Genomic DNA, 70,416 nt, shown 5'->3' with positions numbered 1-70,416 from the left:
GCTACCGCCGAACCTTTCTCAGGTTCACGATGTGTTCCATGTGTCACAGCTCCGCCGTTGCTTCAAGGATCCAATCCGAGCTGTGGATCATGAAGTGCTCGAATTGCAGCAAGACCTCTCCTATAAGGAGCATCCGGTCCGCATTCTCGACCAAGCTGAACGCCGCACACGTCAGAAGGCGATCAAGTTTCTCAAAGTCCAGTGGTCGCACCATTCTGAAGATGAGGCCACTTGGGAACGAGAGGATCGTCTGCGCGAAGAATACCCCGCACTGTTTCCTTCTACCTCCTAAATCTCGGGACGAGATTTCTTGTAGTGGAGGAGATTTGTAACACCCTGAGGATCATGCTACAGTAACTCTCTGTGATTAAGCTAATCATGTTGCTAAACAGGGCATGATCACATTTGGAATCACATTTCTTTTCAAACTCCTAATTCAAACTTCAATTAAAATTAAAGTGGAAAATAAAAGTTTTCAAAAATTTAAACAAAAATGTTCGATGGGTGCTAAATAATACACTGGTAATTATGGTGGAGAAAACACATTTTTATAAAATACCTAAATACTTTTAAATGAAATAAAACAGAAAAGAAAATAAACAAATAAACAGAAAATACAAAAGAACACAGACAAAGAAAAAGAAAAAGGAGAAGCCCCCCCCCCACAGCACCCCTGGCCCAACTGGGCCGACCCCCGGCCCAGCCCACCTCTCCCACTCGCCCCCTTCCCTGTTCCCCCGACCGGGGTCGGAACAGGGGCAGTCCCCGCCACACCCCCTCGCCGGCGACGGGGAGGATAAGGACGCCAGCTCCCCCCCCCCCGCGCCTCCTCGGGCCCCTCTCCCACTCACCCCCGCTCACCTCTCGGCCCCTGCGCCTCTCTCTTTCCCCCCCCAGATCCGCGCCGCTCTTCCTTCCCCACGCCCGACGCGGTCGCCGCCGTTCCCGTCGTTCACACGGCCACCGTGCCCACCTCGCCGCCCCACGTTGTCTCCAAGGACCGCCGTCGCCCGCTGCTTCGTCTGGTGCAGCCCGTTGGAGACCGGAGCCCCTACAACGAGCACACCGAGCTCGTCTTCAACTTCGGACGCCGGCGACCCCCTTCTTCCCCGGCGCCGACCTGCTGCTCCTAAGCCTCTCACCGGCCTCCGTGTGCCGCGCGGTGAGCCTCTCCCCCCTCCTCCCCTGTCCTTTCTCTCTCGCGCGCCCCCTAGCTGCTTCCCCACGCGCGCCCGAACGCCGCGCCGCGGAGCTCGCCGCCGGCAAGGCTCCGGTGACCAATTGGTCATGGGCGTAGGCCCATTAGCTCGACCGCATCGTGCCGCACCCGCCTAGCTAGTTAGTTCGGCCGCTCGCGCGCTCTAACGCCGCACCCGCCCCAGCCCGAAGCACCTCGCCGCCGGCGAGCTCGAAGCGCTCGCCCCCGCCCGTTCCAGCCACTCCGGCCACCACCGTTGGACGCGCGGCGCCGAGCCGCGTCGAACGCGCCCAGCCACAACCCCGCAGACCCCCTGTGCGCGAAACCCGCGCCCCTCCCGAGCCGCGCCGCCGCGTTTGGCTCGTCGGAGTCGCTCCGGCGCCGGCCGCCGACGTGGCTGGCCTGGGGCCACCCCAGTGCCACTGCCAGTGGGCCCCGTTGACTGGGTCAACCCAGTCAACGTGCTGACTGGGCAGGCCCAGCCACTGACATGTGGGCCCCTCCTTCTGTTAATTAGTCTAGCAATTATTTTATAAATAAAAATAATTATATTAACTAATCACTCACTGACATATGGGGCCCACCCCTCTAATTAGACTGTTAGTTTAGTTTAAATTACTGTTGGACTAACAGAGGCTGACATGTGGGTCCCACTGGACCCACCTGTCTGGTTTGACTGGTCAGCCGACCTGTTGACCTGCTGACATCAGCATTACCTCATGCTGACGTCATAATTCATTTTTTTGCTTAATTCAAATAATTCCAGAAATTCAAATAAACTTTGAAAATTCATATCTTTTAAACCGTAACTCGGATGAAAATGTTTTCTATATGAAAGTTGCTCAGAACGACGAGACGAATCCGAATACGCAGTCCGTTCGTCCACCACACCTCCCTAACCTATCGAACTAGCAACTTTCCCCCTCCGGTCCGTCTGTCCGAAAACGCGAAACATCGGGAATACCTCCCGGATGTTCCCCCCCTTCGCCGGTACCACCTACTGTCGCATTAGGACACACCTAGCACCGCTCATTTTCATGTCACGCATCGTCATGCTTATGTTTGCATTGTATTTACTGTTTCTTCCCCCTCTTCTCTCCGGTAGACTACGAGACCGACACTGCTGCTGCCCAGTTCGACTACGGAGTCGACGACCCCTCCTACTTGCCAGAGCAACCAGGCAAGCCCCCCCCCTTGATCACCAGATATCGCCTATTCTTCTCTATACTGCTTGCATTAGAGTAGTGTAGCATGTTACTGCTTTCGATATCCTATCCTGATGCATAGCCTATCCTTGCTACTACTGTTGTTACCTTTACCTGCAATCCTACATGCTTAGTATAGGATGCTAGTTTTCCATCAGTGGCCCTACATTCTTGTCCGTCTGCTGTGCTATACTATCGGGCCGTGATCACCTGGGCGGTGATCACGGGTATATACTTATATACTATATACATGACACATGAGATGACTAAAGTCGGGTCGGCTCGTAGGAGTACCCGCGAGTGGATCTTTGTGGCGGAGCGACAGGGCAGGTTGAGACTGCCTAGGTGAGAGGTGGGCCTGGCCCTGGTCGGCGTTCGCGGTTACTTAACACGCTTAACGAGATCTTGGTATTTGATCTGAGTCTGGCCATTTGGTCTATACGCACTAACCATCTACGTGGGAGTAGTTATGGGTATCCCGACGTCGTGGTATCAGCCGAAGCTCTTTTGACGTCAGCAACTGAGTGGCGCGCGCCGCATTGGACCGTAAGCTCGCGCTTGTATTAAGGGGGCTAGGTCTGCTTCCGGCCGCGTACGCAACGTGCAGGTGTGCATAGGGCGATGGGCCCAGACCCCTGCGCGCATAGGTTTAGACCGGCGTGCTGACCTCTCTGTTGAGCCTAGGTGGGGCTGCGACGTGTTGATCTTACGAGGCCGGGCATGACCCAGAAAAGTGTGTCCGGCCAAATGGGATCGAGCGTGTTGGGTTATGTGGTGCACCCCTGCAGGGAAGTTTATCTATTCGAATAGCCGTGTCCCTCGGTAAAAGGACGACCCGGAGTTGTACCTTGACCTTATGACAACTAGAACTGGATACTGAATAAAATACACCCTTCCAAGTGCCAGATACAACCCGGTGATCGCTCTCTAACAGGGCGACGAGGAGGGGATCGCCGGGTAGGATTATGCTATGCGATGCTACTTGGAGGACTTCAATCTACTCTCTTCTACCTGCTGCAAGATGGAGATGGCCAGAAGCGTAGTCTTCGACAGGACTAGCTATCCCCCTTTTATTCTGGCATTCTGCAGTTCAGTCCACTGATATGCCCCTTTACACATATACCCATGCATATGTAGTGTAGCTCCTTGCTTGCGAGTACTTTGGATGAGTACTCACGGTTGCTTCTCTCCCTCTTTCCCCCTTTCCTATCTATCTGGTTGTCGCAACCAGATGTTGGAGTCCAGGAGCCAGACGCCACCGTCGACGACGACACCTACGACACCGGAGGTGCCTACTACTACGTGCAGGCCGCTGACGACGACCAGGAGTAGTTAGGAGGATCCCTGGCAGGAGGCCTGCGCCTCGTTCGATCTGTACCCCAGTTTGTGCTAGCCTTCTTAAGGCAAACTTGTTTAACTTATGTCTGTACTCAGATATTGTTGCTTCCGCTGACTCGTCTGTGATCGAGCACTTGTATTCGAGCCCTCGAGGCCCCTGGCTTGTATTATGATGCTTGTATGACTTATTTATGTTGTAGAGTTGTGTTGTGATATCTTCCCGTGAGTCCCTGACCTTGATCGTACACATTTGCGTGCATGATTAGTGTACGGTCAAATCGGGGGCGTCACAGCTATCTTACCATGTTAAGAATGTATTAATTCTGAATAAACTCATACTTTGTTATTACCTGCAGAAGAAGGAGGTTTTGGGGCAAGTGCTTATAAGGTGGATTGGAAACCAGAAGATGAACCTTCCAGTAAGTACTTGTGCTACCATACCACATCGAGAATGTGTTAGTACTGAATGAACTCATGGTTTGTTATTTCCTACAGAGGAAAAAGGTTTTGGGGCAAGTGCTTATAAGGTAGATTGGAAATCAGAAGATGCACCTTCTAGTAAGTACTTGTGCTACCTTACCGAGTTGAGAACGTCTTGGTCCTGAACGAACTCATGCTTTGTTATTTCCTGCAGAAGAAGAAAGTTTTGGGGCAAGTGCTTATAAGGTGGATGGGAAACCAGAAGATGCATCTTCCAGTAAGTACTTGTGCTACCATGCCACACTAGTAAGCATGCACGTGCAACGCACGCATTATAATCTGCAATAAAACATCTATTTTGAATCTTATTTCTCTTTTAATGAGTTTTTTTACCGAGCCATTTAAGAAATCAGACACCATTGCACGCCACATCCTCTCCGTGTCCTGTAAATGTTTGGCATATTTCATATTATTTGTAGTCAAAATAGTTCATAACAAACATCAACCACTTTTGATAATAATTGTGGCCATGGTAGTCTTTCTATTCCACCTTAGGGTATCTTTGATCCAGAATATTTTCATTGAAAATTCAGAGGGTTGAATCCAGATGATTTTTTTTCTAGGCACTCTTATTATATGAATGAATTAATCCTATAGAAAAAATCTACAAATTCTTTTGCACTACATTCCTTAGGAAGTTTCATTCCACACTAACCTCTTAGAACGGTCCTTCATTTTTTTTTAATTGTATTCTAACTAAAGTAGCCCGCTCGCAAATTTAATTGAAAATCAAATGAGCAAATGCCACATATGGACCGAGGGAATAAAATTCCAGTATGTTGTTCACATAATGTAAGAAGATCATTTAATTGAAAATCAAATGAGCAAATGCCACATATGAACCCAACGAATAAAATTGCAGTCTGTTGTTCACATACCGTAAGAAGATCATGTGCTGGCATTGAATGAACTAAATTATGCAGTGCATGCAAGGCATTTTGTTTGTTTGTGCATTAGGGAAAGCGAGACTGGTCACGGGCAATGATGGTTGATAGATGCTAAGGGGAAAATAAATCAACAGGTAGAAAGATTAATGGCAAACAATTCTCAATAAAAAATGATAGTAAAATAATTCGAACTTGTTTGTTGGTCCGCATCTATTAAATAGAATTGAAAAGAAAAAAAACTAAACTATGTAAGTTGTGTCTTCCTAAGCATATAGGTAGCTGAAAATGCAGTGAATATATTTTTTTCACAAACGTAGGTTCATAAGAAGACACAAGGCACACATACTTCCTATATTCCAAGCAGATAAGGCATAAAGTTTCTTTGGATAACTAATCTTGTCTCACGATTGATATAGTGTCAAGCATTCAGTGCAATCGTCTCATGCCCATTCAAACAATTGTTCTATAGGTCTTTGCACATGATGACTGTCTCATGTGAAATTACATTAAGTTTGCCTAGAGACCATAAAAACTTGCCAACTATGAATGATCCATAAACAAATACATGCATGGAGTGGTAGAATTGTATGATAGATACACACATCTTTGTATAACTGTTCTCTGCATGCATGCATACATATTGTTCTGAGTGTTGATGGTTCTGAAGAAATCTGTACCTGAACATCCATGCTGATGGTCATGTAGAAATCCCATATAGCCGCAGAACTTATCATGCAAAATTCAAAAAGGGGCAGCTCCTCACCTACACGCTGGCATGCTGATAGATCCCATATAGATGCAAAACTTGTCATGCTGATAAATCCCATATTTCTCTTTCTTAACATATACATTGCTTCTCTGTTTCTTGAACACACAAAATGTATCATTATATTTACAAATACGAAACTGAACCAATCACTGACTGCAAGCACTCCTCAAATCTGGATATTACATAATTCTGAAGATAAATTTCTCAAGTTTACAAAAATTTCAGAGAGAGAGAGAGAGAGAGAGAGAGAGAGAGAGAGAGAGAGAGAGAGAGAGAGAATCCAGTCCTTGTTGTTGCTTGAAGTGCTGAAGAGGAGCAGCAGTGGGGTAGCAGGGAGAAAAGAAGCAGCAACAGGTTGGGGTTCAGAGAAGCACATCAAAGGGAGATTCAGAGAGGAGTAGATGGGAAGGAGCAACAGCGGAGAGCAAAAAGATATTAGGATTAGCAAGGGGCAACAAGATTAGAGGAGCAGCAGTATAGAGAGTAAGGAGAAGAGAGGATACATGAATTTGTCTCTTCTTTCTCCCTCTTGTTTCTCTTTCTTTTTCCTCTACAGAGAGTCGCGGCCCTTGTGGAATCGCCAGATCCGCCTGCATCCGATCCATTCCCAGCGCCGCTGACCCTCGCGAGCTGCTCCTCGTCCTCCTGCATCGACCCGAGCATCCATGGGCGGCTGCTGCGTCTGCAATGACCGCGGGCGAGCGCGCGCGTCCGACGCATCCGGCGGCGCCGCCGGCAACGACCTCTTCCTCCGCGTCTCCCCTCATGCTCCTCATCTCGTCCGGCCAGCGTGCCGCCCGCGCCCGTCATGTTGCTCCCTGCCTCGCCGGACGGCCATCGCGACGTCACTGCCCGAGCGCCAACTCACACGCTAGCGGTGGCACGTCCTCCGGTGAGCGTCTCGTCTCCCGCTTGCAAGCTCCAGCTGCTGCCTCCCCTGGCGTTCTGCATCGAGCAGCCGCACCGTCCCCAACCGCTTGAGCCGCCGCGTTGACCCTGCTCCACCTCGCCGTGTGGCAGCAGCCGTCCCCGCCGCCGGCAAGGGTGCCGCCCCTTACCCGAGCACATGGCCTGGCGAGGCGTCCTTCATCCTCCGTAACAACAAACGCATACAGACTATGGAGGCGTTGATTGGGTGAGGAATTGATGCGGGAATAGCCGGTTTGCATCATTGCATGGATCACATATGCCTGGTTCCAAGCATTAGCTATAATGACATCGCTGTCAATTAGGGATTGATTGTTGATTTCTTTTCTTGTAAATAACGCTTGCTCTCTTCTTCTATATAGGTATGGTACGCCTTTAGCATACTTTTAAAAAAAATTGTTGATTTCTTTATCTATTTGGAAGAGAGATTTCTGGTTGAGAGAAAACTTACGGAGGGGAAGTTTTCGTCTGCCGGTGGAGTGGTGGTCAGCCTATTATAATGGCCAGTACTGGGCGCCGGCGCGCCGGCGAAAGTTTCGGCCAGTCAAGCCCCAGTCGTTCGATTTACTCAATAATAACCGTCCAGATTGCATCTTCTCCCTTGCGTGCAGGTCAAAGCCTCCTCCTTCCTCGCGTACGGGCTGCGCTCGACGCAAACGCATCCTCCACCATGGCGCCTCTTTCTCTTACCCGACCCTCGCGAAAAAACACCCGCCTCCCATGTCTACCCTCCCACGAAGGACGCCGCTCCTCGCTCGCCTCGCCGTCGACGTGCTGGCAACCACGCCGCCGCTGTTGAAGCTGCATCTCGTGGGTGTTTTGCGGCCCTCGTCGTCATTGGTTGCAACATGGCGTTGCTCCGTGGTCGCACCCTCCGCTGTCGTTTGGTAGCAGCCTCGCCATTGCAGCCTGCAACCTCGCCGTCAACCCGTCGTAGCCTCGCCGTCATAGCCATTGCTGGCTCTAGCTTGAAGCTTTTTTCATGGTCGCTTGAAGCTTTTTTCGTACCTGCTTCCAGCTTTTCCATGAGGGTTGAAGCTTTTCTGTCATGTCTGTTGAAGCTTTTTTATCCATCGGTTGTAACTTATACTAGGCCGGTTGAAGCTTTTTTCCATGTCCGTTTGCACCAATTCGCCACCGTTGCCGTCGCAGGTCGCGGTCTCCCCCCACATATGATGGATGTAGCAAAAATCCCGCCAGTAGTAGCAAAATCTTAGGACGGTTGCAACAAAAAAGCCACTGGCCTAGTAGGTCGCAGACCCACCGTGATGAATGTAGCAAATCCGTCGCCGGTAGTAGCAAAAAAAGATGACGGTTGCAGCTTCTGGCTCAGCTGGTTGTAGCTTTCAGGGGGGAGGTCGTCGTTGGAGTGGAGCTAGATGGATGGACAGAGTGCGCCATGAGGACGAGGGGTAGGTGACACACGCCATGGCGCGTCTTCTCCAGCACCGATGGGGCCGTCCCATGTCGCTGGCCAAGGTCGTTGCAGCTCCGGCACCCCGCGGTTGTAGCATCTGCCAACGTCGTTCCAGCATCCCGTCGCTGCCGGTCTCCAGGATCCTGTCACCGCCAGTCTCCAGCACCCCGTCGCAGGACGCCATGGCCGTCGGTTGGTGGCGTCGTCGCCAAGGCTTGGATTGGATTGAGAAAGGAGAGAGCCAGGAGTGAGGAACGAATGGATGGGAACGAGTGCATCGCGTGAAGTTGTTTGCACGGGCCTGTGTGTTAGTGCGTTACGTGACGAAGCGGCCAGCCGAAGTTTCAGCCGGCGCACCGTTTTCAAACGTTTCCCTATTATAATTGCTAACTGCACCCCTGATAACTCATTAGATTAATCCAATCAGTTAGATTACATTGATTTAGATAATTAGACGGTGCTAATTAACCGGTGTACACTTAACGGGTGCATGTAAAAAAGTTCTTGTTTGATTGTTTAATAGTAGTGGAGACGGTGCTAATTAACCGGTGTACACTTAACGGGGTGCATGTAAAAAAGTTTTTGTTTGATTGTTTAGTAGTAGTGGAGATGAAGAAGTGGAGAAAACACACACACATTCAAGGGCATTCAGGTAGGTAGTGATGGTTAATTCCTCCCCGCAAAAAAAAGTGATGGTTAATTCCCGGACATTGCATGTCAGGCGAGATTATCGCACTAGGCAGCATGCACTCTGTGTGTGGGGGGTTAATCCGCTTATTATGGGCTGGTGATTAAAGCGCGTGATTTGGGGGATATTATTGCTGTTAAAAAAGGGCAAGGAGCATTCGTGGGGAGATATTATTCCAGTTAAAATATAACCATTTTCTATCCTTATGGTTTGTTTCCAAACCACAGCGTAGGTAGTAAATAAATAGAGAAAATTGCGGATTGTTTGCTACCACCGCTTTTTTCCCACTACAAATAGGCGCCTAGACCATCTCTTCTTCCTCGCCAAACAGAATTCAATTTCGTAGTTGATCTAGACATGGCGACCAAGCTTACGGCAATAGCCTTTTTCCTGCTCCTGCTCACCTTTGGTGAGTCCAGCAACAGGGTTGAACCTCCATCTTCTCGTAAGTACCAGTGCTAGATTTACCAAGTTGAGACTATTTCAAGTCTGAATCACCTCATATAGTTTGTTATCTCCCGCAGAAGAGAACACTTTTGATACGAGTGCTTATGCGGTTCGTTGGGACCCAGATCATGCACCATCTGGTAAGGACGACTTGTGCTACCTTATCAAGTACTCCCTCTGTTCGGAATTACTTGTCGCAGAAATGGATGTATCTAGACGTATTTTAGTTCTAGATACATCCACTTCCGAGACAAGTAATTCCGAACGGAGGGAGTAGCAGAATGTGTCAACTAACATGCATTTTGTTATTTTCTATAGAAGAAAAAGGTTTTGGTGAAAGTTCTTATGCGGTACATTGGGATCCAGATCACTCACCTTCAAGTAAGTACCTATGCTATCTGTACAAGTCGAGAATCTGTTGATTTAGAATCAACTTATATTTTGTTATTTCCTATAGAAGAAAATGGATTCGGTGAAAGTGCTTATGCGGTACATTGGGATCCCGATCACGCCCCTTCAAGTAAGTACCTATGCTATCTGAACCAAGTTGCAAATGTGTTAATTGAGAATCAACTCATAGTTTGTTATTTTCTGTAGAAGAAAACGGGTTCGGTGAAAGTGCTTATGCGGTACATTGGGATCCAGATCACGCCCCTTCAAGTAAGTACCTACATAAATGCTATTTGTACCAAGTCGAGGATTATTGTGAATGAACTTTTTCTTTTTTTGAACATTTATTATTAATGAACTTGGTAGAGTAATTAGGTGCAAGCTAGCTGGCTGGTGTGTAGTAGTACTAGCTAGTTGGCTTTGAGGTATGTTTTGCTCGTGTCAGGTTCAAATTGAATAGAGTTTGTACTAGTAGATGCCAACTCCGGTCAGGTTTTGTTAGACATGTCCAACACTAGTAGGCTACGTGTGTCTATAGCTTGATGCGTCTAGGTATTCTTACACGCCCCATTCCCAGTAGGACTAAGTCTGTGTGGTCCTAGACTTTAATCGTTGAGAACAAAAAGAAGAAATAAATAGAAACTTTAGGGTGCGAGACGTACCCTTGGCCAAAGTTTTTGTGTGCGTGTGCAATTTTATTTGACCGATCCTATGGTTGAAACTCAATAGAAATCATATGTTATTTCCTGCAGAAGAAAACGGGTTTGGTGAAAGTGCTTATGCGGTACATTGGGATCCAGATCATGCCCCTTCAAGTAAGTACTAACGCAAGCTGTACCAAGTTGAGATCGTGTGAAGTCTGAATCACCTCATATAGCTTTTTATTTCCTGCAGAAGAAAATGGTTTCGATGAGAGTGCTTATGCGGTACATTGGGATCCAGATCATTTACCTTCAAGTAAGTAACCTATATCTGTACAAGTCGAGCATGTGTTAATTGTATGAATCAACTCATAGTTTGTTATTTCACGCAGAAGGAAATGGGTTTGCTGAAAGTGCTTATGCGGTACATTGGGATCCAGATCGTGCCCCTTCAAGTAAGTACTGGTACTACTTTATCAAGTTTTGAATATGGTAAGTCTGAATCATATATCACATGTGTTATTTCCTCTAGAAGACAAGGGTTTTGGTGAAAGTGCGTATGCAGTACATTGGGATCCAGATCATGCACCTTCAAGTAAGTACTTGTACTACCTTCTCAAGTTTTGAATATGGCATGTCTGAATCATATATCATATATGTGTTATTTCCTATAGAAGACAAGGGTTTCGGTGAAAGTGCTTATGCAGTACATTGGGATCCAGATCATGCACCTTCAAGTAAGTACTAATCTAATGCAATCTTTACCAATTCAAGATGGTGTCAACTGTGAATCGACACATGGTTTATATTATTTTTCTGTAGAAGAAAATGGTTTTGGTGCAAGTGCTTATGCGGTACATTGGGATCCAGATCACTCACCTTCAAGTAAGTACCTATGCTATCTGAACCAAGTCGCAAAAGTGTTAGTTGTGAATGAACTCATAGTTTGTTATTTTCTGCAGAAGAAAATGGTTTTGATGCAAGTTCTTATGCGGTACATTGGGATCCAGATCATGCTCCTTCTCGTAAGTACTAGTACTAGCTTTACCAAGTTGAGATTGGGTGAAGCCTGAATCACCTCATGTAGCTTGTTATTTCCTGCAGAACAAAACGGTTTTGATGAGGGTTCTTATGCGGTGCACTGGGATCCAGATCATTCACCTTCAAGTAAGTACCTATGCTATGTGTACAACTTGAGCATGTGTTAATTGTGAATCAACTCGAGCATGATTCATAGTTTGTTTTATTTCCTGCAGAAGGAAATCGGTTTGGTGAAAGTGCTTATGCGGTGCATTGGGATCCAGATCGTGCCCCTTCAAGTAAGTACTTACGCTACCTTATCAAGTTTTGCATATGGCAAGTCTGAATCATATATCACATATGTGTTATTTCATGTAGAAGACAAGGGTTTTGGTGAAAGTGCTTATGCAGTACATTGGGATCCAGATCATGCCCCTTCAAGTAAGTACTTATGCAATCTTTGTCAATTCAAGATTGTGTCAATTGTGAATCAACTCATCGTTTATTATTTTCTGTAGAAGAAAATGGTTTTGGTGCAAGTGCTTATGCAGTACATTGGGATCCAGATCACTCACCTTCAAGTAAGTGCCTATGCTATCTGAAGCAAGTCGCAAAAATGTTAGTTGTGAATAAACTATAGTTTGTTATTTTCTGCAGAAGAAAATGGTTTTGGTGCAAGTGCTTATGCGGTACATTGGGATCCAGATCACTCACATGTGCTACCCTTACCAAACTTAATGTGTTCGAACTGAATCATCTCACCTTGTTTTATTTCCTAGAAAATGGTTTTGGTGATAGTGCTTATGCGGTACATTGGGATCCAGACCATGAACATTCAAGTAAGCACTGTGCTACCTAACCAATTTTAGCAAGTGTTCTGGCCGGATAAAAGCTATTAGTTTGTTTATATATGTATTGAATCTCCTAAATTAACTTTTGGATGTCGAATTTTTGATAAACTGATATTATTTTTTAATTTATAACTATGCAGCTTCTGCTGTTCCTGAAGCACAAGCCAAACGCCACCAGATCAAAGTTCAGACTGGCATGTTGTTCTTGAAGAAGAATCTGCGCGTTGGCACTGTACTGCCGCAAGGAACCATGTTTGCACGAGGCGGTTCACCAAAGTCTGTCAATTCTTTCTTTACTCCGTTGGAGTCAAAGTACTTGGCAACCATCCTTTCACATTACAAGATATCTCACAGCTCGATAAAGGCCCAGCAGGTAGCTGACACCCTTCGTTCATGTGGCAAACCGGCTGACAAGGAGGAGCCTCACATGTGCTTCTCATCTCGTGAAGCAATGGCCAGGTTCGCTACCAAAGCTTTGGGAGTCAGCGGTGCACGAGCAGCCATTACAAGAATTCATGGGCATGAGACCCCCAACACCATGTATGTTGTGGCACAGATCGCCCAATTCAGCAATAATTCGGTCCCATGCCACCCTATGGATTTCCCCTATGAGGTTTTTTATTGCCATAGGCCAAGAGAGGTGCAGTCTTTGACGGTGCAACTCAAAGGCTTGAAAGATGGAACACCAGGCGTGACGGCAACAGCCATGTGCCACATGAACACATCTGATTGGGACCAGCAGTACTTTGAGCTGTTAGGCGGAGAGCGTGGTGAACCTATTTGCCACTACATGCCTACCAATTACATCATGTTCTATTAGATATATTTAAAGTTCGGGCTAAACGATGTAATCATGTTATCTGATCAATAAAGCGTTCTGAGTGGCCGGCTTTTTGTTAAAAATTCCAAATTCTGGGTTAATTACGGGTGATGATGCACTAGAGCATTATTATTTTTGCATGTTCAATAGATAAGCTGTATTACTTCTTGATGATGAAACTATCCTACTCTCAAAAGGGAAAAAAAGGGAACTTTTGAGGAAACATGTTTGGAGAAAATTATTACCACGACAGTCGCAAATTATCTTGTTGTCAAGCAGCCTAGATTTTCTCTCTCTCCATATTGGCCCAAATTACCAGGATGCAAATGCAGTCGACGCGTTTTTTATCCTTGCCCTGATAGGCACTTCTGTGACTTCTGGCTCAGAATTGCAAATGGTCCACACCTCAACAAGCTCAGGTTGATCATGTCCAGCGACCAACCAAGTAACCACCATCAGTCTAGAAGTGTCTCTTCCGTTACAAATCTGAACCCTGGCGGCTAGTGTTTCTTCCGTTATCAACCTGAACCCTAAGTCCTGATGGCTGTATTGCTTAGTGACAGAATATTCCTTCGTGGTCCACTGGACAGAGTTATCTATGAACCGAGCATCCTCGAATAACACAATATCTTATTTCTCATACCGAGTAAGTTGTTCATATGTATGTACTCTACCTCACCGAGACTTCTGCAATATTATTCCTGTTTGTAAAATTCTCCTTTTCTGGAGGTATAATGGACGACGACTATATGTATTGTATATACGACTGAAATGGGTGAGATGTGCAAACACTAAAACAGAGATTCATGTTATCACAGATTATTATATCAAGAGTAATATTGTATTTTTATCACAGGTAATAATACTGTATTTTTATCACAGGTAATAATACTGTATCCAAGAAAAAACAGAGAAAATTAATATTACTGTACTCAAGAATCACAGGTTGCTCTATTTGATGACAATCCATCATTCCGTGGTTTTTATCACCTATAGCAAATAGGTATTTTTATCTCATCATATTTGCGAGTATCACAGAGAACTGGGCAAAAACTGGACCGAATGAGATGTCCTTTGGTGAGATCTACTTTCAAACCTGTGATGTACAGAGACCATATGTCACTAGGCAACAAATCAAGTCAAAAAGCTCCCCGTATATATGTATATATGTGTTAATTACCTATCACTCGCGAAGAAAATCAAGTTGTAATCTGCTTTCAGAACCATTTCTTTTATTCAGAACTGCATAAACATTGCACTTATAGAAAATGGTTACTGGAACAAGATACATGTAAAAAATGATTAGTGACATTCAGAAGTGCTCATTGGGCAGGATCGTAAGTGGAAACTGAGGAGATTGCATAAACATGCCTGCAAAAAAAAGTACAGCAACTTTGATATACGTAAGAAATAAACATGTTCTCTGAACTGGAAGAAATGCTTCACTTGGGCTTGGAATAATTCATATATCGGCTATACATGAAACCCATTGGCTATTCGTTGGTATATTTACAGTTCGATTCTTGTCAATTTAATTGCTAGGTATGCATTTCCCAGAAAATGCACAAGTCGCTTTTCTTGTGATGTCTGATGTGTTTCTTGCTCTCTTAGAATTGGAAGATTGGCTGTGTGATCTCAACCCACACCCAAAAGAGGTTGTAAAGGGCGCAGATGATGTACCATTGCCTGCGACCGCAATTGTCGGCAACAAGTTCCAGTTTGAGCGGCTTGGTAATCTCTGAATTGACGTCTCTGTAACATGTTGGCTGTATCTGTTGATGCAACTCGCTGTGCTTGAATGTAATGTAATTTCAGACTACTTTCCTGTGGGCACGGACTGTTACTCTGAGTGACTAATGGGAAGGCTGGACCCAAGTGACTGCTAATTTAGTCTACTGCAGTTTTGATTTACTTTGCTTGGTGATGAACATGGCATTGTATTGTGATGTACTACTATGTTTCAATCCATCTAATTTTGGCAGAATTGTTATTCACAAAGAATGGACTGCAAGTACATATCTAAAACACCATTCATTGATATGAAAAAAAAAACATGTTCGGACAGAGTTGTTATTCACAAAGCAATGATCTAAAATTCAACATTCACTTTTCACATAATCACTTGTTGATTCTTACTTAGTCACAACTTAACATAAATGCAAGTTAAGACAGCAGCCAAGGTAATGCCAACACTGCCGGATGGATGCCACTGAAAATCTGATCATCTTATCTCCTCGACTTTGAGCTCTTGTTGCGCATCAATCCTTCTTATCATATTCTTCAACCTTCCCTTCCAACTCTTCTATCCTCCCCCTAAATGCTAGCTTGGCCTCCAGTTGAATCTTGTTCTTACATGACTACTGTGAAATCTTCTCCTCTTCGTACACTTGCACTTGCAATTCATCTATCAAATGGCGCTGACTGGCTCCCCTCCAACTCTAACTTGAGCTTTGCCCCCTCCATGAAAATTTATTTGGAGCTGAAGAAGATTGCAGAGGTCATCATATATGAATTTATTTGGGACTGTGTATTAAACATGTGTGATGACTTAGAAGACTAAGGATCAAGGTGACCTTCTAATGATACGAGGAAGTTAGTAAAACATGACAAAAGTGCATCACTGAAGTTTGTATTGAATATGAATAAACATTGCAAGTCGACATAAACAAAAAATTCCTTGACCGATAAACAATAATTGCTCCATCCCTAAACTACACTAGGTTTTTCTGTACTACTGCTAACTGGGAAAGCAATACAAAAACGTCAAGAGCCATACTAAATGCAGAACAAAATGAAAACTACTTATCAGAATATGAATGGATTTGCACACACAGGTACATAGACCAGATGCTGGAATAAGTTTACTTTTGATTTCAGAAACTATTTCACTGATCTTGCTCTCATCGACACTGACAATAACTAACAAATTGCTACGGTAGGATAAAAGGGTTTAAAAACAAAGGGAGTATTTATACCATCAAAATGCATGGTTTTATAAATATACAAATGAGCTGACAGGTTGTTTCAGAACGAATCACCGCAAAAGAACAACATATTTAACATGACAGCCACAAACTACTACTTCCAGTGATTCATGTAGTGGTAAATAAAAGGCAGATATCTGGTTACGAGAATATGCACAGCATCCTGTCATAGGCCAATGATATAACTGATAACAGCTATGTGACGGAACTGAATAAAAACGACATCCGGGACTGAGACTAACTACTGACACCGCATGGATTATTACTAGCAAAACTGAAACTGAAGCAGAGTAAATGGGGATCATGTTGTACATATCATTCTATAAAGATGTGGAGTTGTTTCAACTGAAACTTTTGCAACCCTTTTGTGTATACTGAATGTAGCAGCTAGCTCAAAGAGATTGTCACTATCAGCCGGCAGTATGCACCTAATTAGCAACTATGCCATAATAATTGGAGTGCCTAAACCTGCATAATCAAATCCCCTTTTTTTAAACGATATGGAGTTAGCAGCTAATTATATTTGGTGAGTATGTATGTTCGTCACTAGGTGTTAAGAGCTGTAAACAAAAGCATCAGGATAGAGTAGAGTTAATTCAGCATCAGGATAGCATTTTTATTATCATTAGTTTTATTTTTCAAAAGCTCCAGCCTGTAAGCTTAAATGCCCTCATATTGCAGACTGGCATGTTTCCATTTCATAGTTGCATTCCAATGAAACAAATACCTGATCATCCAAAGAGAAAGGTGTGCTTCACACACAAGCACAAACTACCCAAAGTATAAAACGAACTTTCACGGTTCATGCATAAGCTCAATCATACCTGACAATGTAAAATCAACAACCACTTGTGTCAAGAAAAAAATAAAATCCACTAAGTGACATTCTTAAAGAAAACAAGTATTAACAACCTCATGCATAAGTTTCAGAATAAAACAATCGCATACATAAAGTTTCAGAAAATAAAATCGCATACATAAGTTCAATGAAAACGTCTCGTAAGCTTGAGGTTCACAGCTCAAAGGTAGGCAGTGAAAAAATACACCAAAATTTAAGAAATGGGAAGCTAAAATTTCAGGTTTGCGATGATATTTCAGGACAATGAAGTGGTCAACATGATAACAAGGCTATGCACTTTCAACTCTTATATACACGTTTTGTACTTTTGTACATAGTACACCATGTAATATTACACCACTAACACCATCTTAATGCACAAGTGATTTCAGGACATCTTAATGCAAGCATTATCTATGTCGCTAAACTAGTATACTGTTAAAATGGCCTAAAGAATCAATCATATACTAACACCATCCCGCAGCTATTTCAAACAGTCAATGAGTAGTGCACCTTGCAAAACTATGTAACCCGAACAAAAGCAATATACAAATCAACTGAAGGCCAAAAGACAAACCTTGCAGGATTATCCTTGAGCGCAGGGAATATCGGCGGCCAAATCATCTTAAGAGGATGGATATCACCCAAACACACTTCTTCTTCTGCCATGATATACACTTTACGCAACTGCATGCACTTGACATCTAATTGCAGTGCGCATCGACCCATCTCCAAGAAAATACACTCAGCATAGTCACCCACGTGCTTTATCCGAAGAGGAGCGTAGGACTCATCCTCAACCCTGTAACCTGGAATCCACATATTAGCAACCATCTCACGCAAACAAATGGTGTCCACCAGAAACCAGTTGTCCCCCTTGTGGAGCCAAATGTGAAGCTGAAGCTTCTTTGCATGGATGAGATACACACCAGAAGCATCCTGAGCCTGTGCCAACATGGTATCTCTATCGCCATACTCCACCCCTTGTGGGAGCTGAAACATAGAGATGCTCGAGGCAGTCAAATCAAAGACAACAATGTCGCTCTGGGCACTTGCTATGTAGATTTTATTGTTGGCGAGCACAGCTTTTGGTTCCCGTCGCGGATCAAGGAGCTGGTCTGTGTCCAAGGTAAGATACGTGCGCCACACCCCATCACCATGTCGCCACATATGTACGTGCACCGTAGATTTTGTTCTCTGCATGTTAGACACCACCGACACATGCAACAAGGACAAGTCATTGACTTCTTCTACCGAGAAGAGATCATTCATCGTGCGGGAATAGCCATCCTGGATTTCAACGTGTGGGAATGGTGGGACAACAGTCAGGCCTCTCTCAGGACATAATAGACTGTGCGCCCCAACTGTAAATTTGCTGCGGTTGACCTGGTCATACAAGCTGATGAAGACTCTGCCGTTCCGGGAGCAGAGGAAGTTGGCCGGCGCGCCGCGGTAGGCATCCCAACTGTAGCCCAGCAGAGAGCGGATGATGGCAGCAAGCTCTTGGGGCTTATTTAGCAAACTGAAGAAGCGAATAGAAGCCATTTTATGATCTTCCCTGTCCTCGACGTAGAAGCCGAGGAGGCAGGGCGGGTGGCGCTCGCAGAAACGGCGGAGGAAGGCGGGTTCAGAGGCATGATGGTACCAACGCTTGCAGACAAGGGCAGCACGGACAAGGGTGGTGGGGAAGCCGACGCGGATAATGATCTCCCTGAGGAGGTCATCGTCGTCGAGCACCTTTGATACCTTTCCAGCACATGCAGACATCACATAAGAATTATTCTTGGAGATCAACAAACGTCTGTGATAAGAAGTACAAACAAACAATCAAGAATAAGATGGGCCGAACCTTGCTGGCTTGGTCAGTTTCTAGCATTGTATCAAGACGAAATTTCTGGGGATTTAGAACTTCCTTCAGATCCCAAGGTTTCCCTTTATCAGACTTTTCTTCTGAAATTCTTCGCTTTTTATCTATGCTTCCAGATGCTGGATCACCGCCATTCTATCATTATCATGATTAAGTTAGATGATGCTTAGATTGTTGTTTATAAGATTTACATAGAGGCATTAACACATATGAAACTAGTCAAAGTCTTTTTACTTCTAGATCGGCATGGATCAGCATACCAGTATAGGAGATGGCTTTGCAGGATAGTTTCGGTCTAAGTGATCAGTTCGGCCAATGTTAGGAGAGATGCCCGAGACAACAGGAGCACCTGAGACCTATTAATTTAACAGAAAAATTCTGAAACTATACCCACAACCTGTCCTGACAATAGAAGGCCGGAAAATATGTGCTTACCTTCATCGCAGAAGCTTCATATGGCGATCTGAACACTTCGGAAGGCAGGTTACCAAAAGACAGTAAAGATTTGAGCCCATCATTATTTGCAATTATCTTAAAGCCACTGTCTACTGTAGTAACAGCAAGAAGATTGCCTTCTTTATTGAATCTTAATCTTGGAAAGCTCTATTAACATGTACAGAGGTTAGATTGCTACAAATGGAGAAAAAAGTTTGATAATATAATAGGGAACAGACACTAACTGGCAAGGCTCCGCCAGCTTCAATGCAGGCCAGCATGTTGGTGTTATCAACATCCCAAAACTTAATTTGATTATCTTCGCCAGCAGCTAAAATGTGATTCCGAGCTATATCAAACTGCACGACACCCTGTACTACACCAGATGGTTTTTTACGAAATCCAGAATATGACCTCTTGACAGATCCTTCACTTTGGTTCCACTCGACCAAATGTGAGTCTCCCTGTTTGCTTGTTCCGCATGAGAACAACCTTCAAATCGACATCAAGTAAATATTACATCGACAATACGTCGAAACACTTCTAGCGAGCAAAATACCACATCTATGTTTACCTAGTTCCATCGGCACTATAGAGCATTGTAGTACACCATTTTCCTGGAACATCAAAGTCCACCCTAGAACCCACATTGTCATAAAACCATGCCTTCAATTTCCCGTCAAGGGAAGTTGAGAAAATAAACTGCAAGGAACACAATAAAATCATGTATCAGTACACCAGATAAAGGCTGATGTGCTTGAAAAAACTATGCACTCATAAATTTCTCCCGGAACACAAAATACAGTCATCGCCCTCATGATGGCTCATACTGCCTCAATTCAAATTATAATTGAGTGGACTTTTGAAGCATACAGACTAAGGAGCAACCATCGATATTCATTGCATTCTGAGATGTTAATGCCTAAATATTGTATTCAGACAACACATACCTGAATATCGTCTATGTGATGAGGGCAAATAGAATACACAGGTGCCTCATGCCCTTCAAACGAATATATTTTCTGTCCATGCATATCCCAAACCTACAAAATAGAAAGTAAGTTACAGAGGACCATGCTGGGGAAAAATGAAATAGATGATAACCATTTAAGATGTGTTAGGTACCCTAATAAGCTTGTCATCTCCGCAAGTGACAACACATAGTTGCTTATTTGGCTGGGAGAAAGCTATGTCATTAACTTCTCCAGAATGAGCCTCAATCTGGCATGAAGAATAAATGGGTTAGTAACAAAAGTCAATTCATATAATGAAATATAACATCTATACACTTGAAGTTCGATGAACAATTAGAAGATCATACCTCTACCACTTCACGTGTTTTATTTTGATGCTCGTATGCATACAGATGGATCAAATGTTTTGTGAATGCAACTCCTATAAAAGCAAAAGAAAGGAAGCTTAGCAACAATGGAGCACAATACGAAGAATTTACCAAGTGCAATGCAGAGTTACCGGCTAAAGATTGAAATATTGACACTAACCAATCATGTATCCATCAGGGCTCCATGTAACTTGACTAACGGCCATGGAGGGATCTTTAGCCACGACACACTTTTCTCATAGAAAATAATTAGTGAGCCACATATATAATATCAAACCAAGTAGGTGCTTGCAAACAAGGTACAAGACTACAAGTAAAAGCAACAGGAGAAAATTACATATATAATTTGTAACCTGAAATTGTGCTGAACATGCTTGCATGTTCCAAATTTGGAAGGGCTCTGAGACCAGCCTCTCACGCGTACCGATCTCCCAGATTGTAAATTCACCATTAGCAGATCCAACTATGTGAGCAGTAAACATGACAAGAAAATTAATAAGGTGTTGAAATCCAAACATTCACCCAAATTACATGAAACACATTTTGTACTTGCAAAGTTACGACTGCATCTATGTACATTTTTAGATATTAAATTAGCAACCTTGATCATACCTAGTAATAGTGTATGACAAGGATGAAAGTCCATGCTAGTTACATTAGATCCCTGTGATAGCGTGCAAACTACTTTCGTAGGAATGATATCCAATGACCATGAGGGTTGAGGAACAGGTCCACTGGGACTCAGTTGATCCATCAAATGCTCAGATTCTGCAATTTGGTAGTGTGTTATAGATGGGTGTTCCCGTCATGGAAACAGATAGAGAAATAATGCAATATAAGTACAGAACTGAGGTCATCAATCACATTGACACATATTAGGCTCCCTTTGGTTCATCGGATAGGAAAAATGCAGGAATAGAAAAAACACGGGAATAGAATAGGAATCAAGGTTAAAAACAGAGGAATGAAAAACACGGGATTTTTTCCACGTCGGTCATTTGGTTTGCAGAAAAGGAAAAAAAATAAAGGAATCTAACTAAAATTAATAAATTGGCTTAACAACTTTTTTCCATAAACAAACTTGCCTAACAACATAATAAGAACATGTCGTATTTGCTTAATAAATTGACCCATCTAATTCATGTCAACCATATACGGAAGTGGATTGAACCAAAAGCACCACTCACAGGTCCTTTGATATAAAAAGGGAAAAAAATAACTTAGGCACCCACACAAACTGTCAAATACCCCCTAAAAACGATCAAACACAAATCAGTATCCAACCATGCCACTTCTCTCGTATCCCACGCCGTGAACAGCCCAGTCGCAACGATGAGCGGTTGTGGTTGGCTGGGGTGATGAGTTTGTCTAATTAATTTGATGAAGCTCGATTTGCCTCGGGCATCCGCAAATTTTGAGAAAAAAAGAGATGCGAGTAGATGTTTGGAACCTTGTACGATTCCTGTGAAAGCAAAGGAATTTCTTCCCTATCATCCAAAATTCCTACAACGATTCCTATGAACCAAACTGCAGGAAAGGAAATATTCATGTGTGTGTAGTATTCCTGCACTTCTCCTTTGGTTACAGGAAAATCAAAGTTGTCTAAATGAGCCTCCTGTAAATTGCGGTGCAGAGAAGCCTTTGTATTTGTAACCAACTGTTTGTGTTTAGAATGACTTCTAGCAATTGAGGTTTTGTAGTTGGTAAATGGTGTATATAAATTCAAAAAAAAACACCCATGACATCAACAAAGCGAAGGCATAAAATTATTCTTGCATATATCCATACAATGATACATCAACGAAGAGTTGAGCAAAATTCATTCTGGCACTGCAGTGTAAAGCAAATTTTGTAACCATAGCTCTTGCGGTGGTTTTCTAGCAATTTTGTAACCTGGGATTGGGGTGGGTTCGTGTAGGGTCCAAATGGTTGGTTTTTGTGTAGTTCTCAAATGGCGCGGGTTCAAACGGGTTCAGCAAGAAAATGATCTGGACTGGAGCGGGTTCAGCGGATCACCGATCTGGTGCGGTGCGAGCCGTGCGGCCTGATTTCAAATCACAGCGGCTCATAATGGTTCTGGTTCATGGCCCGAACCCACTAGTTCCTGACAAACAGAAGCGCTCCAACCCTTGGCTCCACTCCCCCGTTCCCCCACCCGAGTCTCTCTCCTCTAGGGTTCCTATGGCCACCACCCTGCGCCGCCGCCGCTGCCGCCACCACGCGATGCCGCCACCATTCTCCACCGCCAACGCTGCTTCTCCTCTCCTCTTCTCTCATACTATCCACCCCCTACCTCCTCTCTGCTGCCGGCGACGGCATCTTCTTGGTCGCCATCGTCGTCTTGGTCGTCGGCTTTTTCTCCCACTCCGCTGGCCAGCGGCACTGATGAGCCCACCGGCGACCTCCACCACCGTATTACAGCGTTGCCCGTTACCCTACAATGTTGCTCCTCCATGAGACCACGATCGGTAAATCCCCTTCCCCTCCTCCTTTCTTCGCCGGATATGGAATGTTTAGACAAAGTCTCTACTGAATTGTAGCATATGGAATATTCAGACATACTGCATATGGAAGTGTACGATATCTGAACTAAAGATGGTAACAGCACAAAAGATAAAAGAAATTGTAAGATTGCCGATTTGATAATAAATAAACCAATCTGGCTGTGTTGTACAGTTGCTACTCATCTGACTGTGTTGTCGCTAGTTGGAAAAAGAAAGCTTGCAATAAACACTCACTAGCAATCAGTATGAAGAGAATGCAGGTGTTACTATTATTTGTCCTTTAATTTAATCTTCTTCTTTGGTACTGATGGGGACAATAATGCCTTAGATCTCACCTGCTACCTATCTCAGACTTTTTTCACACCCCTGCCTGTATGTACTTCACAAGTTTCCGTGTGCTATAAATCTATATATAGCCTTGGGTTGATCCCTGCGCTCCATGATTCAGTTTCTACTAGATTAGGTAATCAGTTTAGTGTTATGTGTCTTTGTTCAGTGCTCCATGGTTGGTTGCACTCGGCGGTAGCAATGTAGTAGGCTCCAGGTCAATCAGTTCAGTACTTTACATTGTCTGTTTGAGTGGGTAGTAACCAGCACCAGATTTACACATTTAGTTTTATCCAGGACGAGGCAGGCAAGAATTGGATCGTCCAATTGTCTGCTGGTGAGCAATTGGTAAATTTTTTATGTGCTTTTCTGTGGAGATGTGTAGATATTCAAGCTCCATTTGAGGTCATCTTGTATCCTGCTGGTACTATGATGAAATGACCAATACGATGTTGCTACCATTCTCAAATGCAATTCTTTGACTTTGTATGGTGCCGCTATCTTGTATGGGTAGCTTGTGCTTCTGTTGTGCCTAGGAAAATAATGAAATTGTTACTTGCACTAAATTCTGATGCACGTGATCGATCATGTGCTATTAGTTTCATGAGTTTCTAACCATCTTTAGAGACTTCCTTCCTTACTGGCACATGTGGAATGCTCGTATGTGTAGAAATAAAATATAATTTTGTTTGCTATGTCAAGAAAATAATTGTTCTTCTATGCCGAACATATCTCTTCAGCAGATTTGTTGATTGTCAACAGATCAATGCTTACCAACATGTAGTACTACTGACTGTGTACATTGGTAATTTTAAGGTGCCTTTCATTGTGTCCATCAATCTCTGTTTTTTATTATTATTATTTTTGAAAGAGCAACTGTTAAAAAAGGGAAAGGGAGATTGGTTCGGATCTAGGCGTGGTGGAGGAGAGACCCGTGACCTTGGTCAGCGATCAGCGCGGGGGCAGGAGCATACATTCTCTTGCAAAGGCTGTTTCAGTCTTTCTATTGTTATTTGCTTGTGAAGATGTCTTTGGAGGTCATTTATTCTTTTCGATATCTAAGTTGCTCCTAGCTGGAAATAGATTGAAGCAGCTCCAAGGGAAGCATACGAAGTCAGGCAACTCCTTTAACTATTATGATGAGGAGGAGGCCAGGCGACACCGCGGCACATGCAGAAGGAGAGGTGGAGGGTGTGGCATCGGTGCGTGTGAAAGGGGAGGAGACTCCAACGCACTGATGCGAGCCCATGTCCTGTCGTGTCCCAATCCATGGATGGCGTAGCTGTCTCAGATCCGATGTTGGTGCAGATGGAACCCCAGTCTCTTCTCGGTGCAAAGAAGCTAATTTAACAAGTTTTGGCAGTGTGTTGGACACTTCCTTTCCCCGTGCCTCCCATGCCTACAAGGCTCAGAATTGTTCCCCTTCCGGAGAAACAAGCATAGAACACCATGATCTGAACATGTAGCTTAGTCTAGTCACAGTTGACACCATCATCAAGGGCTCATCCTTTGAGGTAGAGATCCATGCTCCCCAACCTCTTTTGGTTATATTCCTTCATGAACGGCTCGCTCAATTTCTGGTGGAGGGTGTCCAATGCACTCATGCCAGCTCCATGTCCATGACCTCCCACTCTCCCTGCTTGCTTGTTTGCTCGCTTTTTCCCCTCCCACCTATCACGCCGCAAGGAGATGCCTATCACAGTCTGAGGAGGGGTCTAGATCCCTCACATGCACTGCATCAATGCAAACACGAGTACGCATATATGCTCAGTTCTCGCACATGCACATAGTGCAACTCCACGCAGCTCGATCCCATCTATCATCCTCGGCCAACATTAACCAATCCTGCTACGCAACCGGCTCTTCTGTTATGTTTGCTTGGCCCGAACGATACCATGCCCTCCATTACTTTGTTAATGGTTCATCGACCATCACACTGCTTGGTTGAAATTGGGGTGGGCATATGATAGGTTCTGTGGGCCATTTTATTTTCTCAAGAACCTCAAAGGTGTAGGAGCATTCAATTCCATTAGAAGAAGAGTGTGTGCTTGTTTCTCAAATCGTTGGGACATCTTACAAGTTATTAGTTGAGCATAATTTGAGATGCTTTCTGCCAGATGATTTGTGAACACTACAATTTGTTACGTGGCTTTGACCTTTTCTGTTTCGGAATGTAGAAGAAAAAATAAGTCAGTTTGGGACATAAAGCATTTGATCCACATTGGTCGAACGTACTAATATAAATTTAGAGTGCGCTCTAGATTTGGCTGCCGTTGTACACCTACATGTCTTGCCAATTCGCTTTATCTATTTATATTTATATTTAGTTACCTTGCCTCCATCTTATCCTTGTTATGTTTTTCCTTTTTACTTGGAACAGAAATGCCATGTGAAGAATAAGCATATTAAGTTTGTTGTATCGTATCCATGTCCGTGATAAGCTAGGGTGCCATCATATAGTTAAGTTGAGTTGTAGTGAGCTGCACTTCGTTCACATCTGGTAGCGGAAACTGTCTTATGTGGGAGCCCATCACAAGCCTTTACTTGTGTGTCTTGAATTTTGAGAGACCACAACTGAAGCATGGTATAATGTTTCATATTCGATTAGTTCAAGTTATGCACCTGGAGCAGGTTCTTCTATGTTATCATTGATATTTGCGATAATTCTTGGTGTTTATTTTCTACTCAGAGTAGTTGTTCTTTCTTTCTAATTGTTGTGTTACTGCTGGGTTTTTTATTTCACTAGACTACTGGCTAAAATAGAAATATGCCCAGTCAGGTACACGAGGGCGTCTATTTCTTCGAATTAATGAAGGGATATCAAGGTATCTAAGCTGCATAGCTGTACCGGATGTATTGCTTTATCTGAATATTCACTTTGTCTTTCGAGTGGATCGCAAGCTAGTTATACTCTGCACTGGACTAAGATATGCTCCTAGTATCAGTGAAACATTATTGTTTCATTGTTTGCCACCTGTATGAGTTGAGTAATGTGCTTCTGTTGCAGGCCTAATTGGGGTTCCTCTTGCTCTGTGGATGGATGCTTGTTATGGCATTTGCAGAACTGGAATATCCAGTTCATCATTGCTAATTCGGTTTTAATGAACCGAAACACCGTGCAATTGCGGGAAAATAGAAGCACAGAATTGATGCGTTTGTTGGATGGAAGGTTTGCAGTGCAAGAAAGATTTTCTTTTTAGAAAAGAAAAAAAAAGAGAGTGGCCCTCCTATTTCCATTGAGGAAACCAAGATGAGTACTTGCAGAAAAGTAAAGAAACACAGAACGAACAGAGCCTATCTAGCCCAACTCTGTCCCCTAAGGTGAGATAAAAAAAAGTTCGGTAAAAATGCAAGCATCCCACGGAGAGGCAATATTTTGAATCAACATCGGGTAGGGATGCAGTGGAACGCATCCACGCCTGTCTGCGCAGCCAAAATTGAACAGGGGCGGGGGCGGGGGTGGGAGGAGGGCGACCCTTACCTGGCCGATGACCCGGTGCAGAGGGATCGATCGGAGGTGGGGTTGAGAGATGGCCACCTCCTCGCACGGTTTTGGCGGCAGGATGGAGACGCGCGCGCGGCGTCCCCGCCTTCCGACCGGACACGGGCGCCGACGAGCTAGGGGAGAAGAGGAAAGAGAAGATATCAGTAGGAGATGGAGAAGGAGAGGAAGGCAAGGTGGTGGACTGACCTCGATTCGCGGGTGTCTGCCGGGGACGGGGCCGATTGAGGTCGCCGGCGGCGCCGCTCCGCTCCGGCCGCCGCCGCTGTCTTTTTTTGATCTGCTGTGGGGAGACTGCGGACTGAACGAGTGAAGAATTGCCTTTTGAGAGAGAGAGAGAGAGAGAGAGAGAGAGAGAGAGAGAAGTGCACGGGTCCCTATGTAGCGGCCTACCAGCATGTAATGTTGGCCCGTGCAAGTCCGGCCCATTTGTCAATTGGAGAAAAAAAACACTGGCTTTCTATTCTTTTCTTCTTCTTTTTTGCGAGGAAAGCTTTCTATTCATTAGATACATGGCTTTTCTATTTAAAAAGATCTAACCTTTATAAACCCAGAATACAAAAGATATCAAGTCTTACATGAAGTCTTGGCGGTTGCAGAACGACTTCTCGAATTTTTTCATCATGTCTTACATAAAGTGACAGGGACTGAGGTGGTGGGATGTGTTTGCAGTAAGGAAAGTGGCGGCCTTGTTCAGTTTTCATGTTAAATATGCATGTCTCTGTTTGGCCTTTATGGGTCAAATTGGACCTCTAAATTTCATCAATATTCAAATTTTTTTTCTAAAACCGACCGAAGGTATATTATTATGGGTCGAATTGAACCTCTGAATTTCGTCAATATTCAGTTTGCTTATTTGAACATGCTTTCGAGAGCTTCCATTGATTGACACAACAGCAGTAACAACTAGCTAGCATGTAGTGTGTAGTCATGTACATATTGTGGAACTTTAGATTGTCCATGCGCCACCTGACTAGCACATTTTTCATGACATTCCCAACATAAAAGAGAAAAGAAAGCCATTAATCATAGTGGTAAGAAATAGTTTTTTATAACATGGTCATGACCGAGGAATAAGAAATAGTAGCAAAAATGTTTATTTTTGTACGTGTCATGTTAATGTTTATTCTTGTACCTACCTGTACTGTTATGTCCATGAATATAGGATTAAGCAATATATATGCATATTGATATGGAATATTTATCGAAGTACAGTAGTAAAGAGAGTAATTAAAAAGGAAAGATACTGGATTAGAGTTATAGATTGGATCCATATCCTTTTGATCATTGCTTAGGTTCAATTATGTCCTACCCAATTTCAGAAGAAAAAGAAACAACTCAGATTTTGCGTCATGGATCCAGGCAAGCGCGTGAGGGTGAGCAATACTCTTTCAGTACTGGGGTGAAGGAACTGCATGCATTTATTTTCTTGAGGACGAAATATTGAAGAAAATACATTGCATATTTTGTTTTGCATGCCTGGCCATGAAATCTTTCCAGTGTAATTCTAGCAAATACATGCAATTTACCATGTTCATGATCAATCAATCCCAGCATGAGTCAGAAGTAATACAGGAAGATAAGATACCTTCACAGGGTGTCCAGAACTAATTTACAGCCACAATACCAACAAGCTACATTCAAGTCAGCGCGAACATCCTTGCGGCAACTTTCGAACATGATTAGTTTTTACCTAATAATGCTGGGACTGAAATCAGTTCAACCCCAACAACAGCGGACACCGACCCTCTGCCTGACGCCAATTTCACGAAAAATGATAAGAACATCGAGTGCTATCAAAAGGCACCCATGAGAACTGAGTGGCATAGATGAGCCCCATGACTTTGTTTGCAAGTTTCCTCAAACATCAGACATGCTCCATCCACTGGGACCAAGAAACCGGTCTTCATTCAGTATATGCCAACGAATTTGTGACAAGCAAAAAAACATCCAGCAGCTGAATACACCAACTCAGTCAGTTAAAAAGTTTATGTGCCACCAGACACCAGTCGCCAGATCATTATCATAACTGAACTAATAGACTATTTACTCCGTCCGCATGGATTGATCATAGCAAGGTAACGTCATCTTTTGAAACATAAAATACGACGACATTACTGCAACCAGACCAAAAGACATATCATCATTTGCTCAAGCTACCCCGTTAAATGTAAGACTATGTAGGTTGGTACATTATCCTGGGCTCAGGATACTTGAACGGAGACATCAGCATGCATCGCATGTAATGAAGACATTCTAAATTGCAAGATGGACTGTACAAGTGTTGATTGAACTTGCCCTTAAATTGCACCAAAAGTTTCTTACATAGCTGGTTACAGAAACTATCAGATTGTGATTGTTTTCAGACAAGATCAGCACAGATGTAAGATTCATAGACAGAAGCAAGTAACAGGGCATTCAGGGCTGGCATTGCTCATAGAAGTTATTGAGAGAAGCAAAATGTATCAAAGGCTATCGTCACCATGCAAGGATTGTTCACGTCATATACTAGTAGCAAGCATTACTAAGTACTGTGACGTCTAACATAACTTGCTCAAAAGGAAACATGGCACAGAGGGAACAGTCGGTCTGTCTTGGCCACTAACAAGGTGACATTGTGCACTAAGCAATCCATCTTGGATCTGGAGAAGCAAGCTTATCTCATCGGGGTGGAGAGGAGGAGGCAGAGGCTAAACTATTTTTTTAAACTGTGGCAGAGGTTAACCTTGGTCAAGGAGGAAGACAACTGGAGGGGACAGGAGCTCTGAGGCGGGGATGAGCTCAGCTCGGGGACAGGACATGGACGACCATCGTCACCGGAAGGAAGAGGAGTGCTTGGGGGACCGTCACCTCACCGAGGGAGGCAGAGGAGATCGAGAGGGGATCAAACGAGCTCCAAACTTGAAGAGGACTATTTTGTGTAATTCCTATAACGAACCTTAATGAGATAATTTCCTTAGGAAGAGAAAAAACTCAAGTAGGCAAAGTTCTCCTTTGCGGATCTTGGTCTTGCATTCCTGAAACCGAACAAAAGATAATAAGCACGTCAAATTATCAGCGACTACGATAACATTCTGGACACTTGAAATGTTATTTGTAGCATCAAGAGATACTTCTCAAGTTCGAATCCACCTCAGAATGAAGAATGAAAAAAGCGTCAAGCAGGTGCAAGCTTGACCCTTTTTCAATTCACTGCTCGAACTTTTTGTTAGAAAAAGCAGTAGTAGCTCAGCTCGAGATAGGGTTGAGCTTCATAGGTTAGTGTGCACCAAGACTCGAGGCAACGCATCAGCTTAATAGAAGCTCCTCAGATGGAGAAGGATCTTTTATTTAGCACAATCCATCACGCATACTGAGTTGCCAGGTGCAAAATATCATCTGTGAACAGAACATAATCTGAAAATGGAGACAGATAGATCGGACTCTGGACATAGACAGCTTTTTCAAGCATAAACATACAAGGATTCTTACAAACAGGGCAGAGCAGCAACTGATCCAGTTACGCATATACATAAACATCCTTATCCAGTACCCAATAAACTTGTGACTGACTGAAAACCAAGTTTGTGCACACTAAGATAGGCTTTGCCAGAAAAGTACTGTGATCTAAAGACCTTCCGGATATCCCTTTTTCTTCACATGGCGTCCCTGTTCAAAGCAACACAGAACAAGGATCAGGATGGACATAATTGAGCATGACAAGGATCTGGAGAACTGAGAAGTAGTTCTACAAATGGAGGTCCAACTCTATGCAGTACCCAAAAGTCAAAACGATAAAACTGTTCATATAATAAATGCCCTGACCCTTGATATCCCTCCCAAACTACAAGCGGGTTATAGAGGGGAAAACCACGCCCAGGTACCATACTTTTTAGATTGGATTTATTATACACTATTTGTCATATAAAAGGAAAATCTTCATTGACACATATATGAAACGGAAAGCATACATAACCATGAGCATACGATTCATAATTGAAATCCATGTGAGAGACAGCATGCTTCAGCTTACAGACATGACACATCGATTCCGTTATACAACAAAACTCCGAACATACAAAGGATTGATACTCTGAGGTATATTAGCTTGACGACCACAGTTCATAGGCTAACCCCTGTCCCTCTAGGTTCTCTTAGCTATCCTTGATTGCCCGTTGTGATATCACCGACCATGCGCTCATGCACAGGGGACACCTCTATTATGAATGTTTCTCCTCTATGATAACTCAAATAAAAACTTCAATTGAAGCTGTTTCGCGAAAAACGAACGTACCTACACAAAACAAGCATCATCCAAGCAGCAGAAGAACAATTATCTGTACTATCATACCTCCACGGAGTACATAGCAGACACATCCGACATGTAACTCAAAGACATGTTTTTTTTTTGGAAATGTAAGAACTAAACAGTTTAGGAATTAATCAAATTCATGCACTGGAATCTTAAAAGAATGTATCACACATCACCTTTTAAATTGGTAAGAAAGCAAAAAAGATATGCACGTAGATTTACTTCACCTGCTCAACCAACATTGTACAGTAGAAGATCTCATGTGCTTACAGTTTCAGGTTGACCCATTTCCACCCAACTCCCCTGCCTGCCAGAAAAAAGAAGGCCAATTCAAGGAGAAGTTGAATCAACTAGAAGACATGTGTGCAAAACGTTTTTATATATGATGTAACTTTATAGGAAGGGATAGTAGCATTTGTGAATGACAGTAAAAAATAAAGCCGCCAGGACTGATCATAATCTTTTGCCAAGACATGTTAAAACTGTTTGACTGTTCACAGAAATTGTGTTCATCCAAAATTATTGTCGAGAGAGCTTGTACCATGTACGCTCAATGGGCCAAACAAAATATTCACATATTTAGAAACCTCTGACAATGAGTATTTACTTGGTACATCAGAAATTAATGAATTCGTACAATTTTTGGATCAGAAAGTAAATACATGCTGTTATGAATCGATTGATTGATATCAAGATATTTTTATCTTGCAAGGATAAGTATTAAATGAAAAACATAACAAACTTTAAACTTCCACAAGTGATTCGAATAAATCATGTTAGGTACACACAAGGTACAGAGTTAGCTTAATATGAAGGTATTACCCGCAGTATAGAAATTTCTGTGCAAAACAAACTAGCCTCAACAAGAGCAATACATAGATCATGTAAAGGCCAAAGGGAAAACCTTGCTTGATCATCCTTGAGCGCAGGGAATATGGGCGGCCAAATCATCATAAAAGGATAGATAGCACTGAAATGTCGATCCTTTTCTGTCATCCCATGCACTTTATGTAGTGTCCTGCTAGTGACGTCCAGATAGAGTATGCATCCACACATTGTCTTCAAGAACACAAACTGAACATTATCTCCCACCTGGCTTATATAGGCGTAACTAATATCCTCGTCCTCGAGCGTGTGATCTCGCATCCTCAAATTAGCCCACATCTGATGCAAACAAAGGGTATCGACCAGCAACCAGTTGTCCCCCTTGTGGAGCCAGATGCAAAGTTGATGCTCCTTGACATGGACATGGATGAGATATAGACCGGAAGCATCATCAGCCGGAGACAAGATGGCATGAAGAGTGTGATACTTCACTCCTTGTGGGAGCAGAATTCTGGAAAAACTCGAGGTCGCCAAATCCAAGACAATAATGTCATTACTGAGGACGTCAGCCATATAAATTTTATCATCAACAAGCACAGCTTTCAGTGCCGGCAGCGTATGAGGGAGTTGTGTTGTGGCCGAGGTATGCATGCACCAGACGCCGCCTTGCAACATATACACGCGCACCTTGAAAGTTTTTGTTTGCCTAGTACACTCCGCCAACACATACAGGTAGGACAACCCATCGCCTTCTTGTTTGGAGAGGATTGCACCAAGAAGTTTTTGAATGCAGTTCTGAGCGGCTGGGAGTGTTGGGATTTAGTCCATGTCTCGTTCAGGGCACAATGGGCGGTAAACTCCATGTGTCACTTCTGTTCCTTTATGGTACCGGGTGAAGATGCTGCCATTCTGGCAGTGCATGATCCATATTCCGTCATCGTAGGCGTCGAAGCTATGGCTTGCCACACGACGGACAACGTTGTCGAGCTCCGGGGGCTGGGGCTGCATTGGGACGAAGTGTGGAGTACCATACAACCCCAACCCGGTCCACTTTACGTCGATGTATAAGCCAAGGAGGCGGGGTGGGTTGCGCTTGCGGAAACGGCAGAGGAACCCGCGGTCTGAGGCGTGGTGGTACCAGCGCTTGCAGACGAGGGCGGCGTGGACGAGGGTGGTAGGGAAGCCGACACGGATGAGGATCTCGATGAGGAGGTTGTCGTCGTTAAGCACCTCGCACTGGCCCATGGATGTCTGGGAATGCTGCTGTTGATTGCCATCCACACATGGTTTCTTCTTGGGATGGACACTGAGACATTGGCGCCAACAAAAGAAAAATGCAAACTGGCGTCAATTTCTTGAAGCAACTGCCGGGGCAAAACATCCAACACACAACATCCAGCGGAACGGACTAAAGGAAAGAAACTGTTGGGGGGGATAGAAAGAGATGGGGGGGATTGGAGGTCTCACCGTTGGGGAATCGCCTCCGGAGCATCCATCGATCCTCCTTCCCGCCTCAGCTAGGCTCCGCACTGAACAAGTAGATGCAATTACGGTAATTTGGGGACAAATCACAAAACTGTAGCTAGGGTTCGATTCCGCGAGAAGAGAAGAGAAAAGAAAAGAAAAAGGAAACTGAGAGATTACAGGAAGAAGAAGAAGAACTCACATCGATCGAATCGGGAGAGAGAGGTAAAGCTGAAGCCTTCAGTGGCCGCCGCCGGGATCGCCGGAGAGATGGCTGGGCGAAGTCGCCGGAGGACACAGAGCCTTTTCTTTTTCTTTGGAGTCACGGGGGCAGCTGGGTCAATTTCCCGTGAGATTACTTTTTTTCAGGGAACTGTAAAACGAGCTTTTTAAAAAAAGATCAGATGTTATAAAAGTTCACTGAAAATACAAAGCACCTTAAACATAATAAAAATTACATCGAGACTCTGAGATAACTGAACGACCACTACTGCCGTCAGAACGAGCCGCCGACGCGCCGCTGTTGTCGTTCCCCTACCGGGGCCGGCTTGACCTTTATCGAAGACAACCGGGGAGGTCTTCGTGCACGTGCCCCTAAGGACCAACGTCTTGGAGCCACGGTCGTCGTTGTTGAACTCTTGCATAGATTAGAAGTACCTAACACCAAATCTCGTCACATGACAAGAAACTCTAACCTCACCCCCCGCCCACCCACCCCCTACCCCAAGAAGACAGCAGGAATCTACGTCGGAGCTCCGTCGACTACGTCCAAGCGGACGAACTAAAGGGGGACCGAAGCTCGTCAGACAAACTTGAAGAAGAAACGTCGTCATCTGCTCGAGCGCCGCACCTGCGAGGATTAAAAAACCTAACCCAAACTACTAACCGAGCGGACGTGGCGGGACTTCCCTCCCACCACGGACCGCCGGAACGGCAGGCAGAGGGGAGGCGAGTCCACAGGCTCGCCGATAAAGTCTGGAGGGGAAAGTTTGCTCTAACTACCTAGGGTTAGCAAGGAAACGAGAGAAAGTCATCTATGCTTGATTTTATTCATCAACAAGTTTCAAATGAACGATTACACTATTATGCAGCTCATTTAGATATGTCTGCCTAGATTTTGATATAGAGAAAACTATTTTAAAATGAAAGAAAATGATGGAAAAATTAATCTCATTGATTGAATAATGGGTATTTATACCTTCTTTGCGAGGTGGTTAGGATTACCTTGTCACTAACTACAACCGACTTAAGCATTGATTATTAGGATAAATTTAATCTTTTATGCATTGAGATAAATTTAATCCTTAACACTCCTCTCCAATCTATGTTAGTCTAATACGAATCATCTTAATAAAGATTCCTCCCTGAGAATGTTCATCATCTTCATTTTGAGAAAGATTCCTTCAAAAATGTTGTGGGAAAAATATGAGGAGAATAATATTTTGATATGTTGTTTAAACTCCTTCAACCAGTGGGATAAAATAGGTAGAAAATGATAAAACATATAATGATTATTGTCTCTCGGCAACTCATACGAGAAAATTTTCTAAAGGGGGATAAAATTTATTAGTAAGTTTATAGAACAATCAGTGTGCTTTATATGTTTTCCTTTAAAACCCCTAGTAGGGGAAAACAGAAAGCATGATATATGATTTTTGAGAAGATATTGCCTCATTAAGAAACATTATGAGAAACATTTGTTGGAAATATGCCCTAGAGGCAATAATAAAATGGTTATTATTATATTTCCTTGTTCATGATAATTGTCTATTGTTCATGCTATAATTGTGTTATCCGAAAATCGTAATACATGTGTGAATACATAGACCACAACATGCCCTAGTGAGCCTCTAGTTGACTAGCTCGTTGATCAACAGATAGTCATGGTTTCCTGACTATGGACATTGGATGTCATTGATAACGGGATCACATCATTAGGAGAATGATGTGATGGACAAGACCCAATCCTAAGCGTAGCATAAAAGATCGTGTAGTTTCGTTTGCTAGAGCTTTTCCAATGTCAAGTATCTTTTCCTTAGACCATGAGATCGTGCAACTCCCGGATACCGTAGGAGTGCTTTGGGTGTGCCAAACGTCACAACGTAACTGGGTGACTATAAAGGTGCACTACGGGTATCTCCGAAAGTGTCTGTTGGGTTGGCACGGATCGAGACTGGGATTTGTCACTCCGTATGACGGAGAGGTATCTCTGGGCCCACTCGGTAATGCATCATCATAATGAGCTCAATGTGACCAAGTGTTTGGTCACGGGATCATGCATTATGGTACGAGTAAAGTGACTTGCCGGTAACGAGATTGAACAAGGTATTGGGATACCGACGATCGAATCTCGGGCAAGTAACGTACCGATTGACAAAGGGAATTGTATACGGGATTGATTGAATCCTCGACATCGTGGTTCATCCGATGAGATCATCGTGGAACATGTGGGAGCCAACATGGATATCCAGATCCCGCTGTTGGTTATTGACCGGAGAGTCGTCTCGGTCATGTCTGCATGTCTCCCGAACCCGTAGGGTCTACACACTTAAGGTTCGATGACGCTAGGGTTGTAGAGATATTAGTATGCGGAAATCCGAAAGTTGTTCGGAGTCCCGGATGAGATCCCGGACGTCACGAGGAGTTTCGGAATGGTCCAGAGGTGAAGAATTATATATAGGAAGTCCAGTTTCGGCCACCGGGAAAGTTTCGGGAGTCACCGGTATTGTACCGGGACCACCGGAAGGGTTCCGGGGGTCCACCGGGTGGGGCCACCTATCCCGGAGGGCCCCTGTTGGTAATCGTAGCATAATTTAAAATTTTCCTACGCTCACCAAGATGCATCTATGGAGTCTACTAGCAACGAAGGGAAAGGAGTGCATCTACATACCCTTGTAGATCGCGAGCGGAAGCGTTCCAATGAACGTGGATGACGGAGTCGTACTCGCCGTGATCCAAATCACCGATGACCGAGTGCCGAACGGACGGCACCTCCGCGTTCAACACACGTACAGTGCAGCGACGTCTCCTCCTTCTTGATCCAGCAAGGGGAAAGGAGAGGTTGATGGAGATCCAGCAGCACGACAGCGTGGTGGTGGATGTAACGGGTCTCGGCAGGGCTTTGCCAAGCTTCTGCGAGAGAGAGGGAGAGGTGTTGCAGGGGAGGAGGGAGGCGCCCAAGGCTGTAGGTTGCTGCCCTCCCTCCCCCCTTTATATAGGCCCCCTGGGGGGCGCCGGCCCATGGAGATGGGATCTCCAAGGGGGGGCGGCGGCCAAAGGGGGGGAAGGGGTGCCTTGCCCCCCAAGGCAAGGGGGAAGCTCCCCCCTAGGGTTCCCAACCCTAGGCGCATGGGGGGGAGGCCCAAGGGGGGCGCCCCAGCCCACTAAGGGCTGGTTCCCTTCCACTTTCAGCCCACGGGGCCCTCCGGGATAGGTGGCCCCACCCGGTGGACCCCCGGGACCCTTCCGGTGGTTCCGGTACAATACCGGTAACCCCCGAAACTTTCCCGGTGGCCGAAACTTGACTTCCTATATATAATTCTTCACCTCTGGACCATTCCGGAACCTCTCGTGACGTCCGGGATCTCATCCGGGACTCCGAACAACTTTCGGGTTTCCGCATACATATATCTCTACAACCCTAGCGTCACCGAACCTTAAGTGTGTAGACCCTACGGGTTCGGGAGACATGCAGACATGACCGAGATGCCTCTCCGGTCAATAACCAACAGCGGGATCTGGATACCCATGTTGGCTCCCACATGTTCCACGATGATCTCATCGGATGAACCACGGTGTCGAGGATTCAATCAATCCGTATGCAATTCCCTTTGTCAATCGGTATGTTACTTGCCCGAGATTCGATCATCGGTATCCCAATACCTTGTTCAATCTCGTTACCGGCAAGTGTCTTTACTCGTACCGCAATGCATGATCCCGTGACTAACGCCTTAGTCACATTGAGCTCATTATGATGATGCATTACCGAGTGGGCCCAGAGATACCTCTCCATCACACGGAGTGACAAATCCCAGTCTCGATCCGTGCCAACCCAACAGACACTTTCGGAGATACCCGTAGTGCACCTTTATAGTCACCCAGTTACGTTGTGACGTTTGGCACACCCAAAGCACTCCTACGGTATCCGGGAGTTGCACGATCTCATGGTCTAAGGAAAAGATACTTGACATTGGAAAAGCTCTAGCAAACGAAACTACACGATCTTTTATGCTACGCTTAGGATTGGGTCTTGTCCATCACATCATTCTCCTAATGATGTGATCCCGTTATCAATGACATCCAATGTCCATAGTCAGGAAACCATGACTATCTGTTGATCAACGAGCTAGTCAACTAGAGGCTTACTAGGCACACATTGTGGTCTATGTATTCACACATGTATTACGATTTCCGGACAATACAATTATAGCATGAACAATGGACAATTATCATGAACAAAGAAATATAATAATAACCATTTATTATTGCCTCTAGGGCATATTTCCAACAGCCCCATGGGCTGAAGTGGGGAAGGGAACCAGCCCCTGGTGGGCTGGTGCGCCCCCCTTGGGCCTCCCCTGCGCCTAGGGTTGGAAACCCTAGGGGTGGGGGGCGCCCCACTTGACTTTGGGGGCAAGCCCCCCCCTTGGCCGCCGCCCCCTTGAGATGGGATCTCTGGGGGCCGGCGCCCCCCTGGACCCCTATATAAAGAGGGGGAGGGAGGGCAGCCGCACCCAAGCCCCTGGCGCCTCCCTCTCCCTCCCGTGACACCTCTCCCTCTCGCTGAGCTTGGCGAAGCCCTGCCGAGATCCCCGCTGCTTCCACCACCACGCCGTCGTGCTGCTGGATCTCCATCAACCTCTCCCCCCCCCTTGCTGGATCAAGAAGGAGGAGACATCTTCCCCAACCGTACGTGTGTTGAACGCGGAGGTGCCGTCCGTTCGGCGCTCGGTCATCGGTGATTTGGATCACGACGAGTACGACTCCATCAACCCCGTTCTCTTGAACGCTTCCGCTCGCGATCTACAAGGGTATGTAGATGCACTCCTCTCTCTCGTTGCTAGATGACTCCATAGATTGATCTTGGTGATGCGTAGAAAAATTTTAATTTCTGCTACGATCCCCAACGGTGGCATCATGAGCTAGGTCTATGCGTAGTTTCTATGCACGAGTAGAACACAAAGCAGTTGTGGGCGTCGATATTGTCAATTTACTTGCCGTTACTAGTCTTATCTTGATTCGGCGGCATCGTGGGATGAAGCGGCCCGGACCGACCTTACACGTACGCTTACGTGAGACAGGTTCCACCGGCTGACATGCACTAGTTGCATAAGGTGGCTAGCGGGTGTCTGTCTCTCCCACTTTAGTCGGATCGGATTCGATGAAAAGGGTCCTTATGAAGGGTAAATAGAAATTGGCATATCACGTTGTGGTTTTGGCGTAGGTAAGAAACGTTCTTGCTAAGAAACCTATAGCAGCCACCTAAAAATTTGCAACAACAATTAAAGGACGTCTAACTTGTTTTTGCAGCATATGCCGTGTGATGTGATATGGCCTAAAGGATGTGAGGAATGATATATGTGATGTATGAGATTGATCATGTTCTTGTAATAGGAATCACGACTTGCATGTCGATGAGTATGACAACCGGCAGGAGCCATAGGAGTTGTCTTAATTTATTTATGACCTGCGTGTCAACATATAACGCCATGTAATTACTTTACTTTATTGCTAAACCGTTAGCCATAGTAGTAGAAGTAATAAATGACGAGACAACTTCATGAAGACACGATGATGGAGATCATGGTGTCATGCCGGTGACGAAGATGATCATGGCGCCCCGAAGATGGAGATCAAAGGAGCAATATGATACTGGCCATATCATGTCACTATTTGATTGCATGTGATGTTTATCATGTTTTACATCTTATTTGCTTAGAATGACGGTAGCTTAAATAAGATGATCCCTCGCAATAATTTCAAGAAAGTGTTCCCCCTAACTGTGCACCGTTGCGAAAGTTCGTTGTTTCAAAGCACCACGTGATGATCGGGTGTGATAGATTCTAACGTTCGAATACAACGGGTGTAAGCCAGATTTACACACGTAATACACTTAGGTTGACTTGACGAGCCTAGCATGTACAGACATGGCCTCGGAACACGGAAGACCGAAAGGTCGAGCATGAGTCGTATAGAAGATACGATCAACATGAAGATGTTCACCGATGTTGACTAGTCCGTCTCACGTGATGATCGGACACGGCCTAGTTGACTCGGATCATGTTTCACTTAGATGACTAGAGGGATGTCTATCTGAGTGGGAGTTCATTGAATAATTTGATTAGATGAACTTAATTATCATGAACTTAGTCTAAAATCTTTACAATATGTCTTGTAGATCAAATGGCCCACGCTAATGTTGCCCTCAACTTCAATGTGTTCCTAGAGAAAACCAAGCTGAAAGATGATGGCAGCAACTATACGGATTGGGTCTGGAACCTGAGGATCATCCTCATAGCTGCCAAGAAAGATTATGTCCTAGAAGCACCGCTAGGTGACGCACCCATCCCAGAGAACCAAGACGTTATGAACGCTTGGCAGCAGCGTGCTGATGATTACTCCCTCGTTCAGTGCGGCATGCTTTACAGCTTAGAACCGGGGCTCCAAAAGCGTTTTGAGCAACACGGAGCATATGAGATGTTCGAAGAGCTGAAAATGGTTTTCCAAGCTCATGCCCGGGTCGAGAGATATGAAGTCTCCGACAAGTTCTTCAGTTGTAAGATGGAGGAAAATAGTTCTATCAGTGAGCACATACTCAAAATGTCTGGGTTACACAACCGCTTGACTCAGCTGGGAGTTAATCTCCCGGATGACGCGGTCATTGACAGAATCCTTCAGTCGCTTCCACCGAGCTACAAGAGCTTTGTGATGAACTTCAATATGCAGGGGATGGAAAAGACCATTCCTGAGGTATATTCAATGCTGAAATCAGCGGAGGTGGAGATCAAAAAGGAACATCAAGTGTTGATGGTGAATAAAACCACTAAGTTCAAGAAAGGCAAGGGTAAGAAGAACTTCAAGAAGGACGGCAAGGGAGTTGCCGCGCCCGGTAAGCCAGTTGCCGGGAAGAAGCCAAAGAATGGACCCAAGCCTGAGACTGAGTGCTTTTATTGCAAGGGAAGTGGTCACTGGAAGCGGAACTGCCCCAAGTACTTGGCGGACAAGAAGGCCGGCAACACCAAAGGTATATGTGATATACATGTTATTGATGTGTACCTTACCAGCACTCGTAGTAGCTCCTGGGTATTTGATACCGGTGCGGTTGCTCATATTTGTAACTCAAAGCAGGAGCTGCGGAATAAACGGAGACTGGCAAAGGACGAGGTGACGATGCGCGTCGGGAATGGTTCCAAGGTCGATGTGATCGCCGTCGGCACGCTACCTCTACATTTACCTACGGGATTAGTTTTAAACCTCAATAATTGTTATTTAGTGCCAGCTTTGAGCATGAACATTGTATCAGGATCTCGTTTAATTCGAGATGGCTACTCATTTAAATCCGAGAATAATGGTTGTTCTATTTATATGAGAGATATGTTTTATGGTCATGCCCCGCTGGTTAATGGTTTATTCTTAATGAATCTCGAACGTAGTGTTACACATATTCATAGTGTGAATACCAAAAGATGTAAGGTTGATAATGATAGTCCCACATACTTGTGGCACTGCCGTCTTGGTCACATTGGTGTCAAACGCATGAAGAAGCTCCATGCAGATGGACTTTTGGAGTCTCTTGATTACGAATCATTTGACACGTGCGAACCATGCCTCATGGGTAAGATGACCAAGACTCCGTTCTCCGGAACAATGGAGCGAGCAACCAACTTATTGGAAATCATACATACTGATGTGTGCGGTCCAATGAGTGTTGAGGCTCGCGGTGGCTATCGTTATGTTCTCACTCTCACTGATGACTTGAGTAGATATGGGTATGTCTACCTAATGAAACACAAGTCTGAGACCTTTGAAAAGTTCAAGGAATTTCAGAGTGAGGTTGAGAATCAACGTGACAGGAAAATAAAGTTCTTATGATCAGATCGTGGAGGGGAATATTTGAGTCACGAATTTGGCACACACTTAAGGAAATGTGGAATAGTTTCACAACTCGCGCCGCCTGGAACACCTCAGCGAAATGGTGTGTCCGAACGTCGTAATCGCACTCTATTGGATATGGTACGATCTATGATGTCTCTTACCGATCTACCGCTCTCATTTTGGGGCTATGCTTTAGAGACTACCGCATTCACTTTAAATAGGGCTCCGTCGAAATCCGTTGAGACGACACCGTATGAATTATGGTTTGGGAAGAAACCTAAGCTATCGTTTCTAAAAGTTTGGGGATGTGATTCTTATGTCAAGAAACTTCAACCTGAAAAGCTCGAACCCAAGTCGGAGAAATGCGTCTTCATAGGATACCCTAAGGAAACCATTGGGTATACCTTCTACCTCAGATCCGAAGGCAAGATCTTTGTTGCTAAGAACGGATCCTTTCTGGAGAAAGAGTTTCTCTCGAAAGAAGTAAGTGGGAGGAAGGTAGAGCTTGATGAAGTACTGCCTCTTGAAGCGGAAAGTAGCGCAGCTCAGGAAAATGTTCCTGTGGTGCATGCACCGACTAGAGAGGAAGTTAATGATGATGATGATCAAGGTACTTCGGATCAAGCTCCTACTGAACTTCGTAGGTCCACAAGGACACGTTCCGTGCCAGAGTGGTACGGCAACCCTGTCTTGGAAATCATGTTGTTAGACAATGGGGAACCTTCGAACTATGAAGAAGCAATGGCGGGCCCAGATTCCGACAAATGGCTAGAAGCCATGAAATCCGAGATAGGATCCATGTATGAAAACGAAGTATGGACTTTGACTGACTTTCCCGATGATCGGCGAGCCATAGAAAATAAATGGATCTTTAAGAAGAAGACAGACGCGGATGGTAATGTGACCATCTATAAGGCTCGACTTGTCGCTAAGGGTTATCGACAAGTTCAAGGGGTTGACTACGATGAGACTTTCTCACTCGTAGCGAAGCTGAAGTCCGTCTGAATCATGTTAGCAATTGCCGCATTCTATGATTATGAGATATGGCAAATGGACGTCAAAACGGCATTCCTTAACGGCTTTCTTTAAGGAAGAATTGTATATGATGCAGCCGGAAGGTTTTGTCGATCCTAAGAATGCTGACAAAGTATGCAAGCTCCAGCGCTCAATCTATGGGCTGGTGCAAGCATCTCGGAGTTGGAGCATTCGCTTTGATGAGATGATCAAAGCGTTTGGGTTTACACAGACTTATGGAGAAGCCTGTGTTTACAAGAAAGTGAGTGGGAGCTCTGTAGCATTTCTCATATTATATGTGGATGACATACTATTGATGGGAAATGATATAGAATTCTTGGAAAGTATAAAGGCCTATTTGAATAAGTGTTTTTCAATGAAGGACCTTGGAGAAGCTGCTTATATATTAGGCATCAAGATCTATAGAGATAGATCAAGACGCCTCATAGGTCTTTCACAGAGTACGTACCTTGTCAAGATATTGAAGAAGTTCAATATGGATCAGTCCAAGAAGGGGTTCTTGCCTGTATTGCAAGGTGTGCAATTGAGCACGGCTCAATGCCCGACCACGGCAGAAGATAGAGAAAAGATGAGTGTCGTCCCCTATGCCTCGGCCATAGGGTCTATTATGTATGTCATGCTGTGTACCAGACCTGATGTAAACCTTGCCGTAAGTTTGGTAGGAAGGTACCAAAGTAATCCCGGCATGGAACACTGGACAGCGGTCAAGAATATCCTGAAGTACCTGAAGAGGACTAAGGATATGTTTCTCGTTTATGGAGGTGACGAAGAGCTCGTCGTAAAGGGTTACGTCGATGCTAGCTTCGACACAGATCTGGATGACTCGAAGTCACAAACCGGATACGTGTATATTTTGAATGGAGGAGCAGTAAGCTGGTGCAGTTGCAAGCAAAGCGTCGTGGCGGGATCTACATGTGAAGCGGAGTACATGGCGGCCTCAGAGGCAGCACAGGAAGCAGTCTGGATGAAGGAGTTCATTACCGACCTAGGGGTGATTCCCAATGCGTCGGGCCCGATGACTCTCTTCTGTGACAACACTGGAGCTATTGCCCTTGCCAAGGAGCCCAGGTTTCACAGGAAGACCAGGCATATCAAGCGTCGCTTCAACTCCATTCGTGAAAATGTTCAGAATGGAGACATAGATATTTGTAAAGTACATACGGACCTGAATGTAGCAGATCCGTTGACTAAACCTCTCCCTAGAGCAAAACATGATCAACACCAGAACTCTATGGGTGTTCGATTCATCACAATGTAACTAGACTATTGACTCTAGTGCAAGTGGGAGACTGTTGGAAATATGCCCTAGAGGCAATAATAAAATGGTTATTATTATATTTCCTTGTTCATGATAATTGTCTATTGTTCATGCTATAATTGTGTTATCCGGAAATCGTAATACATGTGTGAATACATAGACCACAACATGCCCTAGTGAGCCTCTAGTTGACTAGCTCGTTGATCAACAGATAGTCATGGTTTCCTGACTATGGACATTGGATGTCATTGATAACGGGATCACATCATTAGGAGAATGATGTGATGGACAAGACCCAATCCTAAGCATAGCACAAGATCGTGTAGTTCGTTTGCTAGAGCTTTTCCAAATGTCAAGTATCATTTCCTTAGACCATGAGATTGTGCAACTCCCGGATACCATAGGAGTGCTTTGGGTGTGCCAAACGTCACAACGTAACTGGGTGGCTATAAAGGTGCACTACGAGTATCTCCGAAAGTGTCTGTTGGGTTGGCACGAATCGAGACTGGGATTTGTCACTCCGTATGACGGAGAGGTATCTCTGGGCCCACTCGGTAATGCATCATCATAATGAGCTCAATGTGACCAAGTGTTTGGTCACGGGATCATGCATTACGGTACGAGTAGAGTGACTTGCCGGTAACGAGATTGAACAAGGTATTGGGATACCGACGATCGAATCTCGGGCAAGTAACGTACCGATTGACAAAGGGAATTGTATACGGGATTGATTGAATCCTCGACATCGTGGTTCATCCGATGAGATCGTCGTGGAACATGTGGGAACCAACATGGGTATCCAGATCCCGATGTTGGTTATTGACCGGAGAGTCGTCTCGGTCATGTCTGCATGTCTCCCGAACCCGTAGGGTCTACACACTTAAGGTTCGGTGATGCTAGGGTTGTAGAGATATTAGTATGCGGAAATCCGAAAGTTGTTCGGAGTCCCAGATGAGATCCCGGACGTCACGAGGAGTTCCGGAATGGTCCGGAGGTGAAGAATTATATATAGGAAGTCCAGTTTCGGCCACCGGGAAAGTTTCGGGGGTCACCGGTATTGTACCGGGACCACCGGAAGGGTCCCGGGGGTCCACCGGGTGGGGCCACCTATCCCGGAGGGCCCATGGGCTGAAGTGGGGAAGGGAACCAGCCCCTGGTGGGCTGGTGCGCCCCCCTTGGGCCTCCCCTGCGCCTAGGGTTGGAAACCCTAGGGGTGGGGGGCGCCCCACTTGACTTGGGGGGCAAGTCCCCCCCCTTGGCCGCCGCCCCCCTTGAGATGGGATCTCTGGGGCCGGCGCCCCCCTGGACCCCTATATAAAGAGGGGGAGGAAGGGCAGCCGCACCCAAGCCCCTGGCGCCTCCCTCTCCCTCCCGTGACACCTCTCCCTCTCGCTGAGCTTGGCGAAGCCCTGCCGAGATCCCGGCTGCTTCCACCACCACGCCGTCGTGCTGCTGGATCTCCATCAACCTCTCCCTCCCCCTTGCTGGATCAAGAAGGAGGAGACGTCTTCCCCAACCGTACGTGTGTTGAACGCGGAGGTGCCGTCCGTTCGGCGCTCGGTCATCGGTGATTTGGATCACGACGAGTACGACTCCATCAACCCCGTTCTCTTGAACGCTTCCGCTCGCGATCTACAAGGGTATGTAGATGCACTCCTCTCTCTCGTTGCTAGATGACTCCATAGATTGATCTTGGTGATGCGTAGAAAAATTTTAATTTCTGCTACGATCCCCAACAACATTGAGATAAAAACTCATAAATGAAAAGGAGTGCAATACGATATGCCATTAAAAACTCCTTTAAAACTCAGTGGGAAAATATAGAGAGAAAGTGTTATGGCAAACCGGCGAGCCTTATATGAGAAACCGTTAGGGAACAACTAATAAAGGAAAAAAGAGTACAATATATGCAATCCGATGATCATTATTAGGTTATAATTTGAGAGTTTTACTCCTCCTGAACTTTACAAATTTTAAGATTTTCACGTACTCATTCCATGGATGTGATTATGAAATGTAACAGTTGGTAATGACATTGTGATTAATCTATTGGATCTTCATAATATTTTGTTTTGCAAAAAAATCCTCACTTCTCTACAATTTGTAGTTAAGTAATTTTCAAGCAATGTGCTTTATGATATTGATCTTCATATAACCTATAGGTATATTGAGTAACACTGGCTCCACTACATGATTTTAAGTGTGGTTAATCATTCTGCCGAGGAGGGGGGCATAGCCGCCTCAAGAAACGCACATAGCTCCTGTCACTGAAACACGCACTGCTAACTTATCACGTCGATTGACATGAGTATAGCGTTACAAAGATGTTTGTTGCACCGAAGAAGGAAATGTGTTCTTTCCTTCTGGCAAATAATGTAGTCGTCGCTAGGTGGTCTACAGATCTGGATATAATTTTTTTATTTCTGGTGTTCTTTATACTACCTTGACATTGATGAATAGATTGGAAGTTCTCTCGCAAAATAAAATGGCTACATCGATTTATTTAGTTCAGGTTCAATCATCGGTTTTTGGTAAGTGTTCACCCATACTAATATAGTAGTCAAAAGGGTCAAATCGAAGGGTTTCTTTGAAATGGACAACGAATGGGCTGAGGCAAGTTGGGCTTCAAGCTAGTGCTTTGGCGAACTGGGTTTGAGTACAATATCTCCACACTACATTTTTCTCAAAACCACCCAATTCGAACGGTTTTCGCTAGAGGTACGGGACCGGTTTTTTAAGCCAAAATCTACCATACATCAATTTTCTTATGACATATGGACCAAATTCTTTTGTTTCAAGATTTACGGAGAGAGTACAACCGGTACGGGGGAGAGGTGGAAGGTGAGGCGAGCGTACTAACTCTCTCTCTATATATATGTGATAGCATCTGGGCATCTCAAAGAAAAGCAAGTCATCGCGATGGAAATCATGCACCGGAGCCTGCTTCACGGGAGGCATGGTTGCCAGAAGATATTGCCTGGAGGCCGCGGAGCGGTTGCAGCATCTCAAAGAAAAAGCAAGTCATTGCGATGGAAATCATGCACCGGAGCCTGCTTCACGGGAGGCATGGTTGCCAGAAGATATTGCCTGGAGGCCCGCGGAGCGGTTGCGGTAGCTACCGATGACTGGCGTCATAGACTCACAGCCCCCCCCCCCTCCCCCCCCCCCTCCCCCCCCCCCCCCCCACACACACTCACTTGGCCAACAGTGGCAGTATGCGTGTGTGGTGTGCATGCTTGTAATTACACTTCAATAAATCAATATTGTAGGTCTATAAGTGATCTCATAGTTAATTCTCAAATTGCCTCAACTTACAATCCGACATGAAAGTCCTGATCAAACTGGGCCTAAAGGAAACAAGGCTAGAGTCAATCTTTCACGGCTCAAAAGTCGGCACTTGAGTAGAAGGATCCTGAGTTGCATGGTACAACGCGCGTCGCGTAATACTCCGATAAGGATCTTCCTTTCTCTTCCTCTTGAGGTAAGACACTACATTCTCCACTTCGGATTCGATTTGCAAATATACTTCGTTTGCCTTCTTCCTATCCGTCAGCACATTGTCCATTCCTTTCATCTCGATTGGCTTGCCGAATAGGAAGTATAGCCGACCTGGTACCTTTGGGAGAACAGCGGGTAGATGCAAGACTTGATTCCCATCATCTCCTTTCACCGTGTCCCTGCAACCAAGCACACACACAGTAGGTGACCAAGGTTTTTGTTCCTTGGATAACGTAGGAGACACTGAGTGTTTTGGATGCTTCTTTATTGAAGGAAAACTGACAAGGATAATAGAAATCCGACCTTATTAGTCCTTTAAAATCTTCATTGAATGATTTTATCGCGTCTTTGAGATAGGGTATGTTCTTCTGATCATTGTAGTCCAGAACTATCTGCAGAAGGTACAAAGAATGCATAAGTTTTTCTAAAGTTTTATAAAAATGAACGATAGAAAGCATAAGTTGACTATGTAAATAGAAGCTACACAACATAACCACTTCTCCTGCCTTAAAAATATAGAATGTACTCCCTTCGTCTCAAAATAAGTGACTCAACTTATACTAACTTTGGTGTGACTCAACTTATACTAACTTTGTAAGTTGAGTCACTTATTTTGAGATGGAGGGAGTAACTTTTTACTATGTAATATGTAAATCATGTTGCTTCAGATGACTCGGTGTACAGAGGCACATAAAGCTAACCTCCACAAAGTCATCTTCTCCCACACAACCAAATGGTACGACGGTAACTCCAAACCGTGCTGCCATTCTTACAAATTCTGGTTGATCTGGCCAAAACAATTTGTATGCCTCACCCTGCCAGGTACAACAAAATAAGCAGATCAGACTATAGAGAACGCAATTTTCGTACAACAAAATTTAAATTTCAAGGACACCTTCCTATGTAGAGCTTCCCGCACACCACCTGGATAGAGAAGAACAAATTCATTTCTCTCAAACATCTTGTACGTATTGATCGGACTGACTGGAACCGCGCCGAATGCAGAGAACCAATCAAACAGAGACAACTCCTGACGCAGTATCTCATAATTTCCGACAAAAAATACTTGATGAGCTGCTGCTCTGAGAATTGTTTTTTTCTCTCTTAGGAACCCTTCAACTAGTGCAGGCACCTCCATGGCCAAGAGTTGGTGATAGCCCACAAACAAGACAGGACCTTTGTCAGGAACACCGGCAAGGCCACGAACAATATTTCCATTTTTCAATGTAGAGAGCATAACTGGGCTCAATAACTGATTAAACAGTCTGCAAAATTTTGAGCTTACAACTTATGACTCCAATCATCCTTATATAATAGTACGCGAAAGTTGAATTGGTGTTAGATAGTCAATACATACTTGAAATCTTCACCAAATGTTTTCTTGAATTCACTTAATGTAGGTGGGAGGAAATCGTTCACGAAGTCCCGTTGTCTACCACGACGGTACATGCTTACTCCTTTAATGATAGTTAGCAAATTGAAGCCATCCCCCTGTCGAAGTGCCACAAAAATTTCAGAATTCTTCTATGACACAACCCCACTGGTTAAATAAGTGTACACTGCTCAATCGAGTAAGTCAAAACATGGAAATGCTTGTAAATAATGTACGAGAAGAATGGTGATCATGATAGTCTGTACCATGAGTAGTCTATCACCCCGGTTCCTAAAGTATCGAAGTTTAGAATTTTTCAGTGTCTTAAACAGTCGGTCTGCTTCTCCACTTGGCGGCAGATTCGCAATGCCACTAAATCCAAATATGTTTATAGTGGGAGATCAAATTTGTAAGATTATACCTCACCTGAGCTACCAAATGTGTGAAACTGTTAAATAGAGATACCTTGCAAGAAGTAGTACTTCTGCTTGTACCGCATGAAGTTGAGAGTTGGCATAGTTTGCACCTGACTTGAGAAGCTTAAGTTTCCACACGAGAGTGCCCATTTGTATTATATCTCCTAGTTCCTGATAAACACCAATCATCAAGTCTGACAAGACAATATTACGATCTACTTGTGTGTGTGTGTTTTTTCAGCAATGATCTACTAAGTTTGTCTTGTAAAAACATATGGAAGTAGTATAATTGATGACCATCCAGATGTTCTTGGGTGATAAATAATGTTGTTAAAAGCTACAATATTTTTCTTAGAATAAATAAAATATATTAATTGTCCATAAATTTCAAATTGTATTTGTGCATGATTGATAAAAAAATCTCAAAATAAGTGATAAACTGAAAACTTACTGAAACTAAAGGTAGCATTGAAGTGAGACTGTTTGAAAACTCTTGTAGAGTTTCTTGAGGCGAAAGACCATTCTGAACACTAACCATAGCCACATTAAGAGGGTTACCTATTTCGCCACACATAAAAACATTTTGAGGAGCACTGATTTCCCGAAGACATTGAAGTAGATATAATTAAGAGAAATTATTATATTCAACTCCGAAGAAGAATATAGTGAGAACTGAGGTTGCCCATATACCAATGAATAAATTTTCTGCCTAAAAATATAGAAACGTTTTTTTTGGCACCATTAAAATTCATATACCTGACTCGTATCCTTTGCATTTATTGTATATCATATGTTTAGTTCACGAGTTGACTACTCATGCGAGTGCTCTAAATTTGCTATATATGATAGTTGGGTAAAGATGCAGAACAAACATAACTAGCTTTGAACCCGTTTGTATTTACTAGGTTCATGGAGAAAAGAAGCCTTTACTAAGTATTTTCACTTTTTTTGTTTATAATGAGTTATACTTAAAATTAGGTTGCCTGGGAGAAAATTAATAACCAAAACATGCAATAAATATTATCTTGAAATAAACCACCTTCAAGGGAAAATATGTAAAAATTGTTATGGTCTACTGAATTTTGAAGATATACATGTAGCCAAAGTTCACGATCATCACCGCACTTAAACTATGATGACTTGTGTTTACTTATAGAGGCATAATTGACAAGTTTACGAGTAATATACCAATTAAATATCTGAGAAGGTGGGGCTGGACAACTGGGAGGTTGCTTGGCATCGTTTCCAAAAGAGGCAATACTGCCTGCAACGAAGTTTTTGCTGATGATGTTGCTGAAAAATCAAATTTAAGTGTAAGAACCAAATCTATATTTGGATCACAGGATAGCAGTAGATATTAATGTATAGGTAGATTTGTTTCACCTACCTGGATTTACAAGTGTAAGAACCAAATCGATTTCTGGATTGCGAGCTGCAACTGAAATTGCGAGACATCCACCAAAAGAATCTCCAACAATATATATTGGTCTGCTTGGTGACAAAGCACTCTCATATTTGACATATTCTTCCACAATTTGTAACAACCCTGTATAAGTTATGATTAAGCAGATGTCAAGCTTGCAAACTTGGTTTGGGGTGAAAGCTCTGAAAAATATTAAATTTTAGGAGTTTGAAGTAACAACTATATGATTATATTACAGTGAATCATCATAACCATTAATACAGTGATAATAAACAAACAGAAACGCATGCATATATGTTTTTTTTTCATAGGATAGTCCAGTTGAATCAAACAATCACCACAACCATGTGCTTATGCATACGACACACAATTGTCTCCTGTTTAAGATTTGTCCATTTTAGGTCATTCTGTAGCAAGTAATGATGGTCAGTGCTTGTGAGGGCATAGACATGCCAAGCTAGTGAAAATAATAATATTTGGACTATTCATTTATCCTTACCTTCAAATGGTGTACGGTCATTTACTGGTATATGGAAGCAGCAAACCTCAAATAGTCTGCATAAAAAGAAGATAAAAAATTAAATTAGAACCTGGACATGGGTTTACTTCATACAAGCAAGATATGACGCATGATTATCATGACAAAATTGAATTATGCATTGCAACTTTATGCCAGTAAAATTTCTAACATAAAGCAATAATATTTTCCAAATTCCAGATTTACTGTTCAATTGCACCTTAATTTGAGTCACTCTTTTATATGGCGTGAGTCAAGTTAAGTAAACAAGAATATGGTATTTCTCAACAACAAAAATGATAAAACACGTATATTTGGTTGTCCGTACAAGAAACCTATACTCACTTGCCCAAAGCTTTGTGGTGCAAAGTGAGCTCCATTCCAACACCATCTGTTCTTGCACGTAGTGTTGCTAACATTTTTGACAACTGGTTACATAGGATAGATAACAGATTTAGAATTCTTCTCAGGGTGGGAGCGCTTGCCATTATTTGGTCGCTTTGATTATGTAGAAATGATAAGGTGTTTACCAATAAAAATACTTCCCTTATGCAGGTTATCTATAGGTGTACCGGTGCCCTCCATTTACGGTCGTCTCTACAACGTGTGGAGAATCAAAACCTGTTTACGGAGGTGTGTACACGTTTGGAGAATACGACGAGGGATACTTTTACCCAACATGGATGACAACATGATCCTAGGATTGGCCCTCCTCCATTTTAGGCGTTATGCAGTCTCTCTACATGATTTCTTGTATTTCACTAGTTTCTTACTTTTTTTCTCAAATACCCTTTTTCTTACTTTTTGAGCTTGGACTTAGTTGTGTGCATTTTAGTTATGCAGAGGTCGGGTGTCTATCCCTAATAATAAAGGGGTTATTGCTTCTGGCGGTACGTCATTTAAATTGTCCTAAAGTTGCAAAATATTACCCACCAATGCGGACGGGATTTGGAGCTCTCAGGTGCTCCGCACCCCCATACGAACGTTTCGTTCAAAAAAATACCAAGAAATTTAAAAAAAAAATCTGTAATTTTGGGATATCAAACCTGGGTCCTGATCTACCCCCGTGTGAAAATTCGTGAAAAAATACCAGGAAATGTATTCGTGGCAAAAAAGACAAAAATTTCCAATGCATAGAAAAACACTGTTTGGATGGATTTTTGTTCCGACAGTATTTCCTTCGCCACGGATGCGTTTTCTGGTATTTTTTCACGAAATTTCACACGGGAGTAGACCGGGGACCCAGGTTTGGTATTCCCAAAATTCAGCCCCTTTTTGATTTTTTTTGTATTTTTTACGATTAATTTTCGTATAGGGGTGTGGAGCGCCCAAGAGCTCCTGTGTATTTTCCCCACCAATGCCACCTATAAGTGATAAAAAAGATGTTTCACCAAAGGAATCCCTACTTGAGCCGGCCCAGTAGGAACCCTCTATACTGCGCTCCGCGCCCTGGGAGACGACAAGCGCGCCTATTTTGGCCGACCCATATCCGGCGGCCAATTCAAAAAATGTTCATGAATTGAAAAACATCCTAAAATTCAAAATTTGTTCTTGACTTACAAAATAGTTTAATGATTCATAAAATGTTCGTGGATTCAAAAAATGATCATGCATTTCAAAAATTGTTCGTTAAATCAAAAAAATGTTTCTGAATTTTAAAATTGTTCCACCAATTTCCAAAATAAATGTTCGTCAATTCTAGAAATGTTCGCCTATTCAATAAAAATGTTTTAGAAAATATGCTCAATTTTTTAAAAAATGTTCGCAAATAGCATAAAATGTTCATGATTTTAGAAAATTTCATGATTGCGGAAAATGTTTGAAAATCTGTAAAAATGTTCACGATTGCAGATATGTTCACGAGTTTAAAAAAATGTTCGTAGTTTTCAAAAATTGTTCATGATTTCACGAAAATGAGAGCGATAGTGTATCTTGGTGATGCGGCAAAATATGGTCATGGCCATTGAACATTATGAATTTTTTTCTCCCATTGTAACGCACGGACCGTTTTGCTAGTAACACTTATAAATCGTTTAAGTAATAAAACGTCCTTTATAAAAAATGGTCGCCCATTAAAGAAATCAATACTCACTTGCCCAAAGAATGGTGGTGCAAAATGAGCTCCATTCCAACACCATCGCTTCCTGCAGATTCAGACAATTCCACCGATAGCATCAGTAGGGGAAAAGGAAAAGGGGAAAGGCACACGATCGATTTTGCTTACAAGAACGACTAACCTGGCAAGAAAAGCAGCAGCGGCGCCCTGTCCACCTCCGGCCGGCCGCACTCCACTGGGCAGAACCACCGCGGCGGCCCGCCGTCGTCCTTGGGCATGGCCCTCACCGCCTCCCAGTAGTCCTTCATGGTGGCGCTCCCGAACCCGTCGTCGTAAAGGACCTCCAACCGCGACTCCTCCGCGGCCTGCTTCTTCCTCCTCCTGGTGTTGCTGCTACCGCCCGGCAAAGTCCCGGTCGTCGCATCCACCGAGCTCGCACGGCGGAGGCACAGCCGGGCATGGTGCCGTCTGAGATGGCCACCCGCGGCGCACGGGTTTACGCCAAACGGGCGCAGCATGGTGTGCGGAACCATGGACACCGTCGTGCGCCGTTACTGGTTGGAACAAACGCACCGGAATCAGAGATGGCAGCCGCCACGAACTCCGGCAGAGGGATGGTCACGGATGATTCCGCTTCCACATATGGCCTGGTGGTGCGTCCCGCTCTGACACAGTGGGTGGCTCCGGCGAGCAGCCCTCCGATGCTCCCACGCGGTGGCGGCCGCTGACTACCAGCGGACGGCGACGAGCTACTATGGTGGAGAGATTGTTTCCTGCCCTCCATGGAAGGAAGCGGCGGGAAGAGATAAAGAGTTGGAGAGGCAACATGAATGGCTCACGTGTGTCCTTCTCCCCACCATTAATCCCCCTGATTTATTAATTTGTTTTTTTTGTGGTAAAAAGAGAGAGACAGGGGGCTGCCATTTTTTTAGGGGTAAGGCCGAACTTTATTAATCAAAGTCCACAAATAGTAGAGGTTGGGCTAGCCCATTAGCCGCTGGTAGGAAGCATGCGCGCGCAGTGGGGTGTACCGATCCCTCGCAGGCCAAATTTCTTCTTCTTTTCTCTATGCCTTTTCTGTTACTTTTTTTACTAAAATGTACTTATTTTTAATGTGCAGGTATTTTTCAAAAATTATTCAGGTATTATGAAATTTCATAAAATGCATTCGCACGTTTAAAAAAATCATGGATATAATCAGGTGTTCATTAATTTTAAAAGTGTTCATGTAACACAAAAAGTGATATACTTTTTGGAAACATAATTAGCTAATTAAAATAATGTTAATATATTTTAGAAAATATTCATATAATTTTAAATATGTTCATGCGTTAAAAATGCCCATGTAATTTGAAAAAGTGTTAATGTATTAAAAATGTTTATGTAATTTAAAAATGTTCATTCCTTTTAATAAAAATGTTATGCCATTTTTAAAGTTTTCATGCATTTTATAAAAAAGTTTATGTAATTAAAATAATATTGTGTTTTTTTAGTGTTCGGGTAATTTTTAAAAAGCATTCACGTCGTTTTGAAAAAATATTAATATCTTTAAAAAAATACTTGTGTGTTATAAAAAAATTATATATTTCCTTTGAAAAAATGGAAAAGTAAAAGTTTGTGTGAACACCAGACATGTAATCAGGCAACTCGAGCATCATGTGGAGCAGCACATCCAGAGCCTCATTCGTCCGCTTCATGTCACAAAGGCACTTGATTAGGTTACCGAAGGCGATGATACTCAATGTGATGTATGTCATGAGGAGGCACCCAGAGCAGGCAGACCCTAGGTTTGGGCGGTGTGAACAGCAAGAGGAGTCAATTAGTATGCCATAGGTGTACATAATGTCTACCATCACCAAGCTATATCCTCGGGCCATGCGTTATAATAGAGCGATGGAAAGGTGATGTCATGTCAGTGTGCATGACTAGTTGAAGCACAATTACCAACCCCACAACTATGTTGTCGCATACGTAGCGATGCTCGCACTCAAACCGTAGTTTGAAAATATTATACTCTATCGGTTGCTAGGAGTATGATAAATAAGTGAATTAACTAAGTATGAACTAGAATGTCAAATAAATACTAAGACTAAATGACAGAGTAACTAGAGAGGAACTGCAAATGATGGGAAGGCGTCCTTAGAGAGTCTAGATTTTTCACTACTATTTAAGATACTTAATTGTGTAGGTACACAACTTTAGTAAAGATACATCTATGGGATACGAATTATATGAGCACGGAGTTGATAATAAGATATGTGAGTATTGCCGCACCTTCATATCATGTACATCACCACAATCTCTCCAAAAGGCATGATTCTGGTGCTCGCAACTTCTTTAGATTGGTACTTGGTTTCTTTCATCGTGCTAAGTCCATGGAAGTTTCAACTCACCCTATTTCGAAAATTGGCTCAACTGACAATTAAACATGAAAGTCATGGCCCAGTTAGCCTAAGCAAACAAGTCCTGACCCAATCTTTCACGGTTCGAAAGTAGGCACTTGAGCAGAAGGACCCCAAGTTGCCTGGTACAACACACGTCGCGCAATACTCCGGTAAGGATCTTCATTTCTCTTCCTCTTTAGGTAAGACATTGCATTCTCCACTTCCGATTCGATTTGAAAATATACTTGGTTTGCCTTCTTCCTATCTGTCAACACATTGTCCATTCCTTCCATCTCGATTGGTCTGCCGAATAGGAAATACAGCCGCCCTGGTAATTTTGGGAGAACAACAGGCAGATGCAAGACTTGATTCCCATCCTCTCCTTTCACAGTGTCCCTAAAACCAAACATGCACAAAGAAGGCGGCCAAGGTTTTTATTCCTTAGATACTGGAGGTGAAGTGGTGCCAAGGCTTGAGATTGGTAACAAACTTTCTAAGGAGATACTTGATTGTTTGTTTATCGTAGGAAAAATGGACAGTGTAATAGAAATCTAACCTTAATCTTGTAAAATCTCTGTTGAATGACTTTATCTCGTCTCTAATATAGGGTATGTTCTTTTGATCATTGTAGTCCACAACTATCTGTAAAAGGTACAAAGGATACATAAGTAGACTATATGGGGTGAGATAAGAAAAGAGCCATTTTAGTGCCTTAAAATCCGGAATATAACTTCTACTACAATATGTAAATCTTGTTGCTTCAGATGACTCGAAGTACAAAAGCACATAAAGCTAACCTCCAAAAAGTCATCTTCTCCCACACAACCAAATGGTATGACCGTAACTCCAAACCGTGCTGCCATTCTTACAAATTCGGTTTGATCTGGCCAAAACAATTTGTATGTTTCGCCCTGCCAGGCACAACAAAATAAGCATAGCAGAATGTAGAAAATACAAGCAATTTTATCAGAATAAAATGTCCTTGTTAAAGCACACCTTCCTATGTAGAGCTTCCCTCACACCGCCTGGATAGAGGAGAACAAATTCATTTCTCTCAAACAATTTGTACGTATTGATTGGACTGACTGGAACCGCGCCGTACATAGAAACAAAATCAAACAGAGACAACTCTTGGCGTAGTGTCTCATAATTTCCAGCAAAAAATACTTGATGGGCCCCTGTTCGGATAACAGTTTTTTTCTCCCTCAAGAACCCTTCGATTAGTGCAGCCCACTCCATGGCCAAGAGTTGGTGATATCCCACAAACAAGACAGGACCTTTGTCCGGAACACCGTCAAGGCCATGGACAATTTTTCCATTTTGTGTTGTAGAGAGCATGGCTGGGCTCAGTAACTGATGAAACAATCTGCAAGAGTTTGAGCTTCGTACAAATGAGTCTAATCATCTCTATATGATATCATGTGAAAAGTTGAATCGATCTTATATGCTAAATACATACTTGAAATCTTCACCAAATGTTCTGTTGAATTCACTTAATGTGGGTGACAGGAAATCGTTCACACAGTCCCATTGTCTACCACGGCGGTACATTTTTACTCCTTTTATCACAGTTAGAAGGTTGAAGCCATCCTCCTGTCGAAGTGCCATGAGATTCAGAAATATTCTACTCCCTCCGTTCCATAATATAAGAGCGTTTCTGACACTAGCCTAGTGTCAAAAACGCTCTTATATTGTAGGACGGAGGGAGTATTAGACAATATCAAAGTTAAACTTGGTGTACACTACTCAACCAAGTGAGTATTTAACCAAAAACTACCACATTTCACGGAAACGTGACAGAAAACTACCACTTTACGATTTTGTGCGGAAAACTACCACTTTTGTTCTAATCCGTGGCAAAAAACTACCAAGTCTCGAAACCGGTCGCTTCGCCCGCGCGAAGCACCAAACTGACCAGCCGGTCCCACGTTTTAGGTGCCACGGTGGCCAGCCGATGCCCGCCGCGCGTTAACGGCGCGTCCGCGGTCGGAAATGGCGGCTGTCAGTTTGCGTTCAATGCACCAAAATGTGGGACCGGCCATTTGATGCTGATCCTCTGACGACGCCGTTTCCGACCGCGGACGCGCCGTTAACGCGCGGCAGGCGTCGGTTGGCCACCGTGGCACCTGAAACGTGGGACCGGCTGGTTAGTTTGGTGCTTGGCGCGGGCGAAGCGACCGGTTTCGAGACTTGATAGTTTTTTGCCACGGATTAGGACAAAAGTGGTAGTTTTCCGCACAAAATCGTAAAGTGGTAGTTTTCTGTCACGTTTCCGTGAAATGTGGTAGTTTTTGGTTAAATACTCCAACCAAGTAAGTGAAAACATGGAAATGTTGGGAACTAATTGAAGAGAAAAATATTGAGCATGATAGTTTGTACCATGAGTAGTCTGTCGCCCCGGTTCCTGAAGTACCGAACTTTGCAATTTTTCAGTGACTTAACCAGTCGGTCTGCTTCTCCACTTGGCGGCAGATTCTCAATGCCACTAAATCCAAATATATTTATAGTGGGAGATAAAATTTGTAAGATTATACCTCACCTGAGCTACCAAATGTGTGAAACTGTTAAATAGAGATACCTTGCAAGAAGTAGTACTTCTGCTTGTACCATGTGAAGTTGTGAGTTGGCATAGTTTGCACCTGACTTGAGAAGCTTAAGTTTCCACACGAGAGTGCCCATTTGTATTATATCTCCTAGTTCCTGAGAAATAATAAGCATCAATTCTGACAGGACAATATTACTATCTACGGGTGCTTTTTTTACAACAATAATCTACTTCTGCTTAGTAAGTTTGTCTTGTGAGAACATTAGAAAGTATAATAATGGATGACCAATCGTCAGTTAGGTTGGACAGGTTCTGGAGATGTACATAGTTTGTGTCTCTTTCCTGTCGTTGGTGTGCTTTTACCTCTGTAAGCTGAATTTTTTCAGCCTATTGTACAGTTATTCCCCCATCTTAATTGAAAAGCAGAGCTCCTGCTGGTTACGGTCAAAAATAATAATGGATGGCCATCTAGGTGTTCTTAAGTGATAAATAATATTGTTAAAAGCTAGAAAATGTCTCTCCGAATAAATAAAATTTGAATTTCCACAAATTTCAATTCTTATTTGTGCATGTCTAATGGAAAGATTAAAATATTCTAAAAGAAATGATAACTGATAACTTACGGAAACTAAAGGTAGCATTGAAGTGAGTTTGTTTGAAAATTCTTGTAGAGTCTCTTGTGGAGAAAGACTATTCTCAAGGCTAACCATAGCCATATTGAGAGGGTTACCTATTTTGCAACATGAAAAAACAGTTTGAGGAGCACAGATACATAATTAAGAAAAATTCTTAGATTCACCGTCGAAAAACAATATAATAATAATTGAAGTGGCTCTTATGCCGATGAATAACCTTTTCTGCCTAAAGATATTGAAACTGATTTGTTCCAGTACCATTATGATTCATATACGTAGCTCATATTCTTGATATTTATTGTCTATCATATGTTTAGTTTAAGAATTAGCTGGTTATGCAAGTGCTCTAACGCTGCAATATACAATAGTTGGGAAAAGATCAGCAGAACAAGCATAACTAGCGTTGAGCCCGTTTATATTTATTGGGTTCTCGCAGAAAGAAACCTGCAATCGGTCTTTGCAATAGTTTATCCCCTGAGAAAGTTTGACAGTAAGTTATAATAAAATAATAAAAAATATTCCTTATCCAAAATAAAAACAATAATCAAAACATGAATTATATATTATCTTGAAATAAACCACTTTCAATGAAAAATATATGTCAACATCTTTATGATATACCGGATTATTTAGAAGATATATCTGTAGTCAAAGTAAAATTGTCACCGCACTCCAAGTACAAAGATTTATTTTACCTATAAGCATGATTGACAAGTTAAGAGAAATATACCCATTGAATATTTGAGAAGGTGAGGATGTATAAATGGAAGGTTGGCCGCCACTGCTTCCAAAAGAGGCAATACTGCCTGCAGGGAAGCTTTTGCAGATGATGTTGCTGAAAAATCAGATTATATACTATAATACTCTAAAACCAGGAGTGTAAGAACCAAATCAATATCTGGATCAGTTAAATGTTATTTCACCTACCTGGATTTACTAGTGTAAGAACCAAGTCGATTTCTGGATTGCAAACTGCCACTGAAATTGCAAGACATCCACCAAAAGAATCCCCAATTATATATATTGGTCTGCTTGGCGACAAAGCATCCTCATGTTTGACATATTCTTCCACAATTTGTAATAAACCTGTATACATTATAATTAAGCAGGCGTCAAGCTTGCAAATGTGATATAAGCTAAAAAAGATATATTAAATTTAGCAGTATTTTAACAGTTGTGATCGTACAATGAATCCTCATAGTCACTAATCTTTGTAAGATATAACGGTAATAAACATAAGAAATGCATATACAGCCACGGTAGGTAAGTCTGCCTCCTCAAATGCCCGCGGACATGCCCTGACGCGTCGGTGCGCAGCGACCGATTACACTTTAGTTTTTTCTTTGTACAACCGCACACCTCAATTAGCAAACCTCAAATCCATACAAAACACATGCAATCGTACGTAAACGTTGCAACACAAATCATCCGGTTACTACATCAGGACATGTCATCGGACTACCAAAAATTAGCATGTTCTATCTATATATTAGCTATGGATAAGATCACCCACGGCAGCCCTTGCCTTTCCTGGCGCCTTTGTCGTCTTTCTCGTTGAAGTAGCGCTCAAAAACGCAAAATGGATCGAGCCGAATCTGCTCGTTCCCGGAGCTGTCCGGTCCGTCGCTGTTCCTTCTCCCCTTTGGGCGGCAGTCCGACCATGGCACAGACCGCTCGATATTGCTCTCGGGCAAGGGAGCACATGTTCCTCCGTTGTCGCTTCTTGAGGATGCGGGCACGGATGGCTTCCTCCTCTACGACAGTGTGCGCCGCCGGCTACCCTTATCCTCCCCTTCCCACGGCAGGCACACCGGTCCTATAGCACTCATACTCAGGCGGACCGGAGATGGGGAGGCTACCGGACCATGATGATCCAGCCCCGGCGGATCCGAGCGCCCGTTGCACCGACCCAATGGATTCGCGCCGGACAGACCCCCCGTCGGTCGGGCGCGATCCTCCCGGGAGTGGCGGAGGGCAATGCGGACGATCATAACATCCTCCAACCCGCACAGGACGACACCCAATCGACGGATCCAGACTGGTCGGAGTCAGATCCGCTGTCCGCCATGCCGGAATCGGAGATCACCGGACAGGAGTTTGAGGCGGAGTGGACTGGAGTGGATAGGGTTTGGCACGGTGATCGGATATGGACGAATATATGTGAGGTCAGATGGCCAGCGTAGACTGGATCCGACGTGGCGGATGCGTCCGGGCAACCCCATATTCGCCCCAAATTGGAGCTGGATATGAGTGGTGCCAGGTGCCAAGTAGCCCAGACGTTTGAGACCGGTTTGAGGTGCTCGTCTGAGTCGCTTATTTTTGACCGGTCAGTGATCGGACCGTCCGCCTGGACATTTGAGAGGGGTTTGAGGCCCCGGCTGTAGATTCTCTAACTTTTTTTCGTAGGATAAGCGAGAGAAGAATCAAACAATCACCACTCCACGTGCTCTACACATGGGACACAGTTGTCTCCTTTTAAGATTTGTCCATTTGAGGTCTTTCTATAGCAAGTAAAGACGGTCAAGTACTTGCGAGGGCATAGAGATGCCAAGCAAATGTAAATAATAATATATGAAATATTCCTCCATCCATACCTTCAAATGGTGTGCGGTCATTTACTGGTATATGGAAGCAGCAAACCTCAAATACTCTGCATAAAAGAAGATGAAAAATTAAATTAGAACATAAACAAGGGTTTACTTCTTTCTTTTGACAGAATATCTCACCGATGTGACACCCTAGTCTACACACCCATTATCATGGGTTTACTTCATACGAGCAAGAAATGACAGTATGACACATGACTATCATGATGGACAACTTTTTTTAAGCATAAAGCGACAATAGTTTCCAAATTGTTGACTGTCCTCTTTTGATATAGAAACAAAAACAATACTCACTTGCCCAAGGATTTGTGGTGCAAAATGAGCTCCATTCCAACACCTTCGATTCCTGCAGCTCAGATCCAAAAAAACAAAAAATAAAATAGCATTAGGCTTGCAGCAGAGGAAAGACACACGATCGATTTTGCATACAAGAACGAACAGTATCGTTGAGTAGTGAGTGGTGCTATGTCCGAGACCAACCAACCTGACAAGAAGAGCAGCAGCGGCGCCCTGTCCACCTCCGGCCGGCCGCACTCCACGGGGCAGAACCACCGCGGCGGCCCGCCGTCGTCCCTGGGCATGGCCCTCACCGCCTCCCGGTAGTCCTTCACGGTGACGCTCCCGAACCCGTCGTCATAAAGAACCTCCAACCGCGACTCCTCCGCCGGCCTCTTCCTCCTCCTCTTATTGCCACCGCCCAGCTCATTCCCGTTCGTTGCACCGACGGAGCTCGCACGGCGGACACACGGCCGTGCGTGCCGCCTAAGATAGCCACCGCCGGCGAATGGTTTTACGCCGAACGGGCGCAGAATGGTGTGCGGGACATAGGACATCGAGGGGAAGAAAGGGGGGGAGCAGAGCAGTGAGGGGAAGAAAGGGAGAGAAGACAGAGCCGACCGGTTGAAGTGCATGAATTTGTAGATGGTTTGCAGCTCACCTCATGGACTTGACAGCAGATTCAGCGAGACCTCAGTCCACTTCAACATGCTCTACTCTGCCTAGCCATGTGGCAATGGAGCTAACGGACAAGCAAGCAGCCCACGTGCCAGACAAGCACTAGTACCGACCTGTGTATTTCAAGTACAGTACCAAAGCTCGTGGAACTTTCGTCGTGCTGTCACGGTCTCGGTCTCCCTGCAGCATGTTTGATTGCGTTGCTGAATTGGCTCTGAACTCTTCGATGCGAACGTGCGCCTGATCACCACCGCCCGTGCCAGGAATCGGAGGGCTCAAGTTTCTCCATCCGCGGGAGCCGCTGGCTGGCCCAAGAGTCCTGTAGTGTGACGCACCAAAACTCATCGACACTGCCTTGTTTGGATGGATGCGTGGCCGGATATGAGCTCTGGACATGTTTATATCACAACATGTTTGTGGGTCTTCATGTGTTTGTGACACTGCCTCTAGACCCATCGTCAGAGGCAAACGTGCATGTGCTGAATTTTGTGACCGTTGCTGGAAATTTACATAGCACAAAGATGTTTAAACATCGCATTTAAGAAAAAAGGTTTCCTCCCGCTTTGTATACAAAGCAACCACTGATACATCTAACGATAGGTGCTGGGGCCGCAGCACAAACAAGCCCAAAGAAAAACAGAGAAAAAGAAAGAGAAACAATGCCAACAATGGCAGATCAACGAAACGAAGATGACCGGCGACCGCTGCACCCTCCGGAGAAGTACCACCGCGTTCCCAGCATTCCGAAGCGCCGCGTACCAAGCAACACCTTCAAGAAGGAGGTGACGACGACGCCGCTGCTGCCCGGACTAGTCCTAGGGTTTCCCCCGGTACGCGGGGGGCAGTGGGGGGAGGGGTGTACCCGACGCCCTTCAGGAAGGTCCGGCGGCACCCACAGGCGTCGCCGCGTCGGGGCCGAACGAGCCGCCAGAGATTTCTCCCAACCCCCACCACCACCCCAGACGAATCATAGTGCACCGCCCATCACGCCGCCCACCAACATGTGCCACCACAATCACCAAATCAACTTCGCCGTCTCCCTGAGGTCACCGACATGAGGCCTGGAGGACGGGAAAAGAGAGAGTGGCCTCGGGGGCATCCGCAACATCGCCGACATGAGGGGACAACCACCACCGCCACCGCGGAGCCTACCGGACGCACGAACAAGGGGCCTGCCAGGCGCCGAGGCACGGACGGACCCAAAAGGGTCCGGACAGCCCCTGCCGTCACGCTGCAGCTCGCCGACCGACGAAGCCGCCACCGCCCGCTGACCACCGCCACTTCACCATCAACCAGGGAGCAGCGTTGCCGCCCACCGAGCCGCCGGCCCGCCCTAGCCCGGATGGAGCCCGAAAGGGCCCAGATTTGGGCTGCGCGGGTGCCGCCGGCCACCAGCAACGCCACGCCGCCCCGCGGCCAACGGCCGCGCCGCCGCACCAAGGACCACGAAGCTCGCCGGAATCCCGCCGCCGAGCCACACCGCAGCCAGCCGAGTTGCACCGCCGCCATCGGGAGGCCCCCGCGCCCCCATGAGTGTGCGGGGAAGGGACGACCCGCCGCCACTAGCGCCGCGCGGGCAAGGCCCGGCGGACCCAGCCGGTGGCGGCGGGGAGGGAGATGGACGGGGAGGGGGGCCAGAGGAGAGGGGCGGCAGGGGCCTGCACGTCGCCTGCGGGGGGCGAGCGGGCGGACAGAACGTGTGGGAGGGTGAGGGGGGAGAGGGAGGCGGGGCGCTCGCGGCGACGGCAGGGAGGCGGCGGGAGGAACTCTAGTCGCGGGAGCTCAGCGGGGTAGACATGACTTAATGTTAAGCCGGCAACGCGACGGTTCGTCTTAAACATCGCATTGACAGGCACTTCCATAAATGTATGTGCGGTTGAAAGACAGAATGGATATGCAGCTGCATTTCTGGGAGAAACGTGTCATGTGGCACTTCACATCCATGTGGCGGATATCCATGAACCTTATCATGCTCCCGGTCTACAATGGGGCTAAACGGCCTGTTCTCACAGATACATCGCCATACTTACGGTTTAGCCCGTATGCTACGTCAAGTTCACATTTGAGATAGATATATGTTGTTGAAGAAACAACAAAAGAGTAGGGGTGTCACTAGTAATGTGGTCGTAACTGTTAGAGTTGTGTTGAATATTATTGTATAAAGTATGTTACAATTGGACTTGGTTTTGGACTGTGTGTAGACAAGGTAGGGGTTGTGTCATAATAGGACACTTGTATCCTAGGAGCCTTTCATATATATCGAGGGTAGACACACGATGTAACCTATGACAACATAATAGCACAGGCACGCGGGGGAGCCGGCGGTGTGTGCCGGCGCCCGGGCGGCCGGGGTGCGGTATTATAATGGTGTCATGGGGAGGAGCGCCCATAGTCAGGCCACGGGCTTGTAGCCATGATGGTGAACCTCGTTAACAAATCTCACTGTCGTGCCTCGTGTGATTGCTTGGTCCTCGGATGATCAATGATGATATCGGATTTATTCTAACAAGTGGTATCATGAGCAAGGTTCAACTGAAGACCATGGTTGTTGATCTAGAGGAGCTGCGGCGGAGATCAAAAGTTGATCGATGTGTGGCTGAGAGATCGAAAGTTGTGGACACGGTGGATAGCGACTGGTTTGATCGGGATCGGCGACAAGATCAAGCGATCTGCATGGATTGGCAGCAAACGAAGAAGCGATCGAGCAGAATTCTCGGCGGATCACAGGCGAGCGTACAAGCAAGGCGCGTGCGTCAGGCGAGACATGCGGCAGTCGATCAGGTGATCGATCGGGCGAGCGTCAGCGGCGGTGTACGTGTTGTGACTGCTGGGGACGGCGGCTGCGTAGCCCTAGCGCACGATGCGTGCGGTAACGCAAGAGGCGGCTGGTGCGTGAAGCAGTGAGGCCCAGGTATGCTATTGAAAATTCGTTCCTCTAGCAGTTTCGGTTTGAGCATTCCGTTCCCTAAAATGGTTTGAACTATTTACTAGAAAAAAAAGGAGGCACCCTGCCACCGCTTCGGATCCTGCTCCTCTGCAATTTCTGGCCCCATATTCAGGGTGCATTCAAAAAGGAACGAGTGCTGCCCGAGTCGACCAAGAAAAGAGGGTAACATCAAAATTATGGACTACTGAGCAAGCTAACTGAAAGGCCCATGGCGGTGCGGCTCATGTGGCTGCAGTAGGGGCAAGGCCGAAGCTGGCCAGAATCGAGTATGGGGTGCAGCCGAAGGATGCAAGTGCATGCGAGATCTGTTTGAAAAAAAGGAGCAATCTTCATTATATGGTGCTAATTTTTTTAAATAATACATTTTTTTATTAATTTTCAGAAATAATACACGGTTTTGATATTTTTCAAAAATAATGCGGCCTCGTCCTGCGGGTGGACGAGTGAAGCCCGTCGTCCTGCTGTTGGACGACTGGATGGAGTCGACGTATGGGAGGACGACAGGTGGCGAAACATCCACGTGGCGCTCGGAGATTGGCGCGGCCACGTCGCACTGCCCCCCCTCGTCCCGGCACGGGCTATCATTGCCCGGGGCCCAGATGACACGGGCCTGTCGGCCTCCTGCAGGACGATCGTCCACCTGGTGGACGAGAGGGCGCCAGCACCCACCGACGCTCCTTTCTTCCACTTCCTTCCCTTATCCTCCTCTGTTCTTTCCTGGTGTTCTTCATCTCTTCTCTTTCCCACTCAAAAACTACCCCATTTGTACACCAAAGTGAGCCATTTTTTTCCTGATTTTCCACCATAGATACGTTGTAGATAGTTGGGGGAGGCAAGGGAGACCTCGATCTAGTGATGGGGTAGCTCGTGGTGGTCGTGGTGAGCATTTTGGTGGGGGTGGTGGAGGTGGAGATGAACTGGTGAAGCTACGGCAGTGTGGTGGAGGTGAAGCTCCGGCTCCGATGATTGAAGGCCGCCGTTCGTCGTCGTTGGTTCGCACGCTTCAAGGGTATAATTTAACAGACATTTTCTCCGATAGATGTATTTGCTCCAGTAGTAACCGATATATTTTTAGATGTCTAATATTTAGTTGTGTGAATATATTCAGTTGCTCCGGTAATATTTCGTATTATATGTGCGTGTCAAATTTTTAGATGTCAAACATGTAGTTGTAACAAATTTTGAAGTTGTTCCGGTAATATCCGTAATATATTTAGTTTAGTAAATATTTAGGTGTGTCAATATTTTTAGTTGCTCCGTTAATATTATGTAATATATGTACTTGTCAAATATTTAGGAGTGTGAATATTTTTAGTTTGTCATGATGTTTAACAGTTGTCTGTCCATGTTAAATAATTTTATAGGTGAGTCGAGATGTCCGATGTAGTGACGTTCATATTTTACTATGGTCCTGGTACTGTCCAAACAAATGAGATTGTGGTTGATCTGAGTGAATTTGAGCACATAGAGGTGCCACTGACCGCCCCTCAAACATGGTCTGTTAGTCAGTTGAAAGAATGGTTGACAACATGTTTAGGGCTGAATACTGAAACGCACACCGTGGGTGTTCATGCATTGTGGACCCGGTCAAGGAAAGACATTTTATTCTATTTGAGGCCAATAGAGCGGACCTCTCAGTGGGTGCGTTGGTTACAAGGTTGCGAAACCAGGGGATGCAATCCTTGTGCCTTAGTGCTTCCCGTTGTGAAGGAGGTAATTGCACCTGAAGGCGAGGGTGGTTACAATCCTAGTCAAAGTAGTGATAGGATGCAATACTCAATGTTAAATGCTGGAGATGATGGTTACGAACAAGGACAAAGTAGTCAGGTACAAGGAGGAAATGCCGAAGATTATTACAGTGGGGAGGTGGACGGTGACGAGGTAGATGGGCACATGCAGAACCAGATGGAAGATGAGAATACAGATGTTGACATTGGTCATGCCGATGATTCCGACGAGTCTGATGAAGAAGAGAACGCAGAGGATGTGCCGAATCCTACATCATGGAATCATGACTTCTCATCAGCAATGATCGTGAACGATGGGCATGATTCTACATGGCAATATCACCAGAATAACATTGCGACGGGTGCTATGTATCCCAACAAGAACGCTTTGAAGGACGCAATCATTCCATGGGCAATGTCCACACAAAGGGTTCTCACAGCTGAGGTGTCAAGTCAGAAATACTTGACAATGGTATGCAAGAACGAATATTGTCCCGCCGGGGTGCATGGCTATCTCCCAAAGTATGGCACAAGTTGGGTGATCAGTGACCTAGTTCATCACACATGTCTTATTCCATGCATCCCTCAAGATCATGCCAACCTTTCGTCCAAGCTTATTGCTCGGTTGCTTTACAGCGAGATAGTGGAGTGCAAAGTGATGGAAGTGAAGGCTATCCAGACAAAAGTATTCGTGAGGTTCAAATACAGAATTTCTTATGGCAAGGCTTGGAGGGCTAAGCATAGGGCGCTTGAGACCAGATTTGGTTCATTTTTCGATGCATATGACTCTGTTGTCCGGCTCCTCCACACGCTGCAGGACCGGAATCCTGGCACCTATGTCGGCATCCAAGACCTCTTCATGCCAGAGTTCCCAACTATGAGGGTGCTGCATCGACTGTTCGTCTCTTTCGGTGTATGCATCGAAGCTTTCAGGCATTGCCGACCAGTCATATGTGTAGATGGCACTTTTCTCACTGGCAAGTACAAGGGTCAGATCTTGATAGCCATTGGTCAAGACGGACAAAATCAAGTAGTACCACTCGCTTTTGCATTTGTGGAGAGTGAGAACATTGAGAGTTGGACATGGTTCTTTAGGCAATTGAAAGTAGCAGTTGTTAAGGATAAGCCCAATGTTTGCATCCTTCATGACAGGCATGCAGGTATACTCAGTGCGATAAAGACCTGACAAACCCTGGCCCTGAGGAACAAACTCCATGGCAGGACTTGCAGAGCCGTTGGTGCATGCGCCATCTGGGTGCTAATTTCTTCTCGCAGTTCAGAAATAAGAACCTGATGAATCTGTTCAAGAAACTCTGCAAGCGGAACCAGCTATGGAAGTACAATTTGATACGTGACAGACTTAATGTGTGCACGCAGAGACACGTTAGGGACAGGAAAGCTGCAAGAGATGCAGCGGTGAGAGCACATGTTGAAGCAGTGGCAGCACAGTTAGCAACTGGAACAGCGGCCGTGGAGGAGGAGCCTGTTGGGCTTTGTGACTTGCCAGGATTTGACCCACCGGGTACTAGGAGAAGGCTCACAGAGAACCATGTCAGCACTATTAGCATGAGCTACATCCATATTTCACTGGAGATCGCGAGCGCTGAGACGCCGGCTCAGATCACATAGAGGAGTTTGGGGTTTGGCTGTATTAGCGTATACATATCGAGCTATGTGCAATGCCTGCCAGCTTACGTCACCCACGTCAGCCCTTCTTGGATGCCCTCTATTTCTGCAACTGTGGTCGTGGGAGAGGTTCTCCGTAGGACGACCGGACGTACGTGTTGACGAGCCTATGGATATCATGTTCGATGCTGACGGCATCGACATGCCTACCTTCGGTATGAGTTGGACACGTTGCAGGGTATGTCTCAATCTAACTTTTGTTCTTTTTGTACACTATGGTTCAATCTAACTTTTGTTTTCGCAGAGACGCTTTGCTGGTGATCAGACCAGACGAGCTTACACGGCATTAAACGAGCAGTTTGACGCGTACACTGGGGTGATTTGGCAGTCGTACACGCAAGAAGCCATACATGCAAGATACCCCGGCGTTTGTCCGTGTTGTGCACAAGAGATGCCGATTATTGGATGACGAAATCGAAGATCATTGTCGATGTCTTCGTCGAGGAGATGGCCCAGCAGAGGGTTATGAGGCAATTTGGTCTTCTGCAATTGGAGACACCTCCCCCTACAGAGGCCCTGCTGCAAGGAGACATCCACAGGTATTGTCTGGTTATCCAATATTGCATTGTCCTTCTAAATTGTCCATAGTTAAGCAGTTAGTTAATTGTCCAACGAAAACACCAAAATTTTAGGATCACAAAGAAGGGGATTAACAGGACTGCTACTGAGTGGCTAGTTAGGGTTCAGCCGTACGTTACACAATGGGAGACTGCGAGCACACATCTGTGGCACGAGAATCACAACTTTGATTTGGAGGAATTCAATCTCTATCTGCAGGGGTACATGACCGGAACACGGTTATGCATCGTTCATCACAATAACCCAGATGAGATACCTGACCCTACTACGACGGATATGTACCCGAGCTATGATACTTCGGGCTCTAGGCAGCACGCGGTAAGATATATTCTCTTCATATAATGCAAGTAGTTCATACAAATTTTGTCGTGCATACCTAATAATCGTCCTGACAATTTCAGGCTGAGTTGACTCGCGGACTTGGCGAGGAGGTGGCCAACTTTCAGCGTTCACTGTCGTCTGCACCTCTAATGCTTCATCAGTCTCAGGTCCAGAACTGGATGACGCGCATTGAGGGGAAGTTACGATCTGTGTATCGGGCTATTACGTGCACACACACTTCGGACGTTCTTCACCAGCATCCCCCGCGTCACTCCACGCACCAGCAGCCGCCGCGTCACTCGACTGGTCAGCTAGAACCCACACATCACCGACATGATCCGCGTCCACGTCTAGGAGAGTAGTGGACGGCCAGGCCACCACCTCCTGACCAGGCCGGTAGTTCGGCGTGGCAGCACCAGCCGGATCCCACGTCTGGCTACGTGTTTCGGCCAGGACCCCAGCAGCAAGGTCCCACACTAGGATTCATGATGCAACCTCCGCCTACAAGTATGTTTCTTCATATTTATTCTTGTGAATATCGATTGGGCCTATGTATTTCATCATTACTTATGTTCGTCCATCCAGCAGGGTTCTACAGATATCAGTCGTATGGACATGACGCGTCTATGTCTGAATCTGGGTGGGATAGTGACCATGAAGGTGGGCACAACAGACATGATTTCTTGTCGCAGCACAACGAGTGGGTGGATATGTATTCGACTCCTGCACCACCTCCCACACAGGAAACACAGTATGACCAGGATTGGTCTGAGCTTCCTCCCCGTAACGTTCGGCCAATGCACAGGTATATGTGGACGACGCCGCCTACACCACCTCCACGACACGGACAACGTGGCGGACGACGTTGGTGATGCTTGTCTAGCACTATATCTATCTATGTACGCG

The 70,416-nt window shown here is 44.8% G+C and overlaps 4 protein-coding genes and 1 pseudogene across 9 annotated transcripts; 1 reads left to right on the top strand and 4 right to left on the bottom strand.

Moving 5' to 3' along the window:
• The first annotated feature begins 9,266 nt into the window (after positions 1-9,266).
• On the top strand, positions 9,267-13,105 carry LOC123141126 (BURP domain-containing protein 4-like). Of its 2 annotated transcripts, XM_044560352.1 has the most exons (9): positions 9,267-9,335; position 10,395; positions 10,499-10,561; positions 10,920-10,982; positions 11,062-11,124; positions 11,210-11,272; positions 11,786-11,848; positions 11,926-11,988; positions 12,399-13,105. In XM_044560352.1, the coding sequence occupies exons 1-9, from the start codon at positions 9,267-9,269 to the stop codon at positions 13,076-13,078; spliced, it is 1,128 nt and encodes a 375-aa protein (XP_044416287.1). In that variant the 3' UTR covers positions 13,079-13,105. The 2 variants fall into 2 exon arrangements, 1 of the variants encoding a protein (XP_044416287.1); XR_006470178.1 differs by lacking the exons at positions 9,267-9,335; position 10,395; positions 10,499-10,561; ... (3 more) ...; positions 11,926-11,988; positions 12,399-13,105 and adding exons at positions 9,727-9,737; positions 11,350-11,412; positions 11,492-11,554; positions 11,644-11,706 and having other exon boundaries at positions 11,786-11,846.
• A 3,903-nt stretch (positions 13,106-17,008) lies between these two features.
• LOC123143646 (protein TPR1) lies at positions 17,009-27,198 on the bottom strand. Of its 2 annotated transcripts, XM_044562591.1 has the most exons (14): positions 27,067-27,198; positions 26,857-26,993; positions 21,157-21,312; positions 20,898-21,007; positions 20,705-20,774; positions 20,524-20,597; positions 20,328-20,423; positions 20,153-20,245; positions 19,777-19,904; positions 19,448-19,694; positions 19,203-19,370; positions 19,028-19,123; positions 18,750-18,902; positions 17,009-18,646 (listed from the first exon to the last, which is right to left on the bottom strand). In XM_044562591.1, the coding sequence occupies exons 3-14, from the start codon at positions 21,296-21,298 to the stop codon at positions 17,423-17,425; spliced, it is 2,601 nt and encodes an 866-aa protein (XP_044418526.1). In that variant the 5' UTR covers positions 21,299-21,312; positions 26,857-26,993; positions 27,067-27,198; the 3' UTR covers positions 17,009-17,422. The 2 variants fall into 2 exon arrangements, with proteins under 2 accessions (XP_044418526.1, XP_044418527.1); XM_044562592.1 differs by lacking the exon at positions 21,157-21,312 and having other exon boundaries at positions 17,011-18,646.
• Positions 27,199-29,583: 2,385 nt separating this feature from the next.
• Positions 29,584-33,824, bottom strand: LOC123143645 (uncharacterized; annotated as a pseudogene).
• A 13,273-nt stretch (positions 33,825-47,097) lies between these two features.
• On the bottom strand, positions 47,098-54,383 carry LOC123143644 (acyltransferase-like protein At1g54570, chloroplastic). 2 transcript variants are annotated; one of them, XM_044562589.1, is made up of 13 exons: positions 53,308-54,383; positions 53,163-53,214; positions 51,053-51,108; positions 50,518-50,676; positions 50,319-50,423; positions 49,582-49,688; positions 49,180-49,301; positions 48,981-49,086; positions 48,700-48,833; positions 48,238-48,607; positions 48,044-48,157; positions 47,646-47,734; positions 47,098-47,521 (listed from the first exon to the last, which is right to left on the bottom strand). In XM_044562589.1, the coding sequence occupies exons 1-13, from the start codon at positions 53,657-53,659 to the stop codon at positions 47,221-47,223; spliced, it is 2,067 nt and encodes a 688-aa protein (XP_044418524.1). In that variant the 5' UTR covers positions 53,660-54,383; the 3' UTR covers positions 47,098-47,220. The 2 variants fall into 2 exon arrangements, with proteins under 2 accessions (XP_044418524.1, XP_044418525.1); XM_044562590.1 differs by lacking the exons at positions 53,163-53,214; positions 53,308-54,383 and adding an exon at positions 51,416-51,657.
• Positions 54,384-55,427: 1,044 nt separating this feature from the next.
• LOC123143643 (acyltransferase-like protein At1g54570, chloroplastic) lies at positions 55,428-62,227 on the bottom strand. 3 transcript variants are annotated; one of them, XM_044562586.1, is made up of 13 exons: positions 61,781-62,227; positions 61,591-61,642; positions 61,285-61,340; positions 59,618-59,776; positions 59,421-59,525; positions 58,679-58,785; positions 58,089-58,210; positions 57,890-57,995; positions 56,970-57,103; positions 56,507-56,891; positions 56,308-56,421; positions 56,067-56,152; positions 55,428-55,906 (listed from the first exon to the last, which is right to left on the bottom strand). In XM_044562586.1, exons 1-13 carry the CDS (start codon positions 62,205-62,207, stop codon positions 55,606-55,608), a joined length of 2,154 nt encoding a protein of 717 aa, XP_044418521.1. In that variant the 5' UTR covers positions 62,208-62,227; the 3' UTR covers positions 55,428-55,605. The 3 variants fall into 3 exon arrangements, with proteins under 3 accessions (XP_044418521.1, XP_044418523.1, XP_044418522.1); XM_044562588.1 differs by having other exon boundaries at positions 59,421-59,507; XM_044562587.1 differs by having other exon boundaries at positions 56,507-56,876; positions 61,781-62,225.
• Positions 62,228-70,416: the final 8,189 nt, after the last annotated feature.

This window comes from Triticum aestivum, chromosome 6D, assembly GCF_018294505.1.
Source record: "Triticum aestivum cultivar Chinese Spring chromosome 6D, IWGSC CS RefSeq v2.1, whole genome shotgun sequence".
NCBI classification, from domain to species: domain Eukaryota; kingdom Viridiplantae; phylum Streptophyta; class Magnoliopsida; order Poales; family Poaceae; genus Triticum; species Triticum aestivum.
This window is presented reverse-complemented; position numbering and strand designations above follow the sequence as displayed.

What these genes read in the sequence shown, in the direction of transcription:
- LOC123141126 (XM_044560352.1), top strand. Translation starts at nt 9,267, where the DNA reads ATGGCGACCAAGCTTACGGCAATAGCCTTTTTCCTGCTCCTGCTCACC. An exon ending in TCCAGATCATGCACCTTCAA is followed by an intron (nt 11,125 to 11,209) that starts GTAAGTACTAAT and finishes ATTTTTCTGTAG; the next exon opens with AAGAAAATGGTTTTGGTGCA. An exon ending in TCCAGATCACTCACCTTCAA is followed by an intron (nt 11,273 to 11,785) that starts GTAAGTACCTAT and finishes TATTTCATGTAG; the next exon opens with AAGACAAGGGTTTTGGTGAA.
- LOC123143646 (XM_044562591.1), bottom strand. Translation starts at nt 21,298, where the DNA reads ATGGATCAACTGAGTCCCAGTGGACCTGTTCCTCAACCCTCATGGTCA. An exon ending in CATGTTCAGCACAATTTCAG is followed by an intron (nt 20,775 to 20,897) that starts GTTACAAATTAT and finishes CTATGAGAAAAG; the next exon opens with TGTGTCGTGGCTAAAGATCC. An exon ending in CAAAGCCATCTCCTATACTG is followed by an intron (nt 18,903 to 19,027) that starts GTATGCTGATCC and finishes TGATAATGATAG; the next exon opens with AATGGCGGTGATCCAGCATC.
- LOC123143644 (XM_044562589.1), bottom strand. Translation starts at nt 53,659, where the DNA reads ATGGTTCCGCACACCATGCTGCGCCCGTTTGGCGTAAACCCGTGCGCC. An exon ending in GCTGCTGCTTTTCTTGCCAG is followed by an intron (nt 53,215 to 53,307) that starts GTTAGTCGTTCT and finishes CTGAATCTGCAG; the next exon opens with GAAGCGATGGTGTTGGAATG. An exon ending in GGGGTGATAGACTACTCATG is followed by an intron (nt 48,834 to 48,980) that starts GTACAGACTATC and finishes GCACTTCGACAG; the next exon opens with GGGGATGGCTTCAATTTGCT.
- LOC123143643 (XM_044562586.1), bottom strand. Translation starts at nt 62,207, where the DNA reads ATGCACTTCAACCGGTCGGCTCTGTCTTCTCTCCCTTTCTTCCCCTCA. An exon ending in CACCACAAATCCTTGGGCAA is followed by an intron (nt 61,341 to 61,590) that starts GTGAGTATTGTT and finishes TCTTTTATGCAG; the next exon opens with AGTATTTGAGGTTTGCTGCT. An exon ending in CCTTCTCAAATATTCAATGG is followed by an intron (nt 58,786 to 59,420) that starts GTATATTTCTCT and finishes GTTGCAAAATAG; the next exon opens with GTAACCCTCTCAATATGGCT.